The sequence below is a fragment of the Ascidiella aspersa genome, chromosome 1, assembly GCF_963924565.1.
Source record: "Ascidiella aspersa chromosome 1, kaAscAspe10.2, whole genome shotgun sequence".
Classification (NCBI taxonomy): domain Eukaryota; kingdom Metazoa; phylum Chordata; class Ascidiacea; order Phlebobranchia; family Ascidiidae; genus Ascidiella; species Ascidiella aspersa.
The window spans coordinates 22,867,850-22,939,938 of NC_139447.1; the positions used below are offsets into that span (position 1 = coordinate 22,867,850).

Here is a 72,089-nt window from a genome sequence, read left to right on the forward strand (position 1 = left end):
ACAAAACCCTAGTATTTTTTAAACTTATCATAACCAAATTTCTTCTGAAACTATAAATGCTTACATCTATCAATATTAACGAAATATAAATGCACTATTTTTGTCTAATTAAATTTTAAATTGGCCCAGTCGCCCATTAATTGTTACGTTCAAGTAGTGTTTCTTTAAATTTCAAAACATCTCTAATTTTCTAACTCCGACAACTGCTTGAAATCATCTTATTATTTCGCTCAAATTATTCTTTACAGTGCCGAAAACATACAACGGCGGGAAAATTAATTTTGTAAAATTCGCATGCATATGCACATTAAAGCTAGTTATAAGCGCGGGTCACTTAAAAAAGTAAACAGTGTCTTTTTCGTAAGCGAGATGAAACTTATGACGGAAGTGACTTATTATTACAATGTGTGTTCACTCTGTTTTATTTAATACCGCTTAATTTGTTTTATAAAAATATCATACAGCGAAGTTGATTACTTAAAAGTTTGCCCTCATATAACGGCTCAAAAGCAGCATTTTTAATTGAGTTTATACTCACTTTTGTGCTGAAATATTTTAAGCTACTTGCGAGTTTATTTTCTTAAGATAAGTTTTGAACAGTCATTTCCACGTGAAGAACAACATTAAAAGCGACTGCCCTAATGCTTTTCTATCCAGTAATAGATATTGACTTATTTGTAGGTGAACTTCTGTAAAATATAAATGCTGTTATTCTTACCGTATTCCAACAAAATTTTTAGTAACACTTTTTAAAATTTTGAATTTAATAAAAGTTTTCGCACATTATCGCGTACGATTAATAAAATGCTTTTAAACTAATATGCTTTAACTAGCTTGTTATGTCGGTAGATGTCAACAAAGAGGAAAAATACACCGATAACATATTAACATATTCTCGAGAATTGTCCCAGACTCCAGCCAAACTGCTGGTAAACAAACTTTATTTAAACAGTGACGATTATTCTTGGAAAAAGTCTTTTGAGACTATACTTTGAGACTATACGACCTAAAGGCAAAATTCCCGTAATATAGGAATCCGAATTGTTTGACTTGAACGGGATTTCCAGGTATGAGTTAATATTGCTACGCTGTAACGTTATTTCATAAAGCCTTGTAGCTTAGTATTTACTATATATACCGAGTTAAGGTAGAATTGCATGTGGTGTTGTGAACGTTAAATTTGCTTGGACAGACTTGATCGATAGGGATAATTGTTGTGAGCATCCGAGCATTCAAAGGTGTACCCTTTCGAACATACTGCGTCCTGTTGTCTAAATAAGAGCATTAGATTTTTGCTTATTCTAATAAACAGAGGTATTAAAGGGAAGCAGCTAATAATAATGAACACGGGTATTGAATATGGAAAAAAACAAGCAGATGCCCACGTCCGACGTAAATCGATAGTGGGCAAGTTTGTGATCTTTATGTCAGGTATTTTTCTTACTTTCGGCGCTTACACAACTTTGTTATATTTACAATCAAGTGTCAACATTGAAAACGGAGTAGGTAAGTACATGAATATTGATGTTGCAATATGAAATACTAAAATCGCATCCAAAGCAAATATCTTGAAAAAATACGATGATTTTCATGAAAATAAATGAAATACAAATATTGTAAGTAGAAGTATTGTAGTACTTTGATAAGGTGTAAAATAATAGTTGATTTATGACAGTAGTATTCTTGTTTTTTTAGGAGCAGCAGCCTCAACAGCTATTTACGTCACAGCAGCTGTATTTGGAGTTATTTTTACCCCTTTGGTTATGCGGGCATTTGGAACTAAAGCCACCTTGATATTGTGCCACACTACATATCTTGTCTACATCGCGGCAAATTTCTATCCAGGTACAGCAATCAAATAAATAATTGAATGGAATAATAGGAAAAATGGCATCAGTTGTCTAATATAGAGCAAACTTGTAATTTAGACCGGAACATTGTAATTCATTAAATAAACATTTTGGGAGCAGAATGGGTTTGGTAACGTGTTTTTCGAGGTGTTTCAACATTAACGATTTGCCTTAACGATTGCCAAACTTTTATTGTGTCACTCGTGTAAATATGTATTACACAGATAAACGATTGAAAAACATAAAAGCTGTTAGGCCCACTTCCTTGATTGCAAGGCATGAAATACAATTTATTAATCGCCATAAAATTTTATTGTTATTATTAATTAAGAGTCCTACACACTAATACCTGGAGGAGTGATTGTTGGCATGGGTGAGGCAACAATGTGGCCAACCATGATGATGTTCTGTGTTCATTACGCTCGTCGTTATGCTCGCTATGGCAGCAACAACCCGGAATTTTATGTTACTGAGTTCATTGGCTATTTTTTCTTCGTCTTTCAGTTATGTCAGGTGAATAAAAAACACATATACAAGTTTGACATTCGAAAAATGAATTATAAAACCCGAGATTGGGGATATAAATAAATGTACAAAAGAAGATTAAGTATGTATTTAGGGCTTGAATTTTCTTGAAGCTAAGTTTTGTTAAAGACGTAAAATATATTACATTTTTGCGCACTTTTTATAGATTTGTTGTATCCATAAAATATTTTTTTTTATTTCAGACCGTTTTTTGTATTAACTTTTCCATATTAATTTGCAGGTCTTCGGTAACCTCATCAGTTATGCCATTTTATACGGTGGAAAAAACCCCATCACACACAATTCAAGCATACCAAGTGACGCTATTCAACCAGGTCTTTTGGTTTGTGGTCCCAACGACTGTCAGAATCCAAATATCACTGAACTGAATATCGACCAATACGTGCCAGCGGGACAGACGACACTGTTTATCGTGTATGGTGTGATGGGCGGGATGGTACTAGTAGCTATTAGCGTACACTTACTATTCGTTCGCAAAATTGATTCCACTTTGGAGGCCAAAGATTTCGAAGACCGATTGAAAACCAAACTGAAGGGTGTTGATAATGCAACAATAAATGTCATTGAACCCGACTCCTGCCAAGTTTCAGACGGATTCGACCTAAACAGAAATGGAACACTAAAAAAGGAAAACCTAAACACGAACGTTGACGAATTTACCTCAACCACGACATCGACAGAGTTTGGTGATGTCATAAGTAGTATATTTAGTGACATGGATTCCGAGTTGGAAAACGACAAAAAGGTTATTATATCTACGGTAGTATACTATAGGATAAGCTCACATAATAAGTTATGTCATGACTTACGTTATATCCATGGAGTAAAATTGTTAAAATACACTGGCTGTTTAATATCGTTGTAATATCTAATCCGCTATTTGGTGAAGGCCTATGTTTGGAACATGTGTGATTTAAATATATTTAAGTTTTTTTGTTTGCAATACAGAGCTATCTTGAATTGGCTATATCGATTATCAAGAGTACCGTTCTACATCTCATATCACCAAAACAGCTTCTTATTATACCCTTTTCTTTGTACAGTGGAATTTATTCGTCTTTTGTATTTTCCGAGCTTACAAGAGCCTTCACTTCCTGCATCCTTGGTGTGGATCAGGTAAAGTTATTGGATAAATATAGAGATTTACTTGAAATTACTATTTGTTTAAAAGTTATATTTTTATTATATAATATAGGTTGGTTTGTGTATGGCGATATTCTGTGGCATAAACGCATTGGTTTCGTTTTTTATTGGAAAAATTTCTTCTCGAATCGGGCGCAATTTTCCGCTTGCTGTTGGCTTCCTGTTGGACATTGGCAACTACATGTTTTGCCTTTTCTGGATCCCAACCGAATCTACCACTTGGATCGTTTACCTAATCTTCTTCTCGTTTGGCCTAACTGATGGAATTTGGAATCCACTGGTCAACGGTATGTTATCGGTTCCAAAGCAACCCATATAGGTATCTTTTGAGAGTATACAGCCTTGCATTATTAATTAATCTGTGTTTTGTCCTACAATTAACAAAAAGGAAAGGGATAATCTAAGTACACCTGCACAAAATACTACTGAACATCCTAAATGTCATTACAACAAATAATTCACTTGGCAATAGTGTATATATAGCATGACATTATATTTCCAACCCTTCAATATTTCAAATCTTAACAATCCTGCAACATAAATCAAGTGATGATAAGAAATTATCGTCTTTTCGGATAACTACCATATTGCAATTTTACCTTTCTATAGATATGCATGCATCATACTTTCCTGACAAACAAGAGGTTGCTTTTACGGTGTGGAACTTATGCGTTCTTTCGGGCTTCGCCATTCAGTTTGGTTGGAGCACAAGCCTTTGCGTGAGGCACAAGGTCTTCATCCAACTTGCAATACTATGCTTTGCTATGATATGCTACGGTAAGCTACATGTAAGGCGAACATGTTTCATTAGAAAACCAGCTATAGCACATTTCTATGACCTAAACAAATATAATTAAAACATCTAAGGTCAACAAATTCATATAAAAAAAGTTATTCAAATACGAGCAGCAGATTACGCAGCTTCCATATCGAAATATTATATGGCTGTCAATATTTGTTAGGATGAAGTGATGAAGGAACAAAAACGTACGAAATATTGTTTAATTATACTAATACTTACCCAACTTTGAAATATTTTAGGTTTCGCGGAGTTTATATGTTCATCTCATAAATCAGAGTGCCGGAAACCTATTTCGACGCAAAGCGATGAGAAAAGATTGCAATTGCCAGATCCTTTTTCACCGACAAGACCAAGTCTATCTGAAACCTCTGTTGGGTCAATTGGCACACACCTGGAACAATCTACTAAACTTTAAAATTATCGTTCTATCTTATGTTATCAAATAATATATTTGCAGTTCAGATATGCCAAATGTACCAGTGCGTGTGACTCGCAATTTTCTATTATTTTAACTTATATGCTTTTGAACTGATAAGTCACTACAAGAACATTCGTGCCATGTTTATTATTTATTATACACTGTCTTCGGGACTCGGGTATATGCATATTTTATTTATTCAGTCCATAACGTTAACTAACTTAACTAATTGGTAATTAAACAATTGAGTGCTTTTACAATCCCGTTCTTGTTGATAAAAGACTTGTTGATAAAGAACGTCGATCAGTAGTACACGACCTAAAGTTGTTATTAAAATCCCGTCACTTTGTTTAAAACATTAATGTACTTATTGAGCGATTGTAATTTATTTTTTTTGCTTTTTAATGTATGGGCTTTTTCCTTCGATTGTTTTTGTAAGAATTATTCCGTATGTGTTTCTTTTGAATTTATTCGTATGTGTTTCACACTTTTGTAGATTTTGCTCAAATTGAACAAAGCCAAGCGAATGTCATTACATACGTCAAAATGACTTCTGGATTTCGTTTTATTACACCGCTTTCTAGTTGGGTAGTGCGTAAGATTCTCGAATAGACACAAAAACCTGGAGCCATCACTTTGTTATCAAATGGCAGCTTTATTGCAGTCGGAAAAGCGAAAGTCTGTGTTTTTTAACGCCTGACGTTTTAACGCCGATTGAAGGTTTGTAGCCTACTTTGCCACGATAAGCTACTCATAGTACTTCTAACAATATTTCTAGAAAGTTTAACTGGCGAGTAGGGGTTTGCAAGTAGAATCAAACGGTATTCTAGACTAGAGTAATAGGTTTCGAATGTAGCGTTCCCAATCCAAAATATCGAATCCTAATAAATTTGGAAATTATTATTTAACTTTTATTTTTTGGGGGATCAACAAAACAGCAATTAATCACTAAACTAATTGCTATTGTGTATATTGTAATCGAAAAATTAAATTACAAATGAATAACATTTCAACTAACTGCCGCTAAAATAAGTTGTTTATATTGGAGTGCATAAATACATAAAAATCTAAACAAGAACATAAAACATGATAGAAACACGAGGTTGTTGCAAAAGCTTAATTTTTGCCAATATAGTGAGTGTAATGATACAACGTTGTGTTTTAGTTGTACTTCATTAAAAATGTGATATGTCAATTAGGCAGTTAAATAATATGCTGCAAAGAATATAAAGTTGGAATTGATGCGATTGATGCGTTACTATATTATTTGACAATTACGCTATGCGGAACGTCCTAAATATTTACCTGAATATTGGCCTAAAGTTGACCTTGAGTAACTCCGTAGCTCACTTTGTGCGTTTTACGGTGGAATGTTTGTTTTGTAACTTAACGCCCTTTAGGAAAATTGCGAAATCTTTGCACCTGGCAATACACGTTAGTTACTCGTTAAAACAGCATTTCAAATACCTAATGATTAGGCGCAGGTTTTCGGCAAGTAATTGGTCGCCCGAAAAAAAAATGGTTGCCGCCGCTTTTGGCTATATTTAAAGCACAGTAATTGTATCGCCACAGCGATAGGCGGCGTTATTCAAAACTTTTCGCGATAAAACAAATAAATTATATCAGTTCAAATTACTCGACATAAACTGCAGAAGTTTTGTAATACCATGGCCTATAGCTTGAGAGTTATACCCGTGCCCCCCAATAACCGCTCCGTTGCCCCCCAGGATGTCGAGGGTCATGGTTGAGAAACCCTGATATAGTTAATGTTGTTAATTCAGAAGCTAGTAAAATGGCATTACTTTTTTGTACACTTTCTCAAATAAACAACAAATAATACTACCTGCTGGATTTTTTATGGGAATAAATAACCCAACGTAATTTAAATAACAGTTAAAAAAATAGGCAAAATCTTTTTGGTATCCCGCGCATTTCAAAAATACTTAGCTTAGGTTCCCAAAAGCCGTTTATATGCGCAATTTCTATTTGTTTTCCCCGAGTTGGCCAGTTTCACGAATTTCCACCAACAAGTGATGCAAGAATTAAATTCGATTCTTGTGACGAGTGTCTTTTAACCCAGATCTAAATCAACTTGTATAAATATATTCCCGGTCTGCCCTTCCTGCGGTTACCCAATTCAAATCCCCGGCCTATTTTAGCATTGAAAGCATTGAGCAATTTCCACACTTAGCAAACAAATGCATGGTTTGTGCGTTTCGTGGAACTTATTGTGAAAGTTGTTGGAGGGGAATTTCTACAAGACTTGTTCCGAGAATAAAGGGTTTGATAGTAAAAGCAATCGCGGTAAATTTCCTTGAATAACAAAACTCCCCGATGTTTTCGCCTTGCCTGCATCACAACACGTCACACTTAAACTTTCCTTACGGTAAATGGCAATCATTAACCGGTGTTAAACATCAGTTTTTAATAACACAGACTTATCGCGTTATAATAGCCCAATAACTCTTTTTACCTAAGATTACGAAATCTTAATGTGTAATGCTTAACAAGGCTCACGATTAAAACGAGAAACGTTGTCCAGCTTTTATACTCTAAAAATGATGGTATAGACCAGGGGTGTCCAACAAGCGGCACGCGTGCCAAATGTAGCACGCGACCAAATAAAAAATGGCACGCAAGCCCCCCCAAAAAAAATTACTTAATTTGCTATTCAGCCAATTGTAAAAAATGCCTAATTTTTTTTATACAGTAACTTGCCATTGCGGACATTTAGATGCAGTAATTCGCACTGCTAACTACACGTTTTTATTATTTGTAAAAAAACGCTTTTATTATTAGAAAGAATTATATTACTAAACTATGGCACGGGAAGAAGTTATAGGATAAAAATTGGCACGCCGGCATGTTTGAGTTGGACACCACTGGTATAGACTGTAGATTAACGATAAATCTACAGTGGACTTCACCGTAACGATAAGCTGCTGCGAAGCAACTTACCCTCTCCTGTTGAAACGTCGGTTAACAACTTCATTTAAGCCAGAAGAACGATTTTTATCTATGGTTATTTGATGTGATAGAGCTATTTCGTAGCGTGTCGTTTTTTATTGCATTCGCGACACGCAACTTTTGCCTCGCTGTTTTGCATGTAATTGTAAGGTCCCTTGATTAATCTACGAGCTAATAAACGTGCTTTAAGTACACTCGCGATATTGTTGTACATTTTCCATATTATATTGATACCAGTCAGCGAACATGTAAACTATAAGTAAAGCATAAAACAACATAAAATCCACAGAAGCAACAAAAGACCAATAAAATTACTACAAAAAATAAAAAACGTTTTCGTAGATTTCGCGACCCAATGAGAAGGGAATACTTGCTTGAGAAATAAATTGTTTTATCGAAGTTTATTGCCTTCGTTGCTAATAAACTATAAGGGAAGATAAAACTTATAAGAAAAGATATAAAAAAAACATTCTTAGGAACATATAGGGTGAGTTTTCCAAATTGGTTGTTTAATTTAGGATTTCATTAATTTAGTTTATATTTGCAACCGACAAACATTTCCGGTAATAAATTATTAACACCCGTATATTAGCTTTGATGGGGAAAATGTGTCGGTGGTTCGGAAGAATGTATTCCGCGGACTGTAGTTTGTTGACCCTTGCCTTTAACGAACGAAAAGCCAACTAAAACACATAAAAACTTCATTCAATTATCAAATAAAAACAAAGTTAAACAAATTAGTAACGCTTGAAAGATAGTTAATGTCGTGTCTGTGGAGGATGTAGTATAACATGTGTTTGTTGAAAAAATACAAAAAGCGAGAAAGTTGTTATTCAGCCAATTACCTTTGTTTATTCATAATATAAAGCAATCGCGGCATTACGACAACTAACAATTACTTCGGATATTATAACATTATACTGTTTTTATTATTTGTAAAAAAACGCTTTTATATTAGAAAAATTAGTTAATAAACTTTGGCACTGGAAGAAGTTATGATAAAAATTGGCAGGACGGCATGTTTGAGTTGAACACCTCTGGGCTAGGGTGTCGAGAGAATGTAACAGGTGTATTGGAAAAAATATATATTTATAATTTTAAGGCAAAACCTAAATATTAAATATATTCTATAGCTAACTATACAATAAAGTAAAACTTATAAGGCAATGTTAATTAATTTTACTTTGTGATGAAAATGGTTATACTTTGGTATCAAATCTTTGTGAGACCTGATGAAAGCCCTGCATTACAGTTTACAATACGTGTGCCAATGTTCGACGAGAGAGCGTTTCAATCATAAATAAAAACACTCGTATTACAATACAAGTAAATAAAAGTACTCTCATCACAATAAGTTTTTAAAGGCATCCAAGTGCATTTGACAGTGGTCGGAATATTCTTGATTCACGAGACTGTTAAACCGTTCACTTCTTTCGTCTGCTATGTCACGCATCTCTTTACCCGTTGACATTGCAAGAACCTGGGATTGGAATATAAGAAAATGTCGGTGGACATGCTTTCTTAGACGTCCGTTCTGGTTCAATAGTTTCTACGGAAACTAATTTCTACGAACACACAATAAGACCTATCTAGCAACAAAATCAAAAATTAAATTGCCTGAAATACTATGGTATTAAGACCAACGACCTAATAAAACCAAAATCGATTTTCTATGACGAAATAAGACAAACCAGGGTACACTATGCGCGGTTCTGTAATGTAGCTTGATAATAAATTGCAAAGCCATAAGCCCATTGCGTCCCACCTTAAGTGATGCTTGAATTGCTTCTCAGTCATATTAATTGAAGATGATACAAGCTCGTATCGGAATGTCTTAATCAAGATGATGTCCATCTACTCGACCTTTTTTGGCTTTGCAATTTATTATCAAGACCTAAACCTGTCGTAAGATCAAAATGGCCTAAATCTACAAATATATGTGGCTTAGTCTGTAGGTCGGACGCCTGACGTTCTGTTCGCGAGTCGTAAGAAACTAACGGGAACAGGGGAAAAAAGAATTATCGCGTTATCAATGAGCCTCGCTTGCTCTAAATACTAAAACGAGGTAAGGTTATACCAGACAAACAGCAGAAAGGCTATGTGTAGCGGGTTACAGCAAAGTATTTTTTATGTTAATTTCAGACACAACACCCAACATTGTTTTTAAGTAGGCTATATGCTAAATTGGCTGTGTACACTGTGAGCTTCAAAGGCTTTTACTTTGTTAAGTCTTAACCTTGTAAGCTTGACAAAAACATCGTTAAACGGCTAATCAAGCCCTTTTTACAAACAATGGCTATATATTCACGCCGTTTATTGAGATAATTGTTTTGGTAAAAGTTTTACGCTGCTACACGATAAGATTTTTATAAACATATTTTGTAAAACTTTATTAGAACGTTAAAACTGTATTAGAAGGGAAAGACCTCATAGGGAAGACCACTTTGCTGTTTTACAGTGGAGTTTAAATGAATTTCGATCAACGGGAAACGAAAAAAAAAACGCATCACATATTCTAAAATTTATATTCACCGAAAATATAGGGCCAGGTTGTACAACCTTTATGGCGAACTAAAATCGTTGGGCGATTTTAAACATGATTTTTGCATTATTTAATCTTCTAACGAAGATATTACGCCATTGGTAATAATACTTTTCAGTTACATGTAAAACTGTGGCACTTATTTTTTTAAATGTCGGTGATATACAGGGTGGTCTAGTTTTCCATCCTAACCTGAACATTTTTTAACCATAGCAAAACAACTTAAACACGTTTGCTGTTCTTGAGCACTCATCCTTGATTTAATCAAGTGGTTCTCAAACTGGGGTCCCTGGGAAGGTTTGAAGGCGTCCGCACAACATCTCTTATTTTCAAGGCTCATAAGTTATAATAGTCGGGAGAAGATTTTTCTCATTTAATTTTATCAATACCAAATCTTTTTACAGCTTGTATCCAGTAAGCATAAATAACTAGTAATATGAGCAGTGAGCACCTAACTGAATGTTATATAATTAATTATTATTGCACTGTATATTGTCCAACTTTGGCTGTTTTAAACACTACAGGGGTCCGATTTTTGTGATGCATCATGAATCCAAAGGGTTTAGAGATGATTTTGAGATCACAGCATAAATCTTTCATTTTGCTTAACCATGCATAATTAAACTAGATTACGCAAAATATCGCTCTGAGTGCATCTGTAATTACTTAACATCACCGGAACAAAGTCAGTAGCCCAAAGTTTATTATATTATATCAATGACGACATAATATAAAACTGATAAATATATTTTTTAACCTGGGCAGCGCTGGGCATTTCTTCGAGTAACACCTAAAACCGTAGGGCAAGGGTATGGGACAATTGGGCGCCGCTGTCTGGCGTCTCCATTTGTGCCCCGTTGTTTTGGCACCGGACTACTTGTCCTGGATTGGGATTAGTTTAGGATTTCAGTTCGGGTTAAAACTATCGGTGGAGTAGGAGATAAAATTAGAGATATCGTATGGTGTTAGGTAAGATGCTATTTCAATCTTATTTTGACTGTTTGGTTTTATTTCGCCAAGTTTAGATCTTATTCCAATTTAGATATTATTCCAACTAATAGTTATTAGACGCATTTTAGTTTTATTCTGAGCTGTGCTTTATTCTGTCAATTAGCCTATATTATTCCCATATTATTGTAATTTCGGTCTTATTGTCCCGTTTTTAATCATAAAGGCAGTTCATTTTGATAACGCGTTGTATTTTAAAGGCTTTACCTGTATTTGGCACCCTTGTTCTGCTGCGCACATCAGATCGAACGCATGTGCCACTGAATATCCGATAGTCGTAACTCCGTGGTTGCCAGTCATTAAGATGTTCTTCTCTGCGTAAAGAAAATGAAGGCTATATTGCAAACAGAGTTTATTTTGATATAAAATATTTTGATAATATAAAGAACACGGCGTTTAATTGGCAAGTGCAGAAATATGAGTTATTTAGAAGAAGCCTATATGAAAAGAGGAACTCACCAATTGAATTTTTTTATAAAATGTTGGTATTATATTTTGGATAAAAGTTAGATAGATAAATATGATTATTGTTTGGAAAATTGATTCCTAGGGATTAAAGGTATACAAGATATAAAACGTTTAAAATAAATCATGTACACACAGTGTTTTTTTAAGGTGTTTTGGGGGACCGAAACGGTCCCCCAAATTTTTCCAGCGGTTTCCCAAATTTTGGACTTGCAACTTTTTGGTATTTAAATGAAACACTTGCGGTCCCTTAAAACTACTTAGCGGTCACTCAAACCAAACCTTAAAAAACCCTGCGTACACATAACTACTTCTAACCTCCAAGACAGTCAAACCAGCGATCAAACTCTGTGGAATAATCTTTGCGGTTGTTGCTGAAATCGCGGTCGTATGCGATTTTCCCGTGAATTTCAATAGTAGTAACACTGATGTTGCGCACTCGGTAGTCATTCAGGCAACCTTTGGCATTATGAAAAACAAAACCCTACACTCAAAATGTTGCACGAACAAGTCGGTGTAACCAAGGAGATTGAAATTAAAAATATGAATAGAGCAGACCCTACAAACTTTGATTTTGATTAGTCTTACCCAGGGTTACTGCGTATGTAGGATGACAGTGGAATATGGCTGTACAATCGACACGTCTTCGGTAAGCTGTTTGGTGGAAGTATATATCAGACTTGGTCAGTTTGGCTCGTCCTTCAACGATTTCACCCGTGGTTGGATCCATGGCCGCGATTGATTCTGGTGTCACTTCTAAAACATTGTTCAAACTGCTTTAAAAATCGATAATTTTTTAAAAAAAATTAAAGGTTATATACCATGCCAAAGGACACCATATGGTATCAAAAGTATGACGACGCTTTTTCCGGATTTTGAAAGAGCGAGTGCCGATACGTGGTTAAAAACTCCGTCGGTCAATCCTATCTTGTACCTACAAATAGAGTAATACTTACTAAGAAACACTATAATTTTGATAATAATGCAGTTTAGATGCAAGTTTATGTTTGTAAAAGCATAAATCTTAATGATATACCACATATTGTTACGTTTTTTATTTCAACACCACTTACCAGGCGAGCGCCCTGCAAGCGATGGCCAAATCTTTTCGAACAGTTTCATTGTTTCGAACATTGGTATTGGCATAGTTAAAGTTGCTATTTTCTGAACCAGGAGCCATTAAAATTTTATTTTTTTTGATAAAATAATTGACAAAAGTCTAAAAATGTTCAAAAACATGTTCATTTTCTCAAGTAAACATCAAATAGTATTATACTGACAAAAATGATTTTATCCTACCTGTTGTTGTTTGTTTTACCGTAACAAAACACCCAACGTTAATTTGAATAACAAATTAAAAAAATAGGCAAGAGCTTTGTGATATACCGCACATTTCGAAAATACTTAGGTTACGTTCCCCGAGAGCCGTTTATATGCGCAATTTCTATTTGTTTTCCCCGAGTTGGCCAGTTCCACGAATTTTCAACAACAAGTGATGCAATAATCAAATTCAATTCCTGTGACGAGTGTATTTTAACCCAGATCTAAATCAACTTGTATAAATATATTCCCGGTCTGCCCTTCCTGCGGTTACTCAATTCAAACCACCGACCTATTCTGGCAGTAAAAGCATTGAGCAATTTTCCCTTTTACAATTGCTTGGTTTGTGCGTTTCGTGGAACTTATTGTGAAAGTTGTTTGAAGGGGATTTCTACAAGACTTGCTCCAAGTGTAAAATAACATTTAAAAACAAAATTCCCCCATGATTTCGCCTTGCCTGCATCCTAATACGTCGTACTGAAACTTTCCCTTAAGGTAACTGGCAATCAATAACCGGTGTTACACGTCAGACAATTATTCAAAATGTTTTTTTTTAATTTACTATTTTTGAGAATACAGGCTTGTCGCGGTACAATAAACCAATAACTCAGTTAACTAAGTTTATGAAATATTTACGTGTAATCATTAACGAGGATTACGCCTAAAACGAGAAATGTGATTCAGCTTTTATACTGCAAAAATAATGGAATAAACAGACTGTAGATCTGGGGTTCGCAATCTTTTTTACACCGTATAGCCACTTTAAAATTTTCGAGAAATCAATGATCCCCTTATGTTTTTTCATCGTTTTAAAAAAAATTAAGAAACGTTATTCCGCCTAAAAAAATGGTTTATCCAATAAACAGTAGTTAAAATGATAAAGTGATATAAATACAACGAAGAAAACTTTCATTATACTGTTTCCTTTTAGCAATGGTGGCCGTTGCACAAATTTTAAAATATTAATAATAATAAATCTAAAAGTAAAACAAAGAAAGTAAACTCAGGATCAAAAAGTAGGTTATTGCTGTACTAGTATTTTTATTAGTTTTTAATATATTTCTTTTGGTATAGTGTAAATGATAAATTAACAAAATATTTTTTCCCAAAAATTTAGTAGTCTAATTTGGTGGCATTATTCGGTTTTATATACATTGTCAAAAACTGCTTTGATTGCTATTCAAACCTTATTGCGTAACTTAAGGTTTATGATACGAACAAGTAATCATATGTGGCTCGAATAAAGTTAAACCGCACAGAAATATAAACACACATAGAAACGTACTTTTTCTTTAAATTATTTTAAAATTATAGAAATCAACTGGTATTGAATTTATCCTTGAGCCCAGTGGATCTCAAACTCTAAAAAAAATACGCAACGGTTCCCTTAAAAACATACACAAGTTTAAAAAAATTAAAATTTGACTCGGACTAGGACTTCTGCAGTCTTAGATAGGCTTATCACCGTATTTAGTATTGTAACGCTTACGAAATCACTTTATTTGAGTGAAGCAATCACGAACAGTTTTGAAACCTTGGTTTGGAAAAGTAAGTTGCCTGAAAATTTAATTGCACAAAAAAAACTTTTTTTTAGGAGGCTCGTGTTGATTTTTTGTTAGGTGCTTCGCGGTCCCAGAAAATTGTTTTGCGGACCCCAGTTTGAGAATCACTGCTGATTTCACAATAAAATGCCGACTAACTCCATTATTGTTTCTGGTACGTGACCTGGTTCGATATAAAAAGAACATGAAAGCATCTCAAAACGCATTATTTTTGAAATGAAATAATAAATTTAGGAATTCTTTTTATGTTACGAAATGAGTTTTGCACATTTTGACTCTTGCAGTTTAACTTGGGAAAGTGCGTAATTTTTGTTGTTTACCTGTCAAATTACTAGATATATCTTACCACAAATTTTCGATGCAGTCAAACATGGCCTGCACTTTCCTTAAAAACGATAGTTAAGTTAATTTAAATTAAAACAGGTAACTTATGTCAACAAAGAAGCGAGATTCTATGTCTAATTAACATCATTTATTATAGAATTGTTTTGGTAAGGAAAATCTTAAAAATATGTTATTGTGCTACATTCAATCTTTTTATTAACAAATAAATTGCAACATCTCAAGCTTAGGTGCGAGGCATTTGGCCATGCAAAACCCTTTTCTGCGTAGAGTTTTGGTTCAGAAACGATAAGGTTTTTCAAACGTTACACCTTATTTTCGTTACTTTTCAGTTTTCTTTCTTCAAATGCATCTTTGTGCAGGTACGCAGCAGGACGTTCACTGTACAGTTAAAACATGTCGCCGATAGTGGATCGCCTTGTCTACAACGCGCTTATATCCAGTATGTTAATTTCTCTTCAAATTGAAACATATAAAGCAGAATACCTAAAATCCTAATTTTTTTTCACATTTTTTTAACATTTATTCAAGAATGAAATTTTTGAACACCAAAATTAAATATATCTTCTTGCATTTAAACTCAATTGGGATGTATTAAAGGTATAGAAAAGCATATACATAATTTTAACTCAGACAACTGAAGACTGCACACACTAATGGAATCTTCATTTATAGATCCTGTACTGTCATCTAGTGGAAGTTTATTTCTGGGTAGCTGGATGGCACAAGGCGAACATGCGAAAAACCATAAGCCAATTTTAATTTTGACTATTTGGCCACCTTACTTAAAACCAGGCCCTATGTAAAAAACAGATTTCTTCCATTTGTTTAACTACATTTTTTTAAATATCGTATTTTAAATATTTATACAAAGGTTGGGGCAAGCTTTTGTGTTTGTGGGGTGATTTTTTTAGTGTGACAGGTGGAAAAAGAGAGGATTAATGGATAACTCCTGAACAATAACGTTTATTTAAATAAAATAGTTTGTTTATTACATCAAGTAATTTATCAAGTTTGGCCAACAGAAATGTAATTTTTAAACTTTTTTTCCCTGACGTAAATCATATTTTCCTGTTTATTATTGAGTTACATGGACTTGAATGTTATAGGATACTTGTTATACACAATTGTGTTGCGTATTTTCAGGCCAAACGCGCCATCCACTATGCGGCAGGTTGCGACGTGTTAAAAATTCCAATAAATCGGGAAATATGTAAATCTCTTTTATCTGACCATTGCGTGACATACCTCTTTAAATTAAACAGTCACAAATTAAACTAAATAAATGCATTTTTCCCGGCTTAATGCGATTAGAATTACCTTCAGTCGTCAATTTTGCGTACGAATTTGCTTGAGAACAGAAAATGTTTTTTAGAATATTTGTTTATGACGCACGTGAGCCGCATTATGAAATTCTTTGTATGACGACATAAAAACTTTGTATGAAGACATAAAATTGATGAAAGTTTATTTTGGGGCAATCAGGCATATGTTGGGCTTCAAGTCTAGAGGCCACATTGTAACAAATAAAACCATGTTAACAAATGATGAATAACATGGAAATTAACAGCTGTGTCCTTTATTGTTTAAGGCTAAGCCATGTTGGACATTTGTTGTAGTTTGGTTCTTTGAAGCTGTAACAAATGCGGCGTTTTATGAAAAAAACTTAATTGACTGTTTGATCACATTGAAGAACGAAACTAAGTTTATGAGATATACCTCTCTTAAATTTTTCATACTAATGCCACAAAATATGTCTATGTTTTAAAATTGCATTTTTCATTGTAAAATCTAACTCCTCGTAGGTACAATATATCGGACCAAAATATCATGTTTTTTTGACGAAAATGATTTATTATTTTGATGTTCAGGCAGGAAAGTTTTCAAAAAAACGTATACATTTTAATAAGTTTATTGAAAAAAGGTTGAATTAAATAAGCGGTCCGCGACAAAATTTCAGTTTTAAACCGGTCCGCATTGCAAAAAAGGTTGCCGAACCCTCCAGGTACGTTTGAAAGGACAATCAGCTTCGCTTTAAGTTAGTTGTTACATTTCCACGTTCATGATACGCTAATGTTGTTGTTTACTACCCTACGTAACAATAACCCGACGTAACAAAGGCTTTAGAATTGGCTTTGTTTTCTCAATTGTTATGTTTGCAGTTTATTTGCTAAATCAGTTTGAGAAGTAAGCTATGCTGTACCTTGCTAAGTAACTAATTGTTGGAATTTGCATTTAGCGAAACTAAAATAAAAAAGTACAACTGTGAAAAACTGTATGTAATTAAATAGACCCGCGTCACAAATAATTGGTAAGTTTAATTTACTCTGTGGATACCTTCATGTTCGTTGTTTAGCAGTTGACTTTCTTGTTTAGAAACGGCGCTTCGTCCTATCGTTCTGTCATCGTGACACATAAAAGTACTTTGTTGCCGTGTTACTTGCTTCGCTGCTACTTGTGTGAACTTGGCGTCATTACACCAGGAATTGGAGACTGTCGTCATGGTACGTTAGGGCAAGGTGAGCGTTTTAACAACCCCCTTTGTGCGACTTAGCCTGCAGGTCGGCTGCTCAGAGTCTACATTAATTACTCGAATAGTAATACAGAGGAACCAATAATAAGATTGTTTTAGATTTTGCTTTGTTGCTAAACTATAAAAGTTGTTGATTGGATGTATGTGGCTTTTTAAAACTGCTATTGCTACTTGTAGGACAATAAAGGTTTATACAATTTCACGTTGGCTGCGCTACTGGTACTATGGTGTTATTTTTAGCAAAAGGCAATAAATCGCCGCAGATATTTGTAGGGAGAAAAAACGACGGCGCAAAATCTAAAGAACCCCCATAATTCCAACCTTTGTAAGGAGTCCCGTTACGGCAAACGTTGTGCTGCATTGCAGTACTTCCTGCAAAAGATTCATGTATAATAGGAACTGGGATTGAAAAGAGTTGAACAGCTAAACCGCATTCGGTGTTTATGCGTTTCCTGTATACTTCTACGAATGCTCTACATAAGGCTAACTAAAGTGGTTGGCCAATTTACCATTGCAGGTCAGCCTTACTGCCTGTGTTTAGCGTTTTTATCAATATAATACGTGTGCAATTGGAAAGCACCCTTATTTACACCCATTGCCAATTCTTCCACTTGGTTGGATATCATATTTTAGAACAACAATGAATGTCTGACAAAAAAGCGGGACCACAACGTTGACCTCGAGTGAATCGTGTATTGTAAAGAGGGCGCAATATTCATAATAGTAATGTTCGCAAAAAAAGATAGAGGCGAAAAAGTATTAACAACTGTATTAAAACATGTGCGCATAAAGAAAACCAATAGCAAAAATACAACCCGCCGGAGAAAGCGAGATCGGACGACTGTCAGGTGACTCCGGTTGGGTGCGGGACAGAACATGATCACACGCAAAAAGGTTGAGTAGCAAAATTGCGGAGATGAAAAAACGGACGTCTCTTCGCCAAAGTTTGTGTAGAGTTTACGAGGCAAAACACGCTGTTTATTTATGCTGAACTGAGATGTAAGCAAAAACACGCCATATCAACCAAGTTAAATAAAGTAAGGACCACAAATACAAGGATTTCAATCGATTTAACAATAAACAAAATATTGTACATGTATTTCAGATGCTATATCCACAATATATTTTATGGTTTCCCGGCTATAAAATAAATCTACAACTGCCCCAATAAAAACAATCTTAGAATTGCTACTTACAGGAAGTCTACTGCATACCGCCATACACCAATCTCTAATATCTAAGATAATATAAAATTAATATATCTGCGTCACATGTGATGGATCACAAATCACCAACAAATATTTCAGTCAAGTAAAAATGACAAAGCAGTTCTAATCGCTCAAAATATGATTGCTGTAGAGAACTGGAAATATTGGAGGGTATTTCCACTGGTAGATAAGAAAAAAACCTATTTATTTTAAAACCAAATGTATATTTCAAAAAACACAACTTAGTGCAAATGTAGACAGAAGTTTTTCTGCAGAACCATCTAGTAGTAGATTCAAGTAAACCCTTTGCATGTAAAGAGTCAAGAAGTTAATTATGCGCCGGCAGTGTTACAAAAAAATGTTTTGAGTAGTCAATAACAATCTGTATTATGTGGCATTGTGGACGCAAAATAGAGCAAGACGATAACTCCAAATTCCTTCTGGAATATTGGTACACGTGATAGGGCTAAAAGAAGCTTCTTGTAAATATACCACACCATTAAGGATTATATTTAAAAATTGCGAGGTTTGCTTACTTATCTTCCACGGATAATGCTATCCAACCTCCTATCGATGTCATATTATGAAACAGCAATCAAATGTAAAAATATACAAATTTAATGCTGCTTGTAATGAGTCGGTTGGAAATCGCAATTTGCTGATCTAAAATTGCTGCAAATGATCAGACGGCAAGGACGTTATAGCGCTAAAAGGGGTGTTGCCTTAACAGAGAAGACTCGAAAGTATAACCATACACACAACAGATATTTCATTATCAGCGGTTACTGCAAGGGGTAAAATGTCGACGGTTGAGCACGGTAAAAGTATATAGCAGTAGGGCGGTGCACTTCGGACCACTGAAAATAAAATAGAACAGGTCAACGGTACTGCATTAATTGAAAAACGATCTTAGAATAGCAATAATATACAGCAGACACGAATAAAAGTACCGCATCAATTCACAAGCTTGCAGAGAGGCCTCGTAACCAAAGAGCCTGGAACTACTTTCCGCAGCATAAATTGGCTTTGGATGGACGGATCGAACGACACGCCATCGGCGCTGCTTTAATACGTTTTAAGGCTGGTGCAATCTCTTGCAGGGAAAGTGGCTGCCACCTAAGGCAGCTCGAACAGTTACGACTTGAATAATTGATCACTCTTGCGAGCCAAGCCCTGATGTTTAGTAGGGGGCAAATCGGTATCCTCTGGTGAGGGCAGTCTGAAAAAATAATAATGTTTTGAAAGCACTGCAAGTCATAATGTCACACTTCACAGTTATAACACACCAACTAGTTTGGTCAACAAGAAGTTAACATCTCGAAAGTAATCTATAGACTTAGAGTTGTTGCTACCACCGCAAGCGCATCATTTTTCACACTGCAACATACACTTTAAATATCTAGCACGTCAAACGCATCAGGCCCATCAAGCGCCGCTGTCATGCCACTATAGATGTACACAATGATTGCATGAGGAAATTAAACGGGCCAACGGTTTATCAATTACTGTCACACAAGTATAAGCGATGGACATGCAAACACTCACGAAGTAAAAAGCGAAACATAGTTACAGAAATAACTTTTCCGTTGGGCATTATGAAAAACAATTGTTTAAATAAACACTGCACGCTTTTCAACGTTACGCAAGTAAAACAGTACAATGGGAAGGGTTAAAAAGTAGTTTTAAAATCCAGAACTGACCAACAAGTTTAAAAATGTGACACTGGCCATCGGTTAGACAGTACTGAAATGATGTGGCTAAAAGGGCACAAGTCTTCAAGTTATAAAAGGGCATAAAAACACGCATATATACACCGAAAAGCGACAGATATCGATGGGCTGTTCTTTTGCCGATTGTTGTGGCATGCTGGCATGCAAAAGTGGCAGGAGCGGGAACACAAATCGGGAATCCCATAAATAGTATCTCCAAGCATACGAAAGCCGTTAATTTAAAAAAAATCAGGCTGTTGTTTCGTTCTAAAGGGTAAATATGGAGTCATTTTAATTGGTCTAATGCGGATTTGAGAGAACGCGAGTAAAAAGAAGAATATGTTTGCTGTAACTGTTAACAGACAAGTATTTGTAGTAATCAATTAGACATAATAAATCCATTCCAACGAAATAAATGTTGTACCTTCAGGGATTTTTTTATTTTATCCAAAAAACAATGTCGGGATTTGCAATATTTCATTTTCGATGTTTTCCAGTTTACATGTGGAACTCTATTCCCTAACTCTTCTATGTTAGTCCAGGCAACACAAACACTTAAGTTAAGTACGGGGAAACAAATAGGCGCAATCAAGCATCAACCAGCGTTGAAATTGCAGATTGCATAAATTTAAACGTCATGCGGAGATTACAAAAATGCATCAGATGGCTTCAGAATACAATTGTTAGAGTAGGTAATTAGATAATACTCGAGCCCATAAAGAAGTAGAAAGCAGTTTGGTCTGCTATTTTTTCTACATTAAAAAACGTTTTTTTAAATAGAATTTTGCAAGTTGAATATTGTGATGTTAATATCGTCCTATTTAACGGAAAATTTGTAGACGGAAAACGCTTATTATTAGCTGCCAATCCCATTTCCCGGACTACGTTTTTGGCAATAGGCGCTATTTTTCGTAGTCGAATTTCTTTTTACTTAACACGCACCTTCATTCACTGAGAAGTGCGTGTGAGGAGTTATCTACGCCTTTTGATCACTTGCATCATGCAAAGTCTGATTTTGCAACATCTGTCTACACTCAGGGGTATAATGGTGCCAAACGGATGAGATCAATACGCTCAAAACAAGTTCACATAGAGACGCTGGTTGCAATCTTGAATCACACTGATTCGAGCAGCCTGAATATGCCACTTCATATACCGGTTGTGCATGCCAGCATGCGTAGTCGTGAACTTACCCACGTTTTGTTTTTTGTGCACTAGACAACTGGCGCGAGGGCTACGGCCGACTACAATTACATAAATGAATGGAGAAGTTAGTAAAATAGCTAAAAACACGACCGGTGTTTTTTTATAAATCAACTTAAATAACTTTATTGAACATGGCCAAATCTATGGACTGTAGATTGCCAAAGACTTTTAAAAAAGCTACTGGAATTGATCAAATAAAAACACACCTGGTAACAGAGATGGGTTTATGTGTTTTGATATTGATCGTCAAGATTTTCACCAGATCAAAAATGATTTTATATACAAGTCGCCAAAAGTTTAAGTTAAAAGAAAGGATCGTTATATTTCCTAATCTGTGGTTCTCAAACTGGCGTCCGCATTCGGGGTCTGATAAATTAAGTAGCTTGAGTACATAATTCGTTTGACAGCTCAAGATTTCTTCTTTAAAACAGGCCCGCTATTGTTTTAAAGAGGCAAGGGGTCTGCTAAATAATTGTAAGAACCACTGCGTTATTCAAATAATACAAACCGTTTATAGCTTTTTTTTAAAAAGGTATCTTGCTATACAATATAAAAAACAAACAAATAAAAATTGCTTTTCAGTTAGTAGTAAACGCAACTATTCGGTTAGTAGTAAACGCAACGCGTCAAAAACGACAAAATCCTCTCTCTCGGGCGTTTAAAATACAGTGAAAACTCGGTCGTCAATACAAGATGGTTACGTCATATCGCACACTGAAGCCATAGACTCATGCCGCTTACCCCGTAAGTGCTGTTAGTAAGAGCAGCTTGCTGGTAGGGGTCGAGAAATTGCGTGCCAGCTGCATAAGTGATCTGTTGCGGGGCGGGAGCAGCCACGCCCGCCGCGGTGTAACTGATCCCAGCCTGGAGCTGTTGGGCTGCTTGTGAGGACTGCAAGACACGCGGCAGGGCGTAGGCCGTGGCTCCACCAGCTGCTAGGGCTCCGGCAGCCGCACCAGGCTGCGTGCATAAAACATGAATAGATTACATAAAATATGCATCGGCGCAGCGACAGCTTGTAGGCGTAATCCGACCGTTCTTACTTCATAGCGAGCCTTTCGTTCCTGTCTGTTAAAAACGCTCCGTTTCTTTTTGTGCGCCATTTTTATATTTTTTTAATGCAAGATTGCAAGCGTCTGGGGCTAGAATATGTTTGCGTAGTTTTGAAGGCCACACACAGTAGGCTTCCAAGCTGATATTTTGTTTTAGTTCAAACTTTTTTATTTATTTATAATATTCTGGATAAAGGTATCAAAAAGAAACACTGTACAAGGATTTATCAAATTAAACAATGTTTCGCAGGAAACAGATACCATGTGGCCAGCAGGCATGGGTTGGACCAACCGGACTTAACAATATGGATCGCTTCGTATATTTGCATTTTTTGTTATTGGCATACAAAACAGTATAAATTATTGTGTACTAAAAAGATAAGACTAAATGCATTTCAGACAAATTCTCACCCAAATAATTTGCTGCCCAGGTACCGAAGAAGTTAAGGAACTGAGGTCGTATGCGACTGGAGGGGCGTAGGCAGCTTGTTGATAAAGTTGAGAAGCAGGATCGTAAAGAACCCTGAGGTTTTCGCGGCAAAATTCGTTAAAAAGTGAAGAAAGCCATTAGATAGGCCTAACACAGGCGTCACCCAGCTTTTTCACATGGCGCTAAATAAGTTTAGGGACTGTCGATCGCAGTCCGGATATTAAACTTTGCGCTAAATGTTTTAGACTAGAATATTATTTATTAAATAAACGAATCAAAATTTATGAAATAAAATTTAGTTTGTATATGGATTTGTTAAACCTTTCGGTTACAAAACTACAAATAAGCTTATATAACGGGGGAACGAAAGAATCAGCTTGATGCGGCCCGCAGAAAATAAGTAGTTTGCAACTAGCAAATATATTTTTAAAAAGGCAAAATAATTTTACATTGGCCCTGCTACGTTAATCCTACAACAACACTTACTGAATGAGTCCACCACCAGCTCCCTGGATGGCAGTAGCCATTTGAGGTGCGGAAGCAGCCGCGGCGAGGGTGGGTTGTCTGAGCACAATGCCACGACCACGGCCTCGCGCAAGGGCGATTTGCCGGTTTGCTGCGGCGGTGAGTGGGTTTAGTTGGAGGCCTGCGCCTGCTATCACCAGAAAAAAACGTTTGCAATACAAGGTAAAACAGATATACAAGGTAAAACAGATAGTTTAAAAACCGGGAAAAAACATGAACGCTGGTCTTTACTTTTCGTCCGCAGTGCAAACGATAGCATAATGCCGTTACATATCTACAGTACATTTTGTTAACAATACACATGCATGTATTTGCGCCATTAAAAAATTATATTTTAAAATTGAGCTGCAAACTTCGAACAATGGATTTTTTTTCGGCAATTTTAAATTGAAAACAGTTGAAAAATGTTTTTTAAAAGGCCCGAATACTATTGATTTTAACACACTATTGACAATTAATAAAAAACATAATAAAATCAATTGACAACATGCAAACTAAGGTAAACACTGGACGCTAAACAGTCATGCAAACAAGTAGTAGACCAAACATGTGTGATGCACACAAATATAATTTATATGCATGCTCAAACATACCAAAGGGTTCATACAGATTAGCCGTCACCAAATGAGGCAATTTCACTCCTAAGCAAGAAAATACACTATTTCAGTGTGATGCAGATTTACAGAAAACAAATAACACCAAATCAACTAAATCTTAATTTAACAGTTGTTAGTTGTGTATTCAGTTCAGTGCCTTTTATAAATAAGGTGTGTTGAGTGAAGTAGTTAAGAGTTGTACTTAAATGTATAACAAATATCAGAACAAAATCAGCACTTAGCAGCATGTTAAAATTACAGAAAGATAGAAAGTCAAACTAAATACAGTAATTAAATTATATGTGAACTTAAAACCTTTAATGTATAACTCATTACATTCATGAAAGTAAGCAGGTTGAGTTATGTTGTGTAACATGTATGACAAAGCAACATTGTGTTGCAACTTTTATGTTAATAAACAAACAGGCAAATGTGTTTTGTTAAACTGATATTTCTTTTGCAAAAAAAACTTAACTATGTAACAAAAACAAAATGTAACTATTTAACACAAAATATCTTGACTCTAAGTTTGGTACAATCGCAATTTGCTCCAGCAGCAACATATTATATTTTATATATATTATAGATAAAAAATGTTTCTTTTATTATTTTATTATTAAATTAAAAATATGAATTTGTCTAAAATAGGTTCTATTTTGCAATAGGGTTCCTCTTCAGGAATGTTTCGACGGGAAATTCCCGGGATTTCCTGCAAATTAACGATCCCGAATCCCAAAATATTTTTATAATCCCGGTTATTGGGCAACATACCAAAACACTAAAAAAAACTAGTTGTTTTTGACTAATATAAAGAAAAAAATATTACCAAACCTATTAAAGTCGTTGCCTGAGTTGCTTTATTTGCGCTTACCAGCGGAAATACTTAAATAAATTTATTCCACCAATAAAAAAAACTTTTTTTTTTAAATAAAAACAAATAAGGGTGCAGCTTAAATGTTTGGAGCTAATATAAAATAATTTTAAACATTATAATGACGTAATTAGGTATAATCTTTTCGTCAAGATTCCTTGGATTCTCAGGAATTTTCATTTTTTAATCCCGTTTCCTGGAAGTGAAAATATATGGGAAAAGGAGGAACCCTATTTTGCCATGTATATGGCCCAGATCAATGAAGTACAAATGCATACCATAAGGAAATAACTGTGTTTTTGATGTTACCCTAAACAAATTAGACAAGGTATATTTACTTTCACCTTCAAAGCAACCTACCTAGAGTTACATAAAAATTGTGCAGTAAAAATGTGAACCCAATAAAGTAGGTTATGTCTTTGATAAGCAGGTTTTAATCAAAGTTACAACATTAAAAATGCTAAGAAATGCAATGATTTGAAAAAAAGAATGATAGCAGTGGCAACAATCCTGTTAACCAATTATAATTTCCCATATTATTGGAACAAGTGCTGCCTAAACCAATCACAAACAGAACAGTTTTAGGCCATGCATTAAACTTAGTCCAAAATAATTTGGGCTGAAGTCAGTTAATTGCCACTTTCGAGAAAACCACAACAAGTTTATCAGAAGTGCTAAAATTGCCACAAAAACATCTAGTGAAAATCATGCAGCATGTCAGCAACCTACCATTCAAAATAGGTGCAGCGGGCTTCTTGGTTTGGACTCTTGCTGTGGCATCATTCACCTGTTAAAATAATTAAATGCAAATCAAAAAAAAAATCTTTTGGCAAAATTATGAGGCATAAGTTCACCAGAACTAAGCTTTTGCGTTTATAACACTATTTGTAAAAAATAGATTGTTAACAAAACACCCCCTAAATTATAAAGTAACACATCTAATGCTTAAAGGAGCTATTCTAAGCAAAAAGTACTCAACAAAAAACACCACAAATAAAAAAATGATTTCCTAAAAAGAAATTGAATACTAAATGTCACTTTGTAGTCAAGAAATATTCATTTTTTTAATTAATATAGAACATGCCAATCCACAATGTATAGACATTAAAGCAACCTACTTATATAAAAACTAACAATCAAAAAACAACTCTGCAGTAAAAACTTTTTAGGAATCTTTTTAAACAAGAAATCATTAATACCATTACAAAATATAGCTATGCATACTATACAACATTAGCACATTTAAAGCTTAACTTATTGCTTTTATTATGTTTTTAAAAACCAAAGAAATATTTATTAACTTTATCCAAATTGCCTACATTCATCGAGTACTTTCAAATTTCATAAAAGTTTGGTGACTAAGTAACTGACAGTTCTTAGCAAGCCAAAAATCAAAACAATTGTCATATAAAACAGTTCATTTATTATGGTATATATATTCTGGGAGCTAGGTCTTCTGAAGTCCTATCGACCAATGAACCGCACACCTATAATAGCACCATGAGTCTTTTTCTCATGGCTTTTACTGTAATCACATTACCTAATCAGGATTGGAATATATTTCTAATAAAATGTAATGACAATACATATAGATATATTTCTTGCTACAAGTTTTTGTTGTGGCTCTTTTATTTTCTCCTTTGTTTTGTATGTAAAGCATTTGGTGTCATTAATCCTGAAGAAGGTGACTTGTGTAGGTTATCAAAACAGTCAAGGATAAAAATTAATTACCAGAGGAACTACTATTATGCCTAGGAGCAACAGATTATATATTTTTAGATTGGACAACTACATGTATTGCATCACTTTTAAAAGAATCGCGATCTTAACTTGTATACTAACCTCCAAAAGTTGTTTATGTAAGAAGTATTTTATATACTTGGCCAATTGGAAAATTGTATGCGAAAAATAAAACCAAAGCTAAAATTAAATATTGTAAATCCTGTTCAGTACAAATCAACAGCAAGCTTAGTAACTGTTTTTTAAACTTGCATAAACACTAAATGCCTTTTTTTACAACATGATAGTGATATTAAAATTTAGGGGCCAACATTTTCTTGCATTTGTTTTATGCTGTTAAAGTGAAAACGTAACAAAAAACATAAATTACCGGAATATTTATGTTTTTAAAATAAACAAAAATTTTAGTATTTCAAAATTTGCAAATAATATTTTATGTTGACATTTTTAAGCTATAGTGTAAAATTTTCTGTAGTTTTCTAAGTCAATCTTTAAGTCAGTATTTAGTTTAGTAGTACAAGCAGGACTTCATATGTTGTGCAAATAAATCAATCCCTTATTTTAAGTACACTGAACGAAAAAACATTGAGTTCCTGGTTGTTGGTTGATAGGTGAGTAATTTGAGCAGTTTTGTTTTCAATACTGTTACCAGTTTGTGTTTTACAACAAACATTCCCATTACATATATTTTTAGCATGCATGCGCATCTACATGACTTTACTAGTTTGAAGGCAGAATCAAATTATCACCAACAAACGAAAATTACAATAAAAATAATAAAAAACATCTGTTAGGCACTGATTTCAACGAATCTACACTGGTCGTTTAGCCAACATGCCTCAGCAAAAATGATTTAATTTTCTAAGCTAGTCTGGTTGTCTTTTTACTCAGCACTTACCACATCAGTGGATATATAGTTATGTATAATGTTTGTGCAAATGAACCGATCAATAAGTTAATAGATAAAACCCATGCTCAAACTTTTTACAAAGAAAGAAAGATCAAATTTTTTAAAGGCTAATGAAACAGAAACATAGTAGAAGCAGAAATTCTTAGGTTGCTGATACATTCATTTCTATTTTCTCCATGTAGTGTAAAACTATGATAAAATACCTGATGACTTGATGAATTTGTCTTCAGAATAAATGTCAAAAAAGGGTTTTAATTTATATTATTGAGTTCTTTGGTAACCAAAAGTAAGCTTGATTACAGAACTTAACATGCTGGTAGGTCGAGTTGGGGGTTACATGGGCAAACAATTACAATTAAGCCTGGAAAATTACACTTCCTTGTGGATAATGTAATGTTGCGCCTTGAAAGTGAACAGAAAACAAGAGAAGAAAGAAATATGCTTTAACAATTTTAAACATAAACCAAGCAAGTCGGTAAATCACACTATTTCTGCTCAGGCACAAAACCCAGTGAAAGCAGCCAAAGTAACGTCAAATATGTCGCAGATGATTAACAAGACAAATCGGACACAAGGCACCATACTGCAACAACATCGAGCATCAAACTTTTTGAAGCCCGAGTATGCAGCATGGGTAGTGTTCTCCATAATTGCCATGCCTATTGGAAGTGCAGGACATTCCACTTACCAACGATATAGTGATCTTGACTGGTAGTGTGGTACATTAACTAATAATCGCCTAAACAATTTGACAAATGAAATAATGATTTAGGCATAACAATATGGGTATTTAATTTTGTTTTTTACTGCACGACATTACAGATAAAATATCTGTTATATTTAATATCCAAATTAACTGCTCTACGATATTTGGATGAAACATATGTGGGAGCTAAGGAATAGTTGTAGGATTGAAAATTTTCAATATCAACATATATATTCAAATGCAACCAGATATCTTACTTCAATTTTTCTGCCCTCTACAATTGTTCCATGAAGGCCTTTCTTTGCTTTTTCTGCCTCTTCTTTTGTCTCAAATGTGATAAAACCAAACCCCTGTAAATATCAGCATTATATAAGGATTTCTTTGCACAGCCAAAAATTAACCTACTAACTTATTACTGTATTCCTTAATCCTTTATGACAAGTCACTGATTCCAAATTTAAAATATATAAAAAACTGTATATTTATTAAAATAAATTACCTTGGATCCTCTTTCATTGAAGATGATTTCCACATCAGCAATGTTTCCAAATTTCTGAGGGCAAAGTCAACATTACTATTACATATTACATTACATAACCTTGCATTAAAAATATTAGAAGATTTGTCATAAAAAGGAGTCAAAACTTATACAAATTTAGCTTTCTTAACTTACGCCAAACATTTGTCTTAGATCGGGATCCCTAAAACGAAATGGAATATTGGAAACATGAAGCCTCTTTTGTGCAGCAGCCTTAGACGCATCTGACTCAGCAGCATTAGATGTTGAAGAAGTAGCATCACCCTTTTATTAAAAGGTAAAAAACATATTTATAAAACGATCTGTATGTATGAAAATAATGTAAAACTTATACTTAGTGCAAAATGTTAATCAAAAGCATGCATTATAAACATTTGACAAGATCTGGCACAAAATTTATTTCAGGGCAAAAAAACTGGTATTCAAATCATTAAATATTAATAGCTATTGATTGCAACACTATACTGGCAAACACTCAAAACTACATGGGCATTCCCCACAAAGAAATCCATGCCTATCTATAAGAAAAGCAACACAAGAAATGTCAATAATAATTCATTTAAAACCAGGATTTAGAGTAATGGGCACAAATGGATTGCAAGAGCATGACGTAATACCTTACTCTAATCTTACGGAGCCATTTTTTTAGATTGAGGTAAAACTTCATGAATGGAAAATCTGGGGTAGTGATCAAACATTTTTCTGTTCTTTATTGATGACTTACGTGACTTGTATTTCCTGTACTTGAGACACCCATAGCATTTTGCAAAGTGAAAGACTGCACTCCATTAGGTAGCGCTTGTACCGTATTAGTTCCTACAACGCCATTGGTAGCAACCTGATTGGGATCCATCATGAAAATAGGTTGTGGTGCAACAGTGTAGCTTACAGATGATGATGGCAATGCACTGCCTTCAGGTACTCCAACTCCAGCACCCTACAGTTCAAAGAATCGGTAAAATTATTTTTTAATAAAGTAATAACTTTTTAAATAGTGCATTTAAAAAAAACATTATAGGAATTTTTATTGTTGTTTAGACATTTTGATAAGTGGTTCTTGCTATAGCACTGTATATCATTAATTTAGACCTAATAAGAAAGTTGTTTTCTCCTAAACCTAGAACCTATTCAACATTTTTCCTAATTTACATTTTTGTCACTTCCAATTTTAATTTTGACAAACAAATATATATATATGTTAGCAAAACTATAATACCTGAGCTTGAACAAGTTCGCCTGGAGTTCCAGGAATAACATATGCTTGTGGGTACATCCCTGCATGTTGTTGCAGCATATTCATGTCTTTAATGGGGGATACAAAGGGTGGCATAGCAGTGGGTTCAGCCTTCACTGCAGATGGATTTTGAATGGGTGTCGCAAAGGACATTGCAACAGAAGTAGGTTCTGGTTTGGGAGTGGCTTGACTCTGCATGAAGTCTGACTTTGTTCCACTGCTGCTAATGCTTTGCTCGTTGATGAACGTAGTGCAGGTGCTTCCACTTGCAAGGGCCACAGAACCGCTAGTGGCGATGTTATTTGGGTCCTAAAAAATTCAAGTATTGTTAAAAGTGTGTTAAAAGGAATGTGATTTGTTTAAATCGTGGTGTTTTGTGTAAAGTGTTTATTACTGTATGTGAATGTGGTGATTTATGTTTGCAAATTTTCACAATAATTTAATATTTCTTCACAACCCCGAACTACCAGAAAAGAACTACAAGCAGAACATGAAAAACTCATGACAACTCGGTTACAAATAGCACATCAGACGACTAAAATGAAACTTATTTTACCAAAGGTTGAGACATCATGGCTTGGCCTGTCTGTAGTTGATATGAAATCGGAATAGTTTGGTGCTGCATCGATTGAGTTAGGTGTGCTTGGGAAGGATCAATATGAACATTTGCTGCTGCCGCTAACTGCCACTCGTAAGCACCTTGTGAGGCTATCATCACGTCAAGTAGAACTGCGATGCCAGCTAACCCAGTAACTGCAGCAAATAGATTACCTGAGGACGGTTTTATTAGTTCTTCTTTTATTACCCTTGATCACTGTTTTGATGAAGCCCAATTAAAACTTGCAAGTTGGTTTAACGTTAAGAAACAAAGTCACCAATACCTAAATCTGCTTGCAAAACAGTGTTAAGAATACGTTCTAAAAGGGAAGGATGTTAAACAAAAACCACAAAAGACGGCGTGTCTGGCTAACTACCTTACGTCAATTATTATATGTGAGATACCGGCTAGAATGTATTCATACAGTAACGATATCCAAACAGTACTAGGACATCGCCATCTAACGTCCAACAAAAACAGACAAAACTAGCTTTGCATTGGCAAAGACAAAATAAACACAAAGTAACAGTTTGCTGATTACTAAATTATTGCCCAACATAAAATACCTTAACATGTGGCACCCGAACTCGGTCACAAGAATAATCGTTCATTGACATCACTTGACATAACAGAAGCTAGTATTTACGACACTTTATATGTTGAGCAACCATTTGCCGAAAACATTTCTCTTTACATAGATACTGTGTACGGTAATTTTCTAAACCGTACACGCTACTGCCGTGCCAAACGGCTGACTTACATGGTCTTACTCAATAGAACTGCGTACTGTCAATATAAACTGTGCAGCCAGTTGAGAATTTCCGCACCTCTGGTTTCACGTAGCGTTTGTCAGGCCAAACTAACGAAGTGGCATTTTAACTAAAGAAGAAGCTGCGCTATTACAGCGCGTTTATTAATTCGACACCTCAGTAAAAAAATCAGCTGTCTATGGTTGATGTTTCTTGCGACTGATTTCAAAGTCGCGCAACCTTAAGAAACCAAATGTCATCACCTCACTTGGTTCTGGTGATTATTATTACCACCTGACTACTATCAGAGTGGGACGGAAGTAGTGCGTCAGATTAATCGACGAGCGAAGCTATCAAACTCGCGCTAATGTTTACCACTAAGAAACGGAAGTTTAATAGAAACAGAATGTCCTTCAAAATAATTTCATTTATAAAACTTTGAACAATTCAAATTTTATAAGTTTAACGATTTAGTTTGTTTTTAATTTTAAAGAAACAATTTCCAATAGAAAAATAAGGGTGATTTAGTAACTAGTTTTAAAAATATACAGAGGGACTAGGAAATATCAGTCGTTCGATTCTTGTATGTTGAACAGAACAACCAAATTACTAGTAGGACAGGGCTTGGGTCAATAAAGCGACATGCGAAAACGTATTAAGGTACAACGCGCCCTTACGCGAACACAGACATCTATTGAGTGTTCTTCCATATATACATACATATATACATTTATACAACTGTTTCGCAAATTTTAGTATTTAGTTTTCTACAATTTTCATTATTTTGCACGAAAAGGAGTCTGAAGTCGTGTACCGGTTAAACAAAAGACGACCTTGAAACAAAACAAAATGTAAAATTTGCCACTCAGCCGAGAAGCATAGACTCAACAGAGAAACAAAAGAAATGGAACCACACTTCAAATGAAGTTGGATAGACAAGGCACTGAAAGAGAGCATCACAGCTCCATTATGGGCAGTGACAGCTGCTTGCCCTAGTACACAACAACTGGCCCGCTTGTGCACAGAACAGAGATCGCTCCCGTGGGGATAACTAGACGCCGCACGAAAACATCGCACACAAGCGAAAACTTTCGCGATCCTGTGGCACGAAGCCAGTTGTTTAATCGCAATGAACGCTGTGTGACGTCACGAAGATACAATATGAGGGACAAAAGCAGGGAAAAGCGTAAAAACGTTATTAATATTTAAAAATGCACTACCGTAGCCTGCATAGTTCACAATCAATAATAACAAAGCAACATACTTCATAAAAAAAATAATAACAAGCAACATACTTCATGAAATATGGTAATATTATGCTATGCAAACTTCATATAGTAATACAGTCCAGACAACAAACATAAATTATTACATTTCAACTTTAAACAAAGCGGAACTTTCAATTGATGTAGTTTGACTAATAGAAACTAGGCTAAAAAGCAAGTTATAAAGTTTGATATGGTCTATAGAGACGACGCAGCACCACAAATATAATATGCGTGATTAATTTCAGGCTATCGGAAATGATGCTTTATTTATTTAGCGTGCGTCACTTTACAAACTGTTGCAAACAGTTACCACGTACCAACAGTAAAATTAGCGTGTAACGGCAACCGCATGCCCTGACTTTCACATGACAGCAGAACAGATTTTTACTTCGTTGCAACTGTTAATTCTATAATGTAGGTGTGACGCTAGGATTTTCTTAGAAACAAAGACCTACCTTCAAAGTCCGTATGCACTTAAACCACTTAAAAAACGATATAAATATAAGATAGTGCTCACATACAAAACATAGTTTATGTGGCAAGTTTACGACTAAAACAATACGTATGTAGGGTGGCGATTTTATGACCTACGGGAGTTGTCAACTGCAGACGATGATTAAAGTTGTCATACACTTTACGCAGGGCATTCGACAGGGTGTGTTGGCAATAAAGGCACATAAAATGAGTTTTTAGGGGACAGTAGAAACGCCAGGTATTGACCTGATTTACGACTTCTTAGATCCGTTGTTAGCCATATCTTCAAAACCACAGCATCATAACAATAACTCAATAAACCCTGGCGACCACCAGCGGTGTCAACATAAGATATGTTAAGATACATTTTACGAATAATGTTGAGCGGCGTGTATATCAGTTATTTTCCTATATTCATTTGAAATATATTTTAAATGTTTTAAAACTAAAATATATCTTGATTTAAAAAGCCTATTGAAATTAAGAAGCATCCGTATAAAAGAGATCATGAACGTTTAGCTAAATACAGGCTGTATATCCCACACAAAACGCTTACCTTTCACAAAAGCTGAAAAACAACTGCTTGAGATTGGTTAAAGCAAACACATGGGATCATAAATACGCTGATAAGCAAAACTGCAGATCTCTGGCTGTGTCTAAACAAGGAATTATGTGTAACGTGCTTTTGTTCGGTGCTCGATGAATTATTAATGCTGCAAAGAGGACTGACAAGAAAACCGCTATCGTATAGGACTATAGGTAAAGCAAATATATCATGAAGGCAATAAACAGTGCGACCGGGTTGAAGATGAACAGCTAGATGACAAGTGTTTGAAGATTGTGTTGATGACGATATGCCACACAAAGCCATGAACTCAAAACAATGCATCTATTTTCGTAATCCACAAAACATAAAACTAAACTTTTTAGTTTATTAAAAATACGTCAAGCATCGAAGAACAACGTGGAAAGTTTCCAATGATACATACAAACGGACCATAATTTCGCATTCACCACCTAAACATACGTGTGAGCTTTTTATTCGTACATGGTTCTGACGTTTTGAGAAAAAAATGACGTAATGTCTCAATCACGATATTCTCCAAGACTAATAACACCATAAATCTGCTTTAAAACATTATTTTAGCACAAAACCGGTAAATGCTTTTCCTTATCCGTACCACATTCCCATCTTTGCAAACGAAGGTACAAAATAGAAGAGCACATTCAGTGGTTTACGAAAAACGACGCTGCACTGTTTCATACAAGTTGACAACAGTCACTAAAACGATAATGTAGCCACGGGGCAGATACACTAAACACCACCATTCAATTTATCGGTCCGGCTCATTGGGGCTGTCTTAGTGACACACAGCAGGTTCTGACATCGCCTGACGAATAGGAAACACTTTCAAAGAGCGGCAACTATTAGACAGCAAAGGGAGAGAAGCAGAAGTGCTCCACTTGGCCTCTTCGGGGAATTGCACAACAGGTCGAAGGAAATCTATTTATTGAAAATGCGCTAGCCTCAAAACGCCGCAGTTCTATACATATTCCTCCGAGAATTACAGGCGGTCCTCTTAGAGGTTTATTTTGGAAAACAAATTGTTTAAAATAAAACACTGAATATTTTACACCTGCCTTATCTTCGTTTATATGGTGCAAATAAGTAAAATCTTGAAACATGAAAATCGTTACGTACCTTACAATTTATTCGTTACTTTTTGTTAGTAAATCCTGAATATATGTAACCAAATCAAGTGCCCAGGTAATTCGCAGAGATTATAATTATATAGTTTCAAAAACATTCCAACAAAAAATACAACTGTAACGCACCTCTTGTGTGTTGAAGTATAACCACACAAGAGGCGACAGTAATCTTCGGTAGCGTTGACATTATACCAAGCGCGCATTATCGTGGCGCAGAAATTCACTTAAGGCCCTCTAGCCGCGTCACATGATATCAATAATGGAGAGAATTGATCCCCCCGGATTCATCTCTCCCTTCCGAGCATTATGACGTAAGGTGGCTAATACGATGCCTCGCGAGGCAACCTATGGCCCAAGGGAATTAAAGGGCAGAAGATAAATCATTTTTGCTATCACGCTTTGACCGCTGCATTAAAAGATTCTTCGCTGACTAACTATTGCAATATATTGACAACGCAATGCTTATGACAACAACACAACACCGTTTTATAATTACGACAGGTTTATTACAACAAACACAAAAATTTAAGTTCTTTTAAGTCCTAATATAATACTAAACAACAAAAGTTTTTAATGTATTAAATCTCTTTTTTTCAGCTGGTAGACTCCATTCTGTCAAGAAGCAAAGGAGGCCATCATCAATTTTAACCAACCAACACAAATTGAAATGCGGTTATGCAATTCGCACAAATTGTAGCTTCAGTATTTGTGCCTGTGTACGATGCAATTTTTATATGTTAACCTTACGATAACTTCAAGGAGCCCCGGTAATTCAGATCCACAACCCAGGATAAACGTATCTCAAAAAATAGCGCCGCGTGCGGCGTTATAAATTTTGAAACAACTGGCACGTGGAGTCGGTAGAGCTTTATAACGCGTTGTGAAGTCAGCGCTAAAAAAACAAGTTTATTCTGTCACGCATTTGTACAAATAAGAAACAACGCACATGCCACATTGACTAGGTTTAACTAACAGATTTCCCACACTGATCGCTCCCTGGTATTAGAAGATAATAATTTTAAGATATAGTGGTATTAAAAGATATAGCATTTTCCATCTAAGTTGCATTTTTTTCAAGTAATTCATAGAACTTTCACAAAATATTTTGTTACAAAACACCATGACTATTGTTAGGTAAATACGTTATAGCTAAATGACTAAAACAAATTCGCGCAAACCGCAAAAAAGTCCTATTCCTGCCTACTGTAACCTTGCATGGATTGGTTATATTATCCCGGTCAGGGACGAGGGAAAACTATAGTCAACTTTTACTATTTAAATTAAAAAAAAATTGTCCATTTTTACTATGTTTTTGTCGGTTTTGAAAAAAAAAATATTCAGCCCAACCTTCATGAAGGAAATGCAGTTATTTCTAACAGTATGTAAGTCACGTTTATGTGCCTAGTGCGTCACCTATTCTTTTATATTAAAAGTATTAGACGGTTTTTCTATGAACATTTTGCGCATGAGTTCGCTCAAAAAAATTTGGAAAAAATTTCTAGATCCGCCACTTATGGAGGTATCCATTAGCTGTACCCGATTGCCTTGACTAATTGTTTTAGACGAAAAGACAATACAAATCTTAACTCTAAAAGATTTAAACATTTTATTTAGTTACTTAACTACACATGCGTACTTTATACAAAAAAAAAAAAAGAATAGGACAGTATAGAAGCAAACATGAACTTACAGAAAGCGGATAAAAAAATTAAAAACAATACTTATAAAGGTTAAATATTGTTGTAGAGTCTGTTTCTACTCGATTGCCAATTTAAGCACGCCATTTTGATGCCATATCGACCAAAATGGTAAACCGACCCGGAAAATAACTCGGAAACTAAAAAAGTGGTAGATATGAAACAGTGAGTAAAATATAAGAAAAGGGAAGTTGACATTTACGTTGCATCTATATCCGCAAGTTGGTAAGGCAAACAAACGGACGAGCGCACAATTTCGACAAGCATCGCGTTGAAACCGCCAAACTAATATCTGTTTTGGCCTTTTAAAAACAGACTCTTGACAATGAAGTGATGTGATAACGTGGAAACGAGCTTAAATAAATGTAATTTCCCATCAGGGAACACAAAAACCGCAAAGGTTAAAAATACGAATGTTTACACTGAAGTCAACACAAAACGCCCCAAGCGGTGAAATTGGCACAAGTTAAACGCAACGCTTTATCTTGACAAGAATGTGCTTCGCCCTTTCCTTAAAAGGTATAAAACAAAATTCGCTGAACAGTTTATAGCAGAAAAGCTAGAAGACGATCGGTGAAGCGTGGTAATAGCGGTCTTTCCCAGACGTTTAGACTCGCATACTTTCTAAGCGGGCGCCTTTTGAAGCGATGTAAATATCTATTTTATGTTACCCCTGCTGAGCCAAAACAACAATTTGTCACAATAATGTGATATCTAACCCGGCCGTATGTGTTGCCGCGGTTTGCGATCGACGTTGAATATTAGATGCGACGTTTTGTAAGGAATATTGATGTTTACATTGATAAATTCGGCCTTATTGTACAACGCCCTTTAAGCAAACAAATCCTGCCAAACAAATATCGGACTACAACTAAACCTTAATACAATTTAAGTCTAGTCGAGACAAACTTGCTTTTAGTTGTATAACATCTTACACTATAACTCTTATAGCAGCCCTGTCGCCTGTTGTAATGACTGCTTTACGGTTCACTAACCTTCCCAGCAATATAATAACAGTCACAGAGTAAAATATAAGTTTGTAAAGCTCGCTCTAGTTACACATAAAGCCAGTAGGTTCACTAACACTGCTTAAATTTGCTTGTCAGGTTAAATACTCAAGCAATGCCGTTATTAATGTAGTAAACTTTTTAAACTATACAAAATAAAATATACATGTTGAATCATTGGCTGATGGAAGGTTGCAATAATCCTTTTTATCCACAACCTTCCAAATAAGCTTAAAAATCATAATCATAACAAACAACTTAATAAAAAAACGCAAAACATGTAAATCATATTCAACTGGAGGGTTATACCAAATCAGAATAATATAGGTTGTAATATATCCAACCAATCCAAGGAGTCATTAAAAATATGTGCTACTTGGAAAACTATAAAGTTTATTTTTATTTAAAACTTCCAATGTTAGTTGTCCAAGATAAACGTTGATACTTTTATGAAATTATGGTTCATTTTACACAAAAATCAAATTGGGCCGAACAACAAACCAATCTTAACTAACGGAACCTAGTACAAACAAAGCTGTTTCAAAATTCACTTAAGCAAACATTCACGGCCTGAAGCTTGTCAAAACAATATCAGCAGTTGGGGAAATGTAGTTTAGTTTAACTAATATAGTGTTAGGTAATATAGTGCTTTCCTAGCTGAACAACAATAAAAAACAACTACAACAAATATGCACATAATCCAAATTCAATATGTTACTACATGTGGAGCTTACAAATGAAACGCAAACATGACAAAAACAAATCACTCCTTTAATAGTATGGCACCAACACTAACAATGAAACTTGTCATGGACACACAATATATAACCGCATTAAAATAGTGATGACATCTTGTTTCATGAATGTCATTATTAATGCAACAAAAGGCACTACATTTTAAGTTGAAACAAACTTTATTCCAAATCATCACATTTATCTAACATGAAGTACAAATGTCCTTTCATAAACTGTGTGTCGTTTTTAATTAGGTTATCAACAACAAAGTGCCAAAGTTTGACTCTCAATAAATCAAAATATAAAACTGATTTAACTTTGGGATACTTTGATAATATATTGTGTAAATGGTGGTCTAGCTACAATGGATTGTGTAGTAGAATGTCATAATTGTTATATTCCTAGAATAGGGTGACACAAAAATACTTTTTATAGGCTTTAACTAATTCTGTTATTGATTAAAAAAAACATGTATTTTGCAAAGTTTTAAAGGATTGTTTTTAAGGTACCATCATCTACACATACAGTGTAAAGCAGTGATTCTTAACCAGGTAACCAATGGTCCACCTGGAATTTCTAATCGCCTCACAGAGTTCTTGTATTCTTTATTACAAATATTATTTAAGACCTGCGCATAAGAAAATCTTGTGCAGTTGTATGATATAAGTCAGCCTGGCATACCAATTATGTTCACTTAGTAATTTTTACACAATTTTTATTGGCCCATATTCATCACAAAGGAGGGGTATTGTGAGTGTTCCAGAGGATTTTTGTGAATTAGTTTGGAAGCAGTCTGTTGCCAGTTAGGCAAGAAAAATTCAATTTACTGTATCATTTTCATATGTGTTATATATATATTTTCAGATGCCAAATTAGGTATTCTGCAGCTTTTAAATCAGTGAATTGTCAGAAACGCCTGTTGATAAAGGAAAAGTGAGACACCATCACAAATTTTTATGTTTAGTATCAAATATGTCCTCAAACGTCAGGCTATTACTGGAACCAGTCGGCCTTATGGAGAATGTAGTGTATGAAAGGCCAAGATAGAAAAATCCAGCTTGGGTGAGGTGCCCATGTGGATTTGATGGGTCAGTTGCTTAACCTGGGCTGTTAATTCCCTAACATGAAGTTGTTTGCACAAACAGCATGCAGCTGGCATGGTACTATGGTACCTTGCTTCACAATTGAGTATGCATAGCTCAGTCGCTAGATTGAGGCTTACTGGCATGGGTGTGCTTATGAGTTCAAACCTCACAGCAGACTGAATTTTTCTAGCTTGGCCTTGCTTGCCCTGCAATCCCATATTAAATAGTCCTTTAAAACAAGGTTAATGTTTGATCTATGTGAATTGATTTGACCACAACATTTATGCCATGAAATGGAAATTATATTTGTTCCTACAAGTTGATACATTTTAACTATCAAAGTAGATGGTGGTACCCTAATATTATCCCTTTTTAGAGTTTTAAATTGAAATATTTAAGGCTAGAACGACTTCTTCAGAGTTAGGAAACAGTCTATTAAGGTCACCCCAATCTTGGAAGGTGTTCAGGAAATTTCTTAAACATTTTAAGTATTTTATATACCAAGTATATTTAATAAATTATGTTGTTAAAATATATCTAATAAGCTACATTCTTATGTCATGTATATTATAAATTACAATAATAAATAACTATAAATGTTATAAATTATGTAGGCTTGGTCAAACCATAAGTAGTGCTAATACAATCAAAAAAAGTTTGGTTAAAGCCAAAAACTACTGCAGTTTTCCAAATAGCTTCTGTTAAAAGTGACCACCACAGAATCAAAGCTGGCACCAGGCCTATATCAAGCAGCGTACAGCAAAAAACCTGCATCTAGCTTGACCATCACTCAAAGATGTAGGTTGCATTTAAACAAACAACATGCTCCTAAAATTGAACGCTGATGCTTCATTGGCTATTTACAGGCCTATGCATGCAAGGTGGGTGTAATTTGCTATACAACATTAAGAAACAGCAGATATTGAACACACTTTCACTCCACTTCATGCAATGTAAGTAAATTCAGCCACAAAATAATTTGCTGGAGCTGTTCAGATTGTTCCAGGACTATCTCTCTTTAGAACAAGTCGTACATTTAGCGAAATACTCCATGTGCTCTATTCCGAGTTTTCAATACAAATAGATTACCCCCATGTTTTGCGAACATATTAACTTTAAATAAAATTTTATGAAAATTTTTATTATTATTTTTTTAAACCATTATTAATCTTCTATTCATAGAGGATGATAAGATATATGTTAGACTGTTACTTAGACAAACATTTCCTATTTAGAGAAAAATCAACATAGATGGTGTACATATATTATATATTATAGCTTTTTACTGTTAATTCAACTGGCTAATATGTTTTGTGTCAGAACATGCTTGATGAAATCAAAATAAAATTGCTAAAAAATATTGCAAAAGCGCATTGCACTGAACAACACTACCACTAAGAAGTATATTATTCTATGATAAATTGGTTACAGAAATGTTCATGAATTCTTGCTGTTAAGAAGATTGATGAAAACCTTCCTAACATATGTTTCTTAATTTCTTCAAAGGCATTGTTCCAGTTTTGCTCTTTGTCAATCATATTGTTAATTAGTGAATTAAAACATGTCATTAAGAGCAGGCTTAGTGATGCAAAACATAAGAACAATTCTCAAACCCCCACAGACACATGCAGATCCAGCCTTGGTGCATCATTACACAAGGCAGATGCATTTAAGTGGGTGATCTATTGTGACAATACACACGATGCAGCCCAAAACCAGAGAACACAGACCAAAAGCCAACCACAAAATAAATTAGTTAGTACAATACAAACACATGAAAGTAGGTTATATTGGCGAAGGGTACCATTCAAAAGAAAAGCCACGGCCTCACAGGGATTTGCTTTAAACTACTGTACCACAAAATGAAGCAAATATGTAATAAATGAAGTAATTGCATTCCACTGATGATCATTAAGAGAGTATGGTGACACAGACAATAAAGATTTCCAAGCTTTTTTCAATTTGTGTGTCTGTGCCAAACTTTACCTCATTTTTAACTTTCCCGATTTTGAACTGCTGCCCCAGCGGGGAGACAAAGCACTTATTCAACTCTGCAAACATTGTGAAGAAATGTGGTTAAGTACACTAATGTGTCAGTTTGAAATAAATGCAACTTACAATTTAGGAAACAAATAGTCAAGACAAAATTAATGTAAATATATAAATGACATCTCACTTTAAGTACTCTTAACCTAGTATATAATACAGTTTTATAAATCAGTTAAACTCTGTATCTCAACTATTTATTTATTAGTATAGTATAGGAGTGAAAAAAACATAAATAGATTAAATATTTTCGACATACCATATTAAAATAATAATGCGTAGTGTAGGTATTCAAAATGTAAACACATATATCTATGTTTACAAGTTAGGTCAGGGTTTAATACAGTAGCCGCAAAACATTTACAATTTTGATTTATAAAACTTTTTATAAAAGTGAACAATACATAAAAAAAATTTCTCCCAGAAAATGAAATGTGCAACCCCAGGCCCCTGATTGTACTTTAGCATGCCCCTTACATATTTGTTTATGTCACAAAAAATTTTGAGCCCACAGTGCATTTTTTCTTACCTAATTGACTTATTAATAGCCTTGTTTATCGCCTAAACATAGCAAGGTTGATACATTCCTTAGGCGAACGCATTATTTAAATTTAGGGGTGCGACAAAAAAAAAGAAGAATTTAGGCCCAAAATGCTTGTCACTAGAAGGATGTCAAGATTCTGCCAGTCTGGTTATACTTAAAATTATGAGTATCTACATAAAATGTTAGGACATAATTATTACACATATTTATGTCTCCATAAACTTTTAGCTATAAATCAAGATGTATGTACTTGTTCAATGTCTTTATAAATTTAACACATATATATATATAAAAGACAATTTCCTATTGTGAGTAGGGATGCTCAAAGTAGAATCCCAAGATATTCTAGAATAATAGGTTTCGAATCTAGAATAACGAATCCAGAATAGCGAATCCTAGTATATTTTTATTAAATTATTTAACCTCGATTTTGTTTGGGGTAGGGATTAATCTTAATGTACCCTACAGGACCCACAATCACAGCAATAAATCGCCCAAACAATTTTCTAACATGTGTACATAATAATAAAAAAAAACTCCCATATGTTCAACATTCTTAACAAAGTTCTGTCATTTGAAGCAGTTGTGTAAACTGTAATATGTCAACTGTCCAGGTTGCTAAACTTATATTTTTGCCAATAGTGAGTGCAATGCAACACTGCACACAGAAGTCTTAAGCAATTCGGTCCTGTTTTTTCAAGCATTGTTGGGTCTTGGGGCTTATTTTTTACTAACGTGATCTGTTATGCAGTCAAATAATGCACTGCAAAGAATACAAAGTTACTATTGATTTAACGAATTTTTGACAATTAAACTGCGCATAACTGCACAACCTCGCTGAATATTGGCCTAAAGTTGACCTTAAGTAACCCTATAGCGCATTTTGTGGACGGCCAGCACGTTTTACACCGTAATGTTACTTTTCCAACTTAACGCATTTAGAGAAATTGCGAACTCCACACCAGACATTACTCGTTGATTGCTCGTCCAATAATGCTTGATTGACACTTAATTATTAGACGCGGTAATTGGTCGCCCGAAAAAACGCTGACATTGCACTACCAGGTTACATTTAAAGCAAGCACTGTAAATTGGTCGCCGCAGCTAGAGGCCAACTTACCGCACGCGTTTGTGCAATTAGGCGCAACAATCCGCGGTAAAACATTAAATTATATCGGTTTCAATTACCCGAAATAAACGGCAGAATTGGATTCGAATCCCATTTGGATTCGAATCCAAGGATTCGATATTCTACTTTGAACATCCCTAATTGTGAGTAATTAAAAAAAATAGTGACATCCTACAGTTTCAGCTCAAATAGGCCTGCGACCTTTTTTCATAAGCCAGTAAAAAATTAATTTTTTTTTTGCCCTCTAATTAAATTTCCCGAACAAATTGCTGCATTTGTTCCCTTTCAGATAGCTGATGTGAGTGCCCTAACAATGCTATACCTTAATTCCGTGTTTTTTTCGTCACAAAATATCAAATGTAACTATTAGTATAACTGCTAAGCTGTGGCGATCCAATACTTTTTAATTGACATTTTGTTGTAAATGACCAGAGACAATATTATAAATAACTCAATTTAATTGTTGAGTTTTAGATTGTTGTGGGAATTTTTATTAAATTTTGGAAAAATCTTGTTTAAAAATATTCAAATAAATCTAACCATGTGAACTACTGCAGTTGGTGACCCAACCGAATCAACCGGCAAACTACGGATTTAGATGCACCGTCCTTATTTTTGTTAAACAGAAAATTACCAATAGTAATACAAACATGCATATAAATACCTCTTTCAAGTTTGACATTCAAGAACAGTTAAGATCAGGCTTGAGATTCAAGTTGAAAATCAAAATTAAGTACCTATACAAATGGTTTAACAAAGTTCATCAATACACAATCTATAAAAGAGAAAAATAATATTTTAAAACATAGGTTGCAAATAGTTTTTGTGTAATAAAGTGCCTTTAGATCTTCAATTATGTGCCAAAAAGTTTGTCAAAATATTTAATTTTTATATACAAAACTATACCACAAATAACATATTCTTGCATTATTGTTTACTGTTCTAGTCAAGCTATTCTATATAACACAACTCAAATGCAATTTTTCTAAAAGCTAAGATTTTATCCTCATTAATCAGTAGTAGTTGTGATGTTAAGTAAAGTAACGTTGTACTAATTTGCATGTTATTGTCTAATGTAACAGTTTTTTAGTGTAAGATTTTACATTTTATCAGTGTGCCCGTCTGAAAAGTATGACATATTTGACAGGATCTCGCGATTGCACATTTCCAAACATCAGAGTGACAGGTGTTTACATGTGGTAGTATTACATATAATTTTCCAGGTTTTGCATAATTTCAATGATTTTTTCGGAAATAGATTTAAATTACTTTGTTAGCCAGGTAAATCAGGTGCCTATAGGCTATTTGACCGGATCCGTTTGTACAGTGGTTCTTAATTAAGTTTGAAAAGGCTATTTCAGAGTTTCCATGTGAATGTCCTCCGAAACATTAGCACATAGTTTACTTAAAGCTCTGTGAAAACTTCGATACTTTTTTCTCTGTTATTTGTATACTTTAAGGAATCTATTAACGCTATACACTATGAATATTATGGCATGTTTCAACAATGCTTCTAGAGTAATATAAGAGTTCGACAGGGTAACTAACAAAAAAGAACTACTGCGTTAGTGATTATACATGTCAATTTGAACTCTTTTGGTGTCTGGCCAGACTTAAGAAAAATACTTAAACCTAAAAAAGAAGGGAAATTGTGGTAGGATATGCAACCTAAGGTATGCAAAAAACATGATTGCACACCTGCACACTTTTAAAATTTGGTGCTGCACACCCGAGATCTCGCTGTGGAGTGTTATGAAACCTACGTACATTCCATAATTTGTGTCCGCCAAAGATTTGCTCCAAAATTTTTTAGGTCGAAATCCTACGCCAAAAAACAATAAATATGCAAAAAACAACAATTTTGGGGGGTAAATTTACTAGGCTGGCAATATTGCACACCAAATGACGTCACTGGCGTGATTTTGGACAATCATTCATGCCAAAGATCTCTGGCGGAAAGGTATTGTAATGCAACAGGCCATGAAATACAGACTTGGTGTCTGGGTAAATAGCCTCTCCCTAAAACAGGGGTACTTGAACTGGGGGTCCATGAACTAGTTTTAGGGGGTCCATGAAGGTCTAATTGAAATGTTAGTGTATATTTAAGAAGCAATCAATTTTTAAAAGAAAAGAGTTTAATGAAAAAAACGGTTTTGTACTGAATGTATTCTCCAACTCCATTTCACTTTAACACTTTTGGACCAAAATAAGCAGGTTTTTAAAGCCTATTTGTCTTGTGACATCAATTTATGACATCATCTCTGAAAATTTCTTGCCTACTAAGGTCCACGCGAAGCAAAACGAAATTGGGTGTCCGTGATAAAAAAAAGTTTAAGAACCCCGGTCTTAAAAAAAGCCTGGTGCACTTGCCAACATACGTTAGGCAGTGGCTAAGTGCAGTGATTCTCAAAGGGAGTGTCTCCCTTTGGGGGGATTTGCTTAATATAAAACTTAAAGTACCGTAGCTTATCTGTGGACAATAAGCTGTTTTAATTGTGTTAACTATGCCATAATAGACTCTTTTTTGTTTGATTTACAATATCTATTGTGTAATACAAGGGTGTCTTTTTTATACAGTTTGTTAGTTTTGCTTATAATTTTATAAATACGTAAAAGTAAAGGGGAACACACAATAAGCCCTAAAAAGCAACAATACCTAAACCAGAAAAATGTGTAAAACTATAGTATTAAACCAATGACATAATACAGCCAAATATGCAGTAATATCCAGTACAGCAATCAAGCATAAGATCAAAATTGTCTGAATAAGGCCTAAATTCATCGGAATAAGGCCTAGGTTCATCGCAATAAGTCTAAATTCATCGGAATAAGGCCTAAATTCGTCAGAATAAGGCCTAAATTTATCGGATACAACCTAAATCCATCAGAATAGGGCCTTAAGGCCAAAGAAAAGCAAAACCGGACAGTACAGATTCACATTTATGCCAATTTAATCATATCCTGGTTACCATGGACAATGTTTTATTTTGGTAGGCCTTCTAATCACCATACACATATTGAAGATAATGTAAATTTCGTTCGGAAAAATAGTTATATGCATTTTTGTATTGGTTTTCAATTGTAATATACCCTACTTTTGCAATGTTTACTGTTATCTCTGAGATAAATCATAAAAACGCATATACTGTGAAATTTGGGCAGTATTTCTTTTTGTGATTTTATTTGGAGGAATTAACAGTGTTTGACTCTTGGGACTGGGAGGAATTGAAAAAACTTTTGAGAACCACTGGGCTAGTGTTTATACATAAGTCCATAAGATAACTAAAAATAAGGCGCTGGTCTAGAATCCTACCACATTATTAAAACAACACACAATATTTGAGTTAGGGTGTCGGTTAGTGTTTGGGTAAGGGTGGGTCAAGTATTAATATATTCATTATTTAATAGTAATACTTGACCTACCCTAACCCAAACGCTAACCCCGCACCCTAACCCAAATAATTTGCATTGTGGTAGGATTCTAGACCAGCGCCAAAAATAACACTGTTTGTTAGGCAATAGCGATTAAGTGTACATACGTTCTGTGCTGAATCCTTTAAATTCGTGTTCTTAACTGCGTATACACGGGGTTTACTTAAAATAAAGCAACCACGAAAACTGTGACTTCCTTCCTCCACTCTTTGCTCAGGGTTGACTGTTCGCAAGAAATGCGCCCCTAAAGGCTGAAAAAACAAAAACATTTAAGCCACCTAGCGGAATTCGTGATTTTTAGCTTCGTACTGACCCTCTTTGTTTGTTGGGGAACTTGCACATATTTTACGGTCTTGGTTTGTTTTTTTGCCTGAAGTTAACGATTGCACACTGTGGTTTCGCAGCTGACGCCTGACAGGATTATCGACGACGCACGTGCTCGCTTTTGCTCGACGTATTTGGCTGTTTCGAGTTTTTTTATGATGTCTTGCAATCACCATTCTATGACGTCATACTGTCACTGTTTTATGACGTCATTATTCATTAACGTTAGACGAAGAATAGGGGAATTCCATAAGTTGAAAATTTAGGCCCCCCTTTTTGATTTTCTGGTTACGCCCCTGATTGACCCCCACTGGAAAGCTGCGCCACCACGATTTTAGAGATACAAGGTTAAATAAAAGAGACAATGCTACGCGCTACCAATAGGTTTTGATTTGGTTGTGCCTCCAAATGGCGACTCAAACGTAATTTTACGAATCTTGACAAATTCGCGCACACAGGTTTAAGTCAATGTTTCTCAACCTTTTGTGGCTAGCGGCACTTCTCAGAAATAACAAATAGATTGCCGCACCCCTGCAAGATTTTTCCGTAGGTAATTTACTAGAATGTCACAACAAAAGGAAACTGGTACAACATACATCAACTCTACACAACGTCGGAAGGTAGGCCTATAATTGGATTTATTCCACTCTAATGTTTACAAAAGAAGTTGTAGGCTAAGAGTTAAGCAAAAGTCAGATTTTTAAAGATTTTAAAATAACTCTAGGCACCCTTGAGCATTAGAAATGGCACCCCAGAGTGCCGCGGCACCCCGGTTGAGAACCACTGGTTTAAGTAATGGAACAAGGTAGCATGGCTATTGACCCAAATTTTACCGTGTTGCTCATGATGCAGGCGGGGCTAATTCAAGTCTCATTAGTGTCTTTAGTCTCAATGATTCACTTCACTTGTTCGTGGTAAAGTCTTGTTCAAATTGAATTATTCATCTTCTGATTCATACTTCTAATATGCTTCGTATTAAACCTTAGCTCAGAAAACAATCACTCGACCTTGCAGCAGCAACCATTCTGTTTATTAACTGGACAAGACTGGATTGGTATATATTGATATAACGCGCTGCTTATAAAAGGTGATAATTTGCATGAACAAAAACAAAGGCGACACAGAAAAGCGGAAATGTTTCATATCCCGAAGCCTTTTTGTCAGCCGGGAACTGTTACAATAACGCGTTCACACAGGTGAAATACTTTTATCTACAACGGAAATATGTGTCACGATATAACATTATTCATGTGTGAAACAGCCGAATGCTTTGTTCTAAGAATGACAGCGAGTGTTTTGTAAAAGGCGTGAAAAAGTGACAATTCATAAATCGTAACATATTTGATAAATACACAATGCAATAAATTCCAAATTATCCACTAATTATTACTTATAACGCTACAGACACTCCAGCACAAAAGGAATTGCCGTCGTGAATATAACATGGCGGCTGCTTCGGAATTAAATTCTAATGATTTTTAACATTGAGCAACATCCCTTATAAATTTGCATTTTTTTTTAGTTTGCACAATTTGTTCAATGTAAGTTTTAAAATAACGACGAATCACAAGAAAATACGCTTTGAAGTTGTTGCTTATTCACTATTGCTTTCAACAAAAGGCAGGAAATGGGGTGTTCCTAAAGTTGTGATTTGAAAGCTAATGTTTCGCATGTGGATAAATCGTTATGCTTTTTGATTAGAGGTATTTAAACTCGTGTGTAAACGCGGCTGCGTGATGAGAGAAAAACAGACAAAAACCCAAAACGTACCAAATGTTTAAAAGAATTCGGAAATTTAACACGAAATTATTTCGTGCACAACAAAATTAAGTCGTGATTCACAAGTTTAACGCGTTGATTTCAAACTATTGAGCTCCAAGAACAAAAATTAAGCTCGTTTAAAATTTATTAAAAGATCGTGCGATTGACGTTTAAGCTTAGACTTCATAGATATAGACTATACATAATTTGCGAAATGCGATACATAATGGTTTAACCAAAAGTCACATAAAAGCAACTTACAGACCTTTCGGTCTATATTTTTACTTATTATATATAATATATATATATTTTCAAAAGTATAATAGCTTTTCACCTGATAAACTAGGCAGAATCAGTTATTGTGAAATCCATAATTCCGTTTCGTTTTCCATGATTTCAAACGGTGGTGATGTCTTTATCGGCAACGCTTGTTTGTATTTCGTGTTTCGAATTCCAAGCAAATGCTTTGCTGACGCTATGGAGCGTCTTGCGACGTATCTTTCGACGAGATCAATTCTTCCAACAGCTAGCTTCTTGCAGGTGCCAAACACAATAGATTTCAGGCGATCGTTTGTAGGTGGTCCGTACAGATTAAGGCACATCTTCTCTTGAGCTTCGTTCGTCACTCGGAGGGCATCATTTGACGCAGGCGGGGCTAATTCAAGTCTCATTAGTGTCTTTAGTCTCAATGATTCACTTCACTTGTTCGTGGTAAAGTCTTATTCAAATTGAATTGTTCATCTTCTGCTTCATAATTCTAATATGCTTCGTATTAAACCTTAGCTCAGAAAACAATCACTCGACCTTGCAGCAGCAACCATTCCGTTTATTAACTGGACAAGACTGGATTGGTATATATTGATACAACGCGCTGCTTATAAAAGGTGATAATTTGCATGAACAAAAACAAAGGCGACACAGAAAAGCGGAAATGTATATCATATCCCGAAAGCCTTTTTGTCAGCCGGGAACTGTTACAATAACGCGTTCACACAGGTGAAATACTTTTATCTATAACGGAAATATGTGTCACGATATAACATTATTCATGTGTGAAACAGCCGAATGCTTTGTTCTCAGAATGACAGCGAGTGTTTTGTAAAAGGCGTAAAAAAGTGAAAAATCATAAATCGTAACATATTTGATAAATACACAATGCAATAAATTCCAAATTATCCACTAATTATTACTTATAACGCTACACTCACAGTATTCTGAACTGTGGGTTCAATAAGTTAAGGGGTAATGCGTGAGAGGTGTGACGAAAATTTAACCTCGTGTTTTTTCCTAATTCACCCGACATCGCAACTGTTGTAAGATACGTCACCAAGAAGCTTTTTATGTGACGAACAGTAGGAACGACTAAAAAAGCAAAAATAATAAAATTCTGCCTATCTCAACCTGACTTCACCTAGAATAGTGCTTCGCCAACGGTGTGTCCCTAATGTACCCAAAACACATGCCATGTTAGCCGCGGCGTTCCCGGAGGTATTTGACTTGGGTTTGACTGAATGCAATAATCCAGATGTATCAAGGACTTTGCTTAATATTAAATATTTTTTAAAAAACGACGTTACTTTTGATCGCAGTAGGCTAAGCCAAATTTCGAAATAGTTTTTTTTTTAACAAAATAAACTACCAATGATTATGTAAGGGAGATTATTATCCATTTTCTTGCAACCCTTGACGTATAGGCTATCATTGTAAAATTATTGTTCATTAGGCCAATTATTTTATCTTCGTAGTGGATTGTATAAATTAAATTTGGCTGCTGTTACCATAAAATGGGTTTGTTTCCTGAAATGCTAATAGAAGCCCTTAATTTCATATGATCCTCTATTGCAGTGCAGCCCAAAAGCTAGCAAATCGCAAAATCATTAACCATTTTTCTTCTATCGCGCCTCCCTTAAAGATTGCTCGGCGCTCCCTAGGAAAGAACCACTGCTCTATATTATAATGGAGAACAATTTTTAGGACTTTCACCAGGTTAAGATACTTCAGAAAGGCCGAAAAACCTATAAGAAAGGAATGTTCGTAAATGTTTAGCGATTTGATACATCAAATGATGAAATGCTTCTATTGCGCTTGGTTACCTTGATTTATTGCTTATGTGATAGATTGATTATAAATGTGGTAGAATCAAGCAGAACCAGTGGCGTATCCATGGGATTGGTGGTTCGGACCCCACCTTTTTAAAAGTGCAATATTATCGGTTTTTGTTCGTTTTGTCAGGGTTTAACTCATTGTCTTAAAGCTAATGTTTTAAGCTAATTCGAAACCAAAATCAAACGCAAAACGCCGTTTTTGTCTCTTTTGTGCACAAGAGTCGCCGTAAACGCAGGGTATTTTTTCTTTTTCGCCTTTCGTTCAGGTTGGCTGATTAGCAAGTGTCTATATTCGGCAATGTACAACACTAAGTCAAGCCTTTTTTTATTGCTTAAAACGCCGAGTTGGCGCAGCTAATGTTCCTCCTTCCTCGTTGTTCACTGTCTGCGCTAAGAGCCGATGTTGGTCGGCATTTTGTTAACTGAACCAGATTCTCAAAAGGTTGTCCATATATTTAGCTGACCTCGGCGTTGATGTTGCGCTAATCGTAGCATAACAACACCCGGGAAAAACGATCTTGGTATAGTATTGTAGTTGGCGAAAGACGTGCTTTAGCGTAGTCCGTACATAGAACTTCGGAAACTGCGTAATCATAGGCCCTAGGGTTCACTAAACTTTTTTCATAAAGGGTCGGTTAACTCTCAGCCCTAAGACTTAGCCATCGCGGACCAGATTTGCATTTTTGTCGAACTTTATTAACTTGATTATCGTTAAACGAAGGAAATATAAATAACTATTAATAAAAAGTGAGCCTCATAAATTGTCGTACAAGTTGATTAACCTAAATTAAAGTTTAGTTTTGAATTGCATCCTACAACATTTAAATTGTACTTCATTTTTGTTAAGAAAATATGCCGCGGGGCCGGATTAATTAACCCGGCAGGCCGGATCTGGACTGCGTAATTTTGCGAATATTGCTCGTGACATGTAGGCTTACTATATGCGTCCCGACTTTTAGGGCTTTGTCCCAACGTTCCGAATAGTAAACAAAAGGTCCCGCTTTTTAGTCAGTAAACATTTGTCATGCATTACACGATACAAGTTAACTGTGATTGGTCTGTTTAGCCAACTTGATTAAAAGTGTTACCTCGCGTGCGTTTTATTTACGTGTTTAATGTTATTGTAATCTTTAGGTCACTTTAGCGTGTAATTGGGCAAGTGGCTGTGTTGACAGAGCTTTAGTAAATTTAGTATTAGTTTGCTATTGGAATATTGCATCACGTATCAATAATATACTATTTGTAAGTAATGGATAATTCCGCTGTAGTTAATTGTTGCTTTACAAATCTTATTGGTTGTTTACATAATAGTTTAGTAGGCGTGTAAGTTGTATTCCGGTTGTTAAAAAGTCTAATAATTTGCGCAAGAAAATTAGCCTTGATTACGTTGTTTTTTCAGTGTAAATTTAATCAAGATAACCGAGGTACAAGCTGTCTGTATGAATTTATAATGGCAAATTTTCCCGCGCGAATTATTTGACTTCTTATTTCGTCGTGATCGACCGGAACACATTTCGTCCAATTTTTAATTGCACATTCGCGCGAGAATTTGACTAACAACAAAAGGATCTCTTACATGGTTGGAGACGTCACGCTATGATGTATTTTCGTGACGTCATACTTAAATGGCCAGATAAAATGCTATATCTGGTGACTGTTTGAAAGCGGATTTTAAGCCCCCAAAATATGTTAACCTTAGTTTGCCTTTATGTAGCTAATGGGATTCTAGTCGTTACACAGGTTTCCAGTGTTGGGAAAGCTTGTAACTTAGCACGAAATATTTCTTTAAAGATTCCTGAAACGGATCACAGATCTCTTATTAAACAGGATATCAAGCATGGCATAAGAAAACCGTGGAAGGGGGAAACATTTGCAAACATTCTACTCATCATTTTAAGGTATTGTCAAAGCTCTAATCACATTAAACAGGTCAAAGATAACAAAAAGCGAATAAGACGCGAATCTTCATTGGTTTGGAGCAGACATTATATTGGCTCTTCAGGTCACCGTCAATGTTCATAGCAACATAATCATAGTATTAACGCAATTGTCGAAAGCGGAAACTGCAAACGGAAGAAAATTTTAATACACGTTTCAAAGTAAATGGGAGAGAAAAAATTTCAAAAATGTATAAGCTACATAGAGAAAGTCCATGTTGCAACCAAGGTATTATGAAGTACAACTTTGTGAAAGGTTAATGCATATAAATTTCTCGTCTTGGTTGTGGTATATACATACACAGTATGTGTAATTAGGTGTTTGCTTGCTTTGTTTTGTTGCTTTTTTGATACGCAATTAGGCAAAGAAAAAACATTGAAATTCCCATATTTGGTTGCGTCGTAATTCCAGCAAGCTATTCTAAAGGAGTCGCAAGAAAAACAGTTTGAGAACCACAGCAATTTAGCTGATGCATCAGATGTTTGTTATAACAAAAGCTTAAAACTGTACAGTGTACAACGTTTTGACAACTGTTTGGTAAGATTGTTTTATGTCGCTGTACTCTTTCTTCGAGTCTTGGGTGGATCCGAAAGTTTTACATCGTCGAAATTTCTTATTTGTGTATGGTTCCCCGGCGTTTCCCCTTAAAAAATAACAAAATATTATATTTATATACGGCATGAATTTTTTTCAAAAATAATTTTACTATATAATTACCTGACAGGTTAAGTTAAATTAAATTCAAGTGGATCATTTATTTGAAACAAAAAAACTAATCGCGATTTAAAAATGGCAATCAGTCGACTTCTTAAACCAACGGATACTCGACGTGGTGTTTTCGTCCTAACAAGAGCTATGGTTTTCATATACTACTTAATCACAATATTACCGTCCATAGTAAATGTACGATGAGAAATTATTATGCGACATATATTTTCGAATATCAAAAAGTGCTGATGATGATATGTCAGATAACAAGGTATTAGACCAGAGCTGGTTTCTAAACTTTTTTCTACGGCGCCCCCTTTATAGGTGTTGCGATTTAAAAAAAATAATATCATATCAAAATGAATTCGTTTTTTTTTCGATTGCATAAGTGGGACAACATAAAAAAAAATATGTTCATCCTTAGTTGCGCGAAGAGCGACAAAATGTGTTAATTTGGTAGGAATTGGCTATAATTTAATCAAGGAGACATTTCGCACTGGCCACACAGCAAATTTCTCGTGCCTGTTGTATTGACTTTTATCAAGCTGATTTGACAAACATCTCGTTAGGGCTTTGATTCCACAATTGTAAGGTTGTATAGTAACCAGCACATAAAATATGCAAAAAATAAACATTTTGTTAATCTTGTTTTGCAACGGTCATATATTTATATTTCACAAAACATTATAGATTCACGCAAAATAAACCTGTGCTAGCCTGTTGTCATAAAAAATATATATAAAAAATAGTTAAAGAAGGGGTGTTAATTTGCACATTTTACTGGCAACCAAACGAGCTAAAAAATGAACCTGTAGACAACATATATATATATTGAAACAAGACTTCAATAATACTTGCATTTGCATCAACTACACTAAGACGAAGCTTAGGGCGTAGAATACAGCCCACTCAGCACAGGTTATGTACACTACAGTATAGGTTTTATGTCCGATCTTCAAACAATTTATAGGTTTTATAAAGCGCGAGTTCCCGTTGGGCCACGCCGAAATAACCATTATTTCTTTGTCTGTTAGATAGTTGAGTTTATGACAAGCTCTGACAAAGTTTGTTTGGTATTTATAAATACATCAGTAAATTCTATAACCAATCAGGATTTGCCAATTTTGAACATGGCATAGAAAAATATGTAACAAATGTTATACATATTTTACTAGATTTTTGTATGTTAAGTACTATCCTTATAATCTATTTAGGGGCCTACCATGTCACCGTTTTTAGTTTATCGTAAAACCATTAAAACACTTACTAGCATATTTTTCTGAGCTGTTAAGTCTTTTAATTCGTCGCTGTTGTGAAGTAGGAGTTATTTTGTCCATGTTTAGGTGTTTTGTGCGGTACTCAAGAATAATTGCCAGCAAATCCGGGCGACGACACAGCTCAAATACGTGTTCAATAAAGCTTAAATCATCTGTAAAAGAATAATAAAAGCTTTAAAACATCACTATACAATAAAATCTTCAATTTGATCAAGGAATGAGGTAGTGCAACATTTTTTTGCAAAACTTAAACTAGATTTTGTTTATCCATTCTTTCAGTTTGCGTTTGGATAAGCCTAGCTCTGCTCTAAACAAATATGCTGTTGCTACCAGGCATAGTATATTTAAAATAGGTTCGTCTGGCATATATTTCTTCAACCAACGTTTCGGCTTTACTAGCTTTGCTCTATACGACCTTATCACCCCAATCTACTATTTGTCAAGGAACGACCAAACAACGGGACATTACCGGAAACATTTCTGTTCCAAGATGGTGTTTCCCCTGTTGCGAATTTTATAAAAGTTAACAAAATCGCGACGCTCGATTGGGTAACCGATCATCATTATTGAAAACCTTGATATGATATTTTACAAAACAAACTTTGGCTAATAAAAAACATAAATAGGTACAGTTGAACGTGCCAGCATGGGCCGCAGGCCGTATGTTGCGGAAAAAACTCTAGATCTGCTCATTATATAAAGGAAAGTAACGGCATGAAATATTTACATTTCTTAGTTATTGCACAAAATACAGCAAAATATATCTATAGAAGATTTATTGTGGTATTCCAGTGTTTATCCAAGGTCATCACTATGGGGCAATTATTTTTTTACTTACAAAATGAGAAAATTTGACCTAAAAAATTGAAATTTTTGACGAATTTTGCCCTAATTTTTTCCCCAAATATGTAACCTTTTAGGAATACATTGATTTAACAACGCATTGCTGTATGAGTGTCTTCGCGTTGTTAGTAACTTGTTTTAGATGTTTGACTGACGACCGGTGGTTATTTTTTGGGTTTAAAATACAAATTTTTATATTTTTGGCATATGAAAGAGATAAACAACAATAAAAAAAGAACAAGACGCTGGTTATTTTAGAAAAAAAGTTGAATAAACAGTTTAGTTGAAACACAAGACAAAATTTTGACTTTTTTTGACAAGTCAATAAACAATCGCCAAGAATTGTGAATTAATTACGTATAATTCTAGTTCATACTGTAGTTTTATTTTATCTTAAGAATTTGGTATTTTTAATTCTAATATTATTTGGAAACGGTAAAATTATCTTATTGTATATCTAATTGACTTTGGAAAAACTGAAATGCACTGATTTAAAATTTAAGACAATTTTAAAAAGCTAAAATAAATCTAGTTGTCCAAGTATGCCTGTACGCGTACGAATTGTATATGTATATAAACCCAAAATTACCTTTTGTGAGCAAAATCTTGTTTACTAACAAGCGGAGCCACTCCTGTGGCGTTGAAAGTTGTTTTAGTTCTTCAGCTTTGATTGACTCATCTTTGGAAGCCTTAAGGAGATATTTCATGTCGTCAGTTTGTAATTGCTGTGTTAGCTCCTTTACCAAAGCATCAAGAGGTTCATCAATTGTCATGCTGATGCCCGCAATGTGATAAGTATACGCGAAAGTTATTACTATAAACTTTTCTAAATAGAAAAAATATGAAACATGTAGTAAAAAACGTCGAAGGATAAGCCATCTATAGCGGTCATTTCCTAAAAGGCCCCTGTTGAGCAACCCTGCACTGAACAGGCGCTGATCTAGGTTTTTGTTTGGGTGTGGAAAAAAATTAAGTGATGACGTCACAAAGTAACGCCATAACGTGACGTGTTAAAGTCTCGTTAAAACGTAACATCATAAAGAACTAATCTTAAGAGCACTATACGCAGTTCGTTTATGATGTTAAACTTAAAGGTTGGACAGGTTTTACTTGCATACAAAAGTTACATTACAAAGATGTTATCGATTCGCGCAAAGCAAAAAACATCTTTACATTGTTAAAGTTACCAAAACTTTCAATTTAGGTGATGCGATGAGACGCACGACTCCTTGGGGCTAAAACAAATTTTATAAAAAAGGGTGACGTATACAGAACACTTAACCAAGATTTGATTTTTTTGCATCTTACGTACTTAAAATATCCGAAACTTCCAAGTAAAGACATACGCGAAACCAATAAGCAATAAAAACTAACTAAATTAATTATATTAGCCTATAACAACGTCAAATAACGTATTTGGAGTGCAAATCAACTCGTCCACATCAAAAGAGCCTCTTTACTTTACGACAGTTTAAAGATAAGCTAAATAAAGGGCCTTAAGCAAATAACCAGCAATTACAAGTACAAACGATTGCGTAGTAATTACAAGTACAAACGATCGCGTACTATTATTATTTTATGGAAAGAGCAAAATATATTTGACGCTATGGTCCATTATAAACAACCGTTGCAATGTGTATGCAAACGAACAAGTAGATTGCAAAATAAACTGGTGCCGTTACGCAATGTGCAAATGCCTGGAGAGTCCAGAGGTAAGTCAGGGGCGGGGATATCTCACCCAAAACTATAAAGGCTATGCTGTGTGATTTATAAACTCTACAAAGCGCAATTTCTACTTAAATATAAGACTAGGCTGTAAATGTGGGTATTTTGTGGAATGTGGAAACTATTTTATACCACGAAAGCGTACATCGTTTTAATAGAATTTTTTTTTTTCAATTTAAGCCACATCAAAGCATTTTTTCGCTTCGCAATGAGACAGCATTTCAGCTGCATATTAGCGCACGAGTTCGCGCGAGACTAACAGGTGTTTTTAAGATTATTTCGGATTATAAGACGTACTAAACTAAGAAACGGATTACTCACTAGGAATAATTTTAAGGTAACAAATAGGTTAAAACAGGAATGCAGAAAATATGAAAATTAGCATAGGTTCTGTTGATGTCAGACTTGACGAGAGCCCATAGCTCAAGACATCTAACAATTCGAAACAAACTCAATCAATATAAAGAAGTTCCCCTCAAATCAATATAAAGAAGTCCAAGTAAACCAATTCGACAAAAATCAGTAATTAAAAAAAGTTTAATCAGATCACATCTCAAGTATGGCAACAGAAGGAGAATAACTTGTTTCTTAAAGGACTGTACAAACCGTCCCTTTTCCACAAAGAAATAGCGCGCTGGTCGGTCGGTAATTAAATTAGTAAAAAACACTAAAAGAACATTTATTAACTGATTCAGGGTACTATAAATATAAAAAAACTTGTGGGGATTTGATATTGTACTTAAATTGTGAGTCGGCCAGACCTGTATTTTGTAAGGTTGCCTTTTCGTTGGCAACACACCTACTGTGATATTAGTGTTTAGGTCACTCATGTTTTATGACTGCATTGCGCCACAAACTTAATCACAAACTAACTTCGAACACTTTAAATTGCACCGTACTAGCTAACATATACCTTGCACAAGAACCAAGATACTGGTCAAATAGGCCAAGATCCTAAAAACTTCAGCACAATGTACCTGGTTGGAAACACAGAACCATTTGGTTCCATTTAAAGCTTTGTTTTGAATCTGTTGACGATATTTATTCACAAAAATAGCTTAGTTATGCCATTGACAAATTTCGATGTAATATATATGGTTTGCAAGTTAAGCTGTTTGCCTTAACCTTCTAGACATCAAGCACGTTGTTTTATTTGTCGTTTTTAAACTGACAAAATTACTGTAGTTTTTAAAAACACATTAAGATACAAAAACCACCTCCTAAGTAACACTATACACACGGTCTATGTAACATTTTCGACGACTACGTCTGCTTTGTGAAAATCGACTATTACTATCGATCCTGTCACTTTACGTCAGGCTGAGTGGTACGTCCCAAACGTCCTGTACTATATCCCAACATAAAGCGCGACCTATACTACCGGTCGGCCGTGGTGCTTCCAACCTTCGTTATAAAACTACTTTCGCAAGGCCCTAGAGACCTATGAGACGTCCTCGAAAACGGCGTCGCAAAAGTGAAGTTCGTTTCCGCTCTGCGCTTTGTAATTGCCCGTTGTTCGCATCTGCGCTGGCCGAACCAACCATCCATTAAAACATTACGGCGTAAAGTTTACACTTGAGCTAAATCGGAAACTCGCCTCGATCGTTTGACTGAAGGCGTTTTTTTACACAGAATTGCACATTTCATTCAGAGAAATTTATACAGTAGAACATCATGTTAAGCGTTTTATTTTAACGTAAAAATTACATTAAAATATACAATAGTGCAGGGATGGCGAACCACTGACCACCGGGTCACAAAGTGACCCACCACAGATTTTAATGACCCATTTGCCTCTCTAGAAATATCGAAATGTTGTCAATCAGTTTTAGGAAAGGATAAACGTAAAAAAAATCGTTAAAAGCACTATACTGTTTAAATCAGGGCTGCCCAATCTGTGAGTCGCGCAATTTTTTTAAGAGTGACCAGTAGGCCCAGTAGGTTAACTGCATTTCAACAAATGTGTGTAGAAAAGCAGACAACCAAAAGCATTTTGTTGATCGCTGTAAAACGTTGGTGGCGATCATTTTAGGGTAATTAAGAGCTAGCAGACTAAAAATTCTGAAAACCCTAGTTAAACCATACTGAAAAGCTTTGTGCTGAACTCCTGTAATCCTATAAAAAATGCTGCCGCATTTGTTAACTATTTAGTTTCTAAATTTTCGTGGGAATCCGAATTTGGAAATAGCTCAAAAACCTTGGATTACCAACCCAAGACAATAACACTTACAACGACGCAGCAGCAAATTTTTACATCAAATTAGCATATATTACAATATATAACCCCCTTGTGCATTTTGCCAGGATTTAGATTGAGTTTGTGACCCGCGGGATGAAAAGGTTCGCCATCCCTGCAATAGTGAAATGTGCGGTTTAAGACTGCTTAATTGACAATAAAGAAATAGCAACACATCGCGCCATGCTTGATTTTGACGATTATAGGGCAAAGTAGTCTAAAAATACATTCTGGCAAATATCGTGATGATTTTGAGTAGCCTATATAAAACTCATTTAAATATTTTTTGCGTCACCATGACCGTCGGTTTAAAAGATTATACCTTACATAAACAAGCAAACATATAAAAAAACGCCTATACTTTTATGCTCCTAAGATAGGTGTGGCCAAACCGCAGCTTGTATGCCACATGCGCCCCTTCGACCATTTTTAGGCGGCCCTTACCTGCAGTTGTTTAGGACATCCAGTGTCAATTTCTGTGTACTTAAGTTTGTAGCTCCTAAATATTTCAGGCTAAATTTTTCGCGCATGTCTTAGCATGTTAAAATAAATCCTGCAAGAATATAAAGGTCGTGTATCTTGAGGTAATTTGCTGATATTTAACGGCCGAAGGTTTCTGTCGCCCTACCCTTGAAGGTTTTGTTGTATTTCCGTTGCAAATTTGCGCACGAGAGTTTTTTTATGAAATAGCGTTTTTACCATAACCCTCAAACAAAAAATACTTGTGGCTCTTGATCTCTGAATGCTTGGCTACCTCTGCACTAAGACTTTTCAATTAGAAAAAATGTTTAAACAATTATTCCCCAAAGTTATCATCGCAAGCTTTTCTATCGGTTAATATATGTTTTACAGTAGGGGTTCCCAACCTGTGGTACGCGTGAAGGTTTTTCAGGTGGTACGCGAGTAGCTTTCGTTTTTTTCACAAAAGCCTGGATTCACAACTTTATGTTTTGTTCATTTGGTTTTGTTTGCGAAAATCCGAAGCCCATTTATTGTTACGTAAACATCCCTGTTGTTTCGTACCATTACGATCTTCAAAATACAGGCCATGTCAATTGTCGACAAGGAGCACATTAGTTGCTCTAAAAATCAGTACAACGCTGTGGGACAGTGGGCAAAATGGTTGCTCTTGATAGATATAATCTACTGTTTTATGGCTTAATCTACAAATAGCGTTGAATAATGCTAGTTTTAAGCTAAAAATACATTAAAATATGATTCGAACAAATTAGTTGTCCTGCAAGAAGTGGTACGCGTGGCAGTACAGAGCGTCCAAGTGGTACGACAACGTAAAAAGGTTGGGAACCCCTGTAATTTACACAGTTAGTTAAGCTAACGATTAACGAATAACATTAATTAAAACTACGGATTACGAAAAATACACGCTGTCTAAAACACTCTAACATAGCCTACAACTTCAGTTATATATGATTTTTAGGTAGGACGTAAAAATGTTAATCGAAGTAAAGTATAGTTTATCTAAACAGGCGAAATCACAAGTTTAGCAACAAGTTGACCAATGAAAATAAAGTTGAACAAGCGTGTAAACAGACTAAACGGAAAGTATTGTTACGAAACAAAGCAAGTGTAAGCAAGTGTAGTAAGCAAACTATTTGTTTGACAACATTTTAATATCAAGTGCAGTATTTTGTTTTAAAATTGCCGTGTCGGTATGAAAAAAGAAATATAAATAAGATTTGCAGGAAAAATAACAACTAAAAGAAAAATGTGGACATCTGTGACAGCTGTATAAATGTGGATTGAGCAGAGTTAGAATTTTAATGAAAGATGCATATACCGATGAAATCTCCCGCTACAAGCTAAAATCGCTAATTGATTTTACAAGAAGATTTATAAAGGAAAAATATAAAAGTAGGTGTAGAATAAAATTAATATACTCTTTTACCTTGGACCAACCTGTGGTTTATCCAACCTGTGGGTCCTAATTGTTAGCCTCTTTTATTTAATAATAAGGCCATTTAGCGGTTGATCACCAAATTATCAAGATTTTTGCTTGCAACTTTTACAGTTCAAAGAAACTAAATGTAAACAAAATGATTTGGCTCCTTCTGCGGTCTACGATTGTCGTTTGAAGGAACAGACTGCATACCACATAGTCATACGGTGCCCCATATCTCGCCCACCAAGTGGGATAAACGGTCTGACACTTTTGGACGATTAGTCTATCCGCTGCCTTCTCGCCTGCTGCCCGGACATTTGTACTAAAATAATAATATCGCTCATACGAAAGACGCAGAAGTGACTTACATTTTCTTAAGTCAAGTCATGTCATTTGTGATCATTCAGTTAGGTGTGCTTACTGCTTAGTCATTGATTAAATGTTTACAATATGTACTCGGTCTTTCATTGAACGTTAACCCAACTCAACTGTTTGCCATGGTTTTTGAGAACAAACCGCTAGTGGGCGACGTAGATCCTCCTGTCTCTCGGGCACCTAAGTCGCTTGTTTTTTTAAATAACCGTTTTTGCTCATGCTGGAACAAGTAATCATGAAGAATAAATCTCTATCTCTTAATGTAGGCCGGTGATGTTCTGTTCTGTAAATAATTTAATTTCTTTTTTTGGAATTGCGCAAATAGTTTTCCTATTCGCAGTTTAACGTTAATCTATTGGACAACGGCACATTAAACTACAAAATCACAATTATTCGTGACAGCACAACGCACTCTAATGTTCTAAACCGTTGTTTAATTATAAACTGAATTAGGTCAAAACACAGTGTTATCCAGCTCATGCTTTTGTTCCCGCCGTTTCGATTACCAAAATGTCCCGCTTTTATATAAGTTTGCATAAGTAATATAAGTTTGCTGTGCTTGGTCTGTTTTACCAACTTGAAACGGACGATGCTAGACCAACGGCCCCCATCGTCCAATACCCTCTAACTACAGTTTCAGAGCTGATATAAACCCCTATTATTTTTTTTATGGACGTATTCCGACAGATTCAGGTTATATTCAGACGATTTCGTTCTTATTCTGTACTAGATATTACTGCGTATTTGGCTATATTGTGTCGCTGGTCTTAATACTATGGTTTCATAGATTATTTAAGTATTGTTGCTAATTAGGTATTATTGTGTGTTCCTGTAACATGCTAGTAGAAGGTGTTGTGTCTCGGCGACCTTGGGAATATAAAAACTTGTAAAACAATAGATCATTCCGCTGTAGATATTCTTGTTTTATGCATTTTATTGTGTGTTTTCTTAGTAGTCTAGTATAAGAGGAGTGCAAATTGTGTTTTGGTTGATTACGAGAAAATTCTCCTTTATTTCTTCTTTTAACATAACCGAGATACAAACTGTTTGTATAAACCAGTGTTTCTTAAAATGGCGAATGGTTCACCCCAGGGTGAATAAATTTTTTGCAGGGGTGAACCAACCAAAAGGGGTGAATAAGGGTGAACGAAAGTTCAGGAGCATCCTATAGTCACTAGTAAACAACTTTCTGAAGTAAATCGACTAAAACCTGTTGTTTTTTGGTGTTTTTTTGCTTATTGTAATAGTTAAGTTGGTTTGCACTGAGTGTAAGAGTTAGGCCTACCATATGTTGTCTCTTTTAGAAGGATTTGTCCCCTTTTCTCAAGAAAAGTGAATGGTCCCCCGAGGACGCTCAAAAATGCCCACATGTCCTCTTTTTTTCGCATTTCGAAATAGTTGCTTATACTTTTAACAAGACTTTTAGGCGAGAGGTTGCATTTATTTCCAAAAGTACTTAAGCCATAAAAGATGCTGAATTGCTGGTTTAAAAAGTTTTTTTAGGGGGGCTCAAAGCAATTCGTAGGGGGGGGAGGCGAGCTCTAAGTTAATATTTAAATTTTTTGCTATGATTCTAATGGTATCGTTTTCGTTGTACACCACTCCTACAGCGCTGTACAAACTCAGTTTTTGCCAACCTTAACATTAAAACTACCAAAAAAAAATTGCGAATCTTCTGTTATCTAATTTTGTTTACTTTGTTGAGCACAAAGTCTCTTTGAGTTTTCATATCATCGAAGGTATAACGGTCCTATTTAATTATAATTTTTCTAACTTATAGATAAACAATAAAAGTCATCCACCGTTCGAACTATTTTTTATTCATGTTTTTTATAATTGAATAACAGGCTAGCAACAGGGGGACAAAATGTTTTGCGAAAAGCCTCCTGATTTTACAGTTTAGCGCCAATTCAACCAATTAAATCCAATTTTTTTCGCGTTTCGCGCGACCGGCAACAAACTAAACTATTTTTTTAAGTTGTCTCAGTGATATTCAATTAAAAATTCGAATTGCTTTCGTAGGGGTGCAAGACATAGGAAAATTACAAAGGGTGCCGCTGCTGAAAAAAGTTGTGGATATGGCACGTATTTCTCAAACGTAACAATTCTATTTTCGTTTTACTTGCAGGCAAAAAAATTTCCTCTTTTTGGGTGCTAAAAATATGGCAGCCCTAGTGTAAGTACAACAATTTGGTGACTTTGTTTTGTGCTTTTTAAGCTTTATATTCCTGGACTCGAGAAATTGTAGATTTACAATGGTAAAACTTAGCTTGAGTTGATTTTAACAAAGATGAAACACCATAAGTCATTTTGTGCTGTTATATATAGACGAGATAGTTTTATCATATCATGAGACAAGGGTGAATGAAATCTGGAGATAGATGCTAGGGGTGAACGAAACTGAAAAAGTTTAAGAAGCACTGGTATAAACAACAATTGACTTCCTATTTAGTCGTAATCAACCTGAATACATTTAGTCCGATTTTAGTTCGCGCGAGAATTGACTGGCAAAAAGGCCATCTTTAAGTTACATGTTTGGTGACGTCACTTTATGACGTATTTCTGTGACGTCATAACTAAGTGACCACTAAAAATGCTATGTCTGATGACTCCTTAAAACGTCCCTATTTTAATCCCAAACTATATGGTTAGCCTGATTATAAACTATATGTTAACGTTATAAGAAAATGCCATTTTTTAGCATTTATTTGTCAAACAACTATAAAAAACAAATTGGAGATAACAGTGGAGAATTAAAAAAAAACATATTAAAATAATTTGCGTTTAAAAAAACTTTGAAATAGTTTTTAAAAGATTGGCATGGTAAAAAATTACACAATTATGCAAACTTGATTCCGGGATGGATTCGTTTAGTTGCATGGTATAATGCTTATCCTAAACACTGGGAAATGCATTTATCCCGTTAAAGCTGTTTTGGGGGTCTTTACCGAAATTACGTTTTTGCGTACCTTGACCTGGTACTGATCTAAATAAGACTACGCGTGCTTTGCCTCCCTGTTATCCTAACATTGTGTTGTCTGTTGGATAATTAAATACTACGCGCCCTGCTACTAAGACAGATACCAGGTAATACGACAATGTTAGCAAGAATAAAGCCTAATGATTTAATTCTTAATAATGGCTTAACATGAAATCAATTAGGAATCTACTTCGTTCTCCAATAAAATAAGCATAGCTTCGTTTGGAATTTAGACAGTTTGGAGCTTTTGGACAGTTATTTTCAATGGAAGTACAACGAATTTATATATATATATATATATAACATATATAACTCTTGCTTAGTCATAAGACGGGTATTGCTGATTGTGTTGTGCAACAGTCAGCATTACGCATGTTCACACGTGCATGACTTACGGGACGTGCCTAGACTTGTCCGTCATTACTCATTACATCATATCGGGTATTCCCCAGTTTATCGGTTCGTCCAGTCTTTTGTGGAAAAAGAAATATTAATATGTACGTCCAATATGTAGTCGAAATCTAGAAACTAAGGATTGATAACAGTTTAAACAGCTGAGTGCGGTAAAGTTGCAGGACTTTTCTGTGTTGTTTAGTTTGCTATAGAGTCTTCCACTAAAGCATATAGCGTAAACGCAACGCGAGATTTACATAACTTAAATTAAAATATTTACGGGTATTTTTTTGTAGCTTTGTAAAATGCCGATGTGTTTGAGGCCAAATCAGTTTAGTTTTGCCCAAAACGCTGATACATACAAAAGTGCTCAAATATTTAGACACCACGTTTCAAATGTTTAAATTGCTGTACGTTTGTTTATACTGGTTTGCCAAACTTTAGATTTAAAAGATGGTCCCCACTAAAGATGAACCATAATCTAAACGAAAACATATCCATGGAACCAAAACCACAGTATTTTCCAAGACACTTTCATTTTGGAAAGACGCCATTGTCCTCTCAACTTTTCGGTCACATAAAACAGTACGACAAAACGGTAGCAAGTTAAACAAAATTCGGGATAGCCTTTAGTACATTAATTTAGTTCCAAATGAAAAACAACATTTAAAGGATCAAATGGGCATTTATGATTAAACTTGTAATCTCAAATTATTAATTAACGGTAAATAGGTTAGTTGGTTATTTTTTATAAGACAGTCTTATTTTTTAAGCATTTATGTATTACGAAAAACCTACAGACAGGAGAAAATTTTGTAAAACCGACTAACTTTAGGTTGCAAAGGTGAAAGTAATTTTGGAACGATGACGCATTTTTTACCGAAACGCATAATTTTTTTGTTTTAAAAAATAACGTTACAAAGTTAGGTCGGGTGTTTCAAAAAAGATTGCAAAGAATTGTTTTGTGAACAGAGCCCACTTCAAAATCTAAAAACAGTGCAGGGTATTTTTTGCATGCTATACAAAACTTATATGAAGTGTACAGTTCCTCATTATTGCGTCGCAATGCGCCATGTGTGCTTTACGCCAACATATACCGTTTGTTTTTATTCAAAACAGCATTCAACAAAGTTGGTTAGTTGAGTTTTTTTACTAAATTGGCATACAAAAAGCTTGCGATTATAAAGTTGTTATATTCTCTTCGTATTGCCATGTTTCCAGGTTCTGTTGTTTTAGGGGTGATTTACTGTTTAATGGCAGTTCAACAGGATAAAAAAGGTTGCGACACTATACTAGATCAGTGGGGCGCAATTTTGTTCACTTGCGGCACACTAAAAGATTTATTCCGCCGAAAGCGCAAAACGACTGACGTATTAAATGTCCTTCTTATAGATCTTACGGTCTTCATAAAATAGTGTAAACCGGTAAAAGTCATGAAAATTGTGCTCCTTTTCGATAGCGGATTAGAGGATTTTTAAGGGGTTTAATAGGATTCGGAAAATGAACTGTAGTTTTGCCTAAATTATTTTTGAACCAGCAGCCAAAATGGGAAACGAACAAAAATAATGACACGAACTGCCAAAAAATTTACAATGATCCTTCCGCTTTGTTAAAAAGTTTAAACACTCTTGTTGCATAGTTTAGGCGCACTAATTACTTTGTAGTTCATTCGAGATTTGACTTTTTAAAATAAAAGAATTAAGGAAAGTCCTTAAAGATGCACTTGGATTTTGGCATAGCTGTACGGTCAAAATGCCCACCTTAGTGCACGTTTTTGCGTTATTTCTACTAATTATAAAAATGTACTCCAGACAAAAACGCAATTGAGTAGATTACATCCATCGCGACACAACGGTTGCGGAGCACTGTAGCAGTCTAGGTGCGTACAAAATTTGCGCAACGAAAAACTTTTTTATATTTACGTATTTAAATATAGCCAAAAAAGATGAGGAATGGCCTCGTACCCAGTTCATAAAAAAGGTTGCTGACAGGATGATTTATACTGGCGGGCCGCATAGGTTGCCCATTCCTGTTCATTAATACCACAGCCCATAAGTGTTATCGGCGGGTTGTGTTATCGTTGTTATTCCGCATCGGTATGAAACTATATAGGCGTTTTATACAAAGTGTAATAAAATTTGATTTTTCTACCTTTCAAGATAATTTTTGAAGAAATATTGGTTTGAAACGGAAAGTTTTTAAATGCTGTACAGCGTACACTAAAGCAAATACTATTCAATAACACTATACAGCACTTACTTGTCCCACTTTTATTTCATTTCAGTGATATTTAATAGTATTAGATCAGATAACCGTCATTCTTAGTTCAAGGATCAATAGCGCAATAAATACTCTGATATTTCTTTTTTGTACTTCGTATACTGAAATCAATACCTATTTTACTTCAACAAATATAACTTGAAATAAGTACGGGTGCAGATAGATCTAAAAGGACAATACCAGAATATTGTATTACAAGTTATTTTTATTACATTAGGCTAAAATGTGATGTTTGTTAACTAGGTCCGCAACAACTGCAAACTGTGTAAATAAGTGCATATATTTGTTTGTACTAAAGGTCAAACTCCATGTCGTTTTATATGCCCTGCGTAACTTTGCGAAGGGCATTTAAATGCGACGAACGTTTCCCGGCATGAACATTGTACATACGATAAACTAAATGGGGCAATACAGCTATGGATATGTGACTCGGGGAGCATGTGCAGTTTGTTGGTAAATAGGTAACTTATTGCATGTGGTCGGTGATAACAGGAGTGCAGTACATCGCTGCGCTAGGCACTAGTTTAACGAGGACAAACTGGGTTAAGCCTCAAATTGTTGACATCTTTGTGATACTGGAATTTATTGGGGGTAATACACTATTTTGTTCAATATTACATAATTGCCAGGCAACATTCAAAATACTAGATATTACTTTATCATAATTTTATTTTTACACGTATTGAATTTTGTAGAAAGACACCTTCAAAAAAACAATTAAACATTTCTTAAAACATTATCAAATAGTGTTAAATCGAACGTGTAAAATTTGCCACCCGCAGAAACAACTTGAAATGTAGGACTTTCTAAATCAGCAGGAGTTATAGGCGCCATGATAAAGAACCTTTACCCTCTCATTTCGCCAGCTATAGTTGTCGCTCCTTTACGCTCTCAGCTGTCCTATCGTGGCTGTCATGCTGTGACGACAATATATAACGAATGCATACAGTAATATAACCTTAGATTGTGTCAACTACTTTGCAGTAGAACTGGGTTTATTTTAAGGCTGAGACTTCAGGATAAACGTTTTGTAAATGTAAATTTTTGGTACGAAAGTCTTACCACGCTAAAATATATATTGACGTTTAAATTATGTTTAGTAGGCTTCAAAAAAGCGACGTGACAGAAATTAAACGGCATAATGCCATTAATAAGGTAGACTGACTTGCCGTAATAGTCGATTACCAAATTTAATGACAAGTTAGTTACCGGGTAGGGAATTCGCTAGAGAGAATATCTTCTCTGGTTTGCACAAAAATTTATTTCTTATTGAGGCCAGGGAAAATCTGCTTATTTGTAATGTACCGTTGCAATAATTATTATTTGCACTGCCACACCTTATTTCGAGTTATCAACAAAACTGGTCAAGCTTTACTCTGTCGCTCACATTTAAAAAACATCGGTTGTTCGATCGCCGTTCGAAAACAAACAAACAGGCAGACACATGCCCGGACAGCCCGGTCCAGCCCACGTGCCTTCGCGCTAAGGAAAGCCTTGAATCAACATTAGGCTTAAAGCGAGCTGGCCATACAAATGGTCGCTACGGTTAAAACGGTTAGACGTCTGGCCACGTGACATTTGGGCAGGTCCATGTATGTTCGTTCAGGTGGTACTGTATATGGCAGTTGTAAGTCGAAACTTTTTCGCGACGGGCCACGGCACGCCTAACATCGCACTTTTTGCTTCTTTAGTTGGGCGCCGTTTATATTTAAAAAATGTAACTCTTTGGCGGTGTGTATAGCAATGGTTGTCAAATAGCTATGTCTTTGGGTAGGTAAGTTTCCCGTTGGGTCATTCATTGTGAATAATCTAAACATGTGTTTGTTTTTAGTACCCGCGACAGCAAATAAGATTAATAAAACACATATAAAAACACAAGTGAACTTTTAGGTTGGCAAAACGTTTGCGCCTCTTTCCTTTAAATATAGAATAATTTCATTAATTCAGCCCCATGCCTAATTGTCTGTGTAAATAAAGATGACATTCCAATGCGACAGTTGACTCGAAGTAGACTCGAACCTTTTGCGATACGTATAATCGTCGCACGGAAATAGCGCAGTGGCGGTTTCACAAATGGTGGTAATATATACCCTTAAATACAATACGACACTAAACTGAACAGTTGCGTTTTTACTATAGACAATTCTAGCGCTCTTTACTTCGGTCTCCGCGAGAGCCCTACGTAGCGAGCACGAAAGGGATTCTTCGCATACAGGGTGTAACCAACACCTGACGTGTAGCCTTGTAATCCCACGCGTTAACGACAATGGTCGAGTTTCCGCTTGCGATGGGAAAGTAGCGGAGCGGTCGATGGATTGAATAGTCGCACAGACAGCTTGGCTGCTGCGGAGCGCGACAGCTGTTGGGGGCATTCACAAATACAACGAGCCAACTCAGATAACTGAGCGCAGTTGAAACGGCCTCTTACATCGTTAAGACTTGCCTCGTAATAATAGGATGCTCTCGTTTGGACAATTTCGGGGCCGACCAGACCGTTTTCAAACTAGTAACGTTCATTTCCAGTAACAACCCCACCACTTTAAAATACAAGCCTTTCCATTTGTTGTACGTGCTTAAAGTAAATATTAGCACAATTGATACTTTATAGACAGCCAAACTTACTTGAGTTCTGTTGTAATATTTTCGGCTACAGCAAGTTTCGAAAAAGTTAAATAATGAAGTATTTCCCATTAGCCTATCTGTTTCGTTACAGGTTAATTGTTTCGTAACGTAAACTAAAACGAGGGTCAATAACTGTTTTCAGTGTAGCCTAGCTGTAAGATTAGGGTGTCGGAATACAGTCATTTTCTAATTATAAACTATAACAGCATTCTATTGCTGCAAGTGTGTATTGAAACTTCTATCGTCAATCAACTTTCACGGCACAAGAAATTTTAACTGTATTTAAATCGTTTACCATTATCACATAAAAAAATGGTTTTACCAATATATATGTAGATAAGTTGCTCGCCCTCAGCCCCTATGCAGACAAAAAGCATATAAATATACAGGATATATTGCGTGAAATGTGAAAGGTTAAATAAGATTAACAGAAATGCGAATAATCTGCATTGTGGGTGCACGTTTTGATCTTTGTCACAGATTGTATTTTATCCTACCTATATCGACATTTTATGTTACTTATATTACCACATAGCCTAAACGTTATCAAGTTCAGCGATTGTAAAATCTTCTAAAACAGATGCCATGATGTTCTCATACGAGCATATTATCTAACATCTTCGATAAGGTTTTCAACCGACGTTAACGGTCAACTTTTGCCAGCCGGGCATGCTTTGGCGAAGTGGCATGCTGGACACAGAGACCGGGGCATCCACAAAAGGTGTGTCTGCTTTCACAAAGCGCCCCGGTTCTTTACAATGGCAATACATCGCCCGTACTAAGGGACCGCCTTGTGCTGAACAAACAACCATAGATTTTGACTTGTTGCAAATGGGCGACCGTTGGTTGGTAGGTTAGTTGGTTTGACATCGTTAAAGGTGGGTGAGAGAAGAAGGGTGCACACGTGTTTCGGAATTCCAACCTGACACCGGAAAACGCTGCTACAAAAGCGATCGATCCGGGACTAATTTTATATTTTTCCGGCGTATAAGAAGAGACAGGTGGTTGTTTACTAAGATTGCGTATGCTTTATCTTAACACCTAACATCAACCTTAATGTGTTAATGGAAGCTTTGTTAAATTGTTTTATGTTTAAATTATTTTCCTGTTTTATCTGTAGGTCATTTTTAAATGTTATAAAGGGCCTTCCTAATCAAAATAGCTTATTAGTGACAGATTAGTATCGTTTATAAATAATCCACTGAACATCCCGCTATACAAAATGGTTTGCTGGGATTGGGATTTAATGAGTTAATATAAAATCCTTTGTCATTATATGCCTTATGTATAATCTTTTCAGTGTTTACTTTTAGTAGTATCATCAACACAGTTGAACTGCGAAACAGACAATTTAGCCGTACTATATTGGGAGACGGCTTTGTTGAAACATTTCATAGTTTCGATTTTTTCTGATTATTTTAAGTCAGTATTGGTTTCGCCGTAGTTTTAAACCTGAAAAATTAATTGCAGTTCCGATAGTATATGACATCAAACATAGGAAACGTTTGTCATTAATCAATTAGGTTGCTAACAGCAATTATCGCTGACATTATTCTGCTAGTTAGTGCGAACATAGATGCACATCAATTGACTTAAAAATCTAACATTTGAATTGGCATACTAAGGTCATAGTTACAGAGATGCCGGTGATTGGCAGCGCTATGTGTTACTTCAACCCAGTCTAGTCAGCTGATCGCAGAAATATATGCGTGGCGGTGGGTATTTATCTGGTGACAGTAGAGCTCGTTTCAGTCGCTGAAAACACGCCACACAACGCCCGTCAACTCAAAGCGATAAAGGCACATATAGTTTGATCTGTGGCGAAGAACCAGAACGGAGAAGCTTCACTTTACGTCGGAATTTTTATTTCAAAGTTATTTAAAACGTGTAGTGAACGGAGCACCTCAGCATTGTTTGGTAAGGGT

The 72,089-nt window shown here is 35.3% G+C and overlaps 3 protein-coding genes across 8 annotated transcripts; 1 reads left to right on the forward strand and 2 right to left on the reverse strand.

Annotated features, from left to right (window-relative positions):
• Positions 1–1,391: 1,391 nt before the first annotated feature.
• LOC146168318 (protein unc-93 homolog A-like) lies at positions 1,392–4,756 on the forward strand. The gene is made up of 8 exons (XM_083386253.1): positions 1,392–1,506; positions 1,696–1,845; positions 2,182–2,363; positions 2,617–3,141; positions 3,345–3,512; positions 3,592–3,826; positions 4,149–4,316; positions 4,581–4,756. The coding sequence occupies exons 1-8, from the start codon at positions 1,425–1,427 to the stop codon at positions 4,754–4,756; spliced, it is 1,686 nt and encodes a 561-aa protein (XP_083242379.1). The 5' UTR covers positions 1,392–1,424.
• A 13,415-nt stretch (positions 4,757–18,171) lies between these two features.
• On the reverse strand, positions 18,172–44,042 carry LOC146168319 (uncharacterized). 6 transcript variants are annotated; one of them, XM_083390829.1, is made up of 13 exons: positions 43,930–44,042; positions 41,533–41,597; positions 30,206–30,532; positions 29,714–29,926; positions 29,125–29,253; positions 28,951–29,004; positions 28,709–28,801; positions 25,825–25,882; positions 24,222–24,269; positions 23,590–23,758; positions 23,085–23,196; positions 22,363–22,581; positions 18,172–19,925 (listed from the first exon to the last, which is right to left on the reverse strand). In XM_083390829.1, exons 3-13 carry the CDS (start codon positions 30,419–30,421, stop codon positions 19,887–19,889), a joined length of 1,350 nt encoding a protein of 449 aa, XP_083246955.1. In that variant the 5' UTR covers positions 30,422–30,532; positions 41,533–41,597; positions 43,930–44,042; the 3' UTR covers positions 18,172–19,886. The 6 variants fall into 6 exon arrangements, with proteins under 6 accessions (XP_083246955.1, XP_083246952.1, XP_083246951.1 ...); XM_083390826.1 differs by lacking the exons at positions 41,533–41,597; positions 43,930–44,042 and adding exons at positions 21,613–21,659; positions 30,780–39,456; XM_083390825.1 differs by lacking the exons at positions 41,533–41,597; positions 43,930–44,042 and adding exons at positions 21,609–21,659; positions 30,780–39,456.
• Positions 44,043–52,951: 8,909 nt separating this feature from the next.
• LOC146168320 (astrocytic phosphoprotein PEA-15-like) lies at positions 52,952–56,469 on the reverse strand. Its single transcript, XM_083390009.1, has 3 exons — positions 56,243–56,469; positions 54,801–54,962; positions 52,952–53,468 (listed from the first exon to the last, which is right to left on the reverse strand). The coding sequence occupies exons 1-3, from the start codon at positions 56,424–56,426 to the stop codon at positions 53,374–53,376; spliced, it is 441 nt and encodes a 146-aa protein (XP_083246135.1). The 5' UTR covers positions 56,427–56,469; the 3' UTR covers positions 52,952–53,373.
• Between the last annotated feature and the right edge of the window lie 15,620 nt (positions 56,470–72,089).

Bases quoted from the DNA above. Each gene is read 5' to 3' on its own strand.
- LOC146168320 (XM_083390009.1), bottom strand. From the start codon at position 56,426: ATGACAATTGATGAACCTCTTGATGCTTTGGTAAAGGAGCTAACACAG. The intron at 54,963-56,242 runs GTAATTTTGGGT...ATTCTTTTACAG, and splicing joins CAAGATTTTGCTCACAAAAG to ATGATTTAAGCTTTATTGAA. The intron at 53,469-54,800 runs GTAAGTGTTTTA...TTATTTTTTAAG, and splicing joins CAGCTCAGAAAAATATGCTA to GGGAAACGCCGGGGAACCAT.
- LOC146168319 (XM_083390824.1), bottom strand. From the start codon at position 30,938: ATGATAGCCTCACAAGGTGCTTACGAGTGGCAGTTAGCGGCAGCAGCA. The intron at 29,927-30,205 runs GTATTATAGTTT...TTTGAACTGTAG, and splicing joins GCGAACTTGTTCAAGCTCAG to GGTGCTGGAGTTGGAGTACC. The intron at 29,005-29,124 runs GTAAGTTAAGAA...CTTTGCCCTCAG, and splicing joins ATCTAAGACAAATGTTTGGC to AAATTTGGAAACATTGCTGA.
- LOC146168318 (XM_083386253.1), top strand. From the start codon at position 1,425: ATGTCAGGTATTTTTCTTACTTTCGGCGCTTACACAACTTTGTTATAT. The intron at 1,846-2,181 runs GTACAGCAATCA...TTATTAATTAAG, and splicing joins CGCGGCAAATTTCTATCCAG to AGTCCTACACACTAATACCT. The intron at 4,317-4,580 runs GTAAGCTACATG...GAAATATTTTAG, and splicing joins CTTTGCTATGATATGCTACG to GTTTCGCGGAGTTTATATGT.